At 40.4% G+C, this 71,129-nt stretch overlaps 4 protein-coding genes across 15 annotated transcripts in view; 1 reads left to right on the plus strand and 3 right to left on the minus strand.

Moving 5' to 3' along the window:
- IMPA1 (inositol monophosphatase 1) overlaps positions 1–281 on the minus strand; it is an 11,705-nt gene extending 11,424 nt beyond the window's left edge. For 2 of the 6 annotated variants that reach the window (XM_015855841.2, XM_015855840.2), the window contains exon 1: positions 116–281. In XM_015855841.2, coding sequence (XP_015711327.1) covers positions 116–258 — 143 coding nt within the window. In that variant the 5' untranslated portion in view covers positions 259–281. The other 4 variants (XM_015855843.2, XM_015855842.2, XM_015855845.2 and 1 more) reach the window with 3 other exon arrangements.
- A 32-nt stretch (positions 282–313) lies between these two features.
- On the minus strand, positions 314–5,026 carry ZFAND1 (zinc finger AN1-type containing 1). The gene is made up of 8 exons (XM_015855846.2): positions 4,895–5,026; positions 4,367–4,409; positions 4,027–4,066; positions 3,563–3,690; positions 3,382–3,473; positions 2,441–2,565; positions 841–996; positions 314–685 (listed from the first exon to the last, which is right to left on the minus strand). The coding sequence occupies exons 1-8, from the start codon at positions 4,947–4,949 to the stop codon at positions 515–517; spliced, it is 810 nt and encodes a 269-aa protein (XP_015711332.1). The 5' UTR covers positions 4,950–5,026; the 3' UTR covers positions 314–514.
- A 1,266-nt stretch (positions 5,027–6,292) lies between these two features.
- On the plus strand, positions 6,293–20,016 carry CHMP4C (charged multivesicular body protein 4C). 4 transcript variants are annotated; one of them, XM_032442783.1, is made up of 8 exons: positions 6,556–6,663; positions 11,230–11,334; positions 12,434–12,593; positions 13,276–13,432; positions 13,533–13,710; positions 14,639–14,753; positions 17,344–17,452; positions 18,628–20,016. In XM_032442783.1, the coding sequence occupies exons 4-8, from the start codon at positions 13,348–13,350 to the stop codon at positions 18,690–18,692; spliced, it is 552 nt and encodes a 183-aa protein (XP_032298674.1). In that variant the 5' UTR covers positions 6,556–6,663; positions 11,230–11,334; positions 12,434–12,593; positions 13,276–13,347; the 3' UTR covers positions 18,693–20,016. The 4 variants fall into 4 exon arrangements, with proteins under 4 accessions (XP_015711333.1, XP_032298674.1, XP_015711334.1 ...); XM_015855848.2 differs by having other exon boundaries at positions 11,230–12,593; XM_032442784.1 differs by lacking the exon at positions 12,434–12,593.
- A 4,169-nt stretch (positions 20,017–24,185) lies between these two features.
- On the minus strand, positions 24,186–44,547 carry SNX16 (sorting nexin 16). 4 transcript variants are annotated; one of them, XM_015855885.2, is made up of 9 exons: positions 44,430–44,538; positions 43,209–43,286; positions 39,582–40,047; positions 36,492–36,578; positions 32,896–33,044; positions 30,762–30,831; positions 28,400–28,536; positions 26,029–26,145; positions 25,631–25,748 (listed from the first exon to the last, which is right to left on the minus strand). In XM_015855885.2, the coding sequence occupies exons 3-9, from the start codon at positions 39,951–39,953 to the stop codon at positions 25,637–25,639; spliced, it is 1,044 nt and encodes a 347-aa protein (XP_015711371.1). In that variant the 5' UTR covers positions 39,954–40,047; positions 43,209–43,286; positions 44,430–44,538; the 3' UTR covers positions 25,631–25,636. The 4 variants fall into 4 exon arrangements, with proteins under 4 accessions (XP_015711369.1, XP_015711370.1, XP_015711371.1 ...); XM_015855883.2 differs by lacking the exon at positions 43,209–43,286 and having other exon boundaries at positions 24,186–25,748; positions 44,430–44,547; XM_015855884.2 differs by lacking the exons at positions 43,209–43,286; positions 44,430–44,538 and adding an exon at positions 43,947–44,229 and having other exon boundaries at positions 24,194–25,748.
- Between the last annotated feature and the right edge of the window lie 26,582 nt (positions 44,548–71,129).

The raw sequence follows: 71,129 nt of genomic DNA on the forward strand, positions 1-71,129 counted from the left end.
GGAACCCGGGGCTCCCAACGGTACCGGCAGATCGAAAGGCAGCCCGTATCGCGTGCAGTCCCCGCTTCACGTGGGGAAAGGGCCGAAATGGCGACCGAGGAGCGGGCCGCCTCACCTCACGGCACTCAGCTCCGTTAACCGCCGCCGCCGCTCTGAGGGAGCGTCCAACCCCGGCGGCACTACGCATGCCCCGGACACGCCCCTACACAGCCGGGATCCAACGCGCCTGCGAGGAGGGGAGGGCCGTCTTTTGCCCATTGAATGCGGTGGTGTTATATGTCAGTTCAAGGTTTTAGAAGCCACTACAAGCAACTAGAGATGTAATTTTATTATGTCGAAGCACCCTTTGAAACTCAGGGTCATTTAAGGGTAGCAAACCCTGCCAATGGAACCAGATCATTGTTGAGGTCCTTTCCAAGTCAAGCTGTTCTATGATTCCATGAAGAAGAAAGTGGCCTTGGTTTGAATACAACACTTGTAGAAGATCTTCTGTTGTCTCGTTCACAATAATTTACTAAGTTAAGTATGACTCTGTATCTTCTATAAATAAAACATCATTATCGAGATACTCCAGAATTATATTTCCACCATTGAATAATGGATACTCTTCATCAGACAGCCATTTTTCCAACGTGTGCTCAAACGGCAACGCTTCTCCAGAGGCACTGTGGCATAACCTCAGTTTCTACAAGGCAAATAACACAGAAATTAATAGCTAAATTTGCCTGAGATGCAAAAAGAGGAGGAGAAGGAGGGAAGAGTAAAAAAAAATTCATATATACATATATATATATGTATATATATATATACACACACACACACACACAATTACTTATTTACCTGGGCTGTTGATTTGTTGTTGTCATTTTTAAGGCTTGCTAATGAAGCTGCATAATCTACTACTTTGCCAATACTCCACTTACTGCAGAAGAACATAGGCTTGCTTTTCTCTTTGTTTCCCTTTGGTAAAAGGACTTGAAAGTAAATTCTTTCTGTCTAGAGAAACATAAAAATGAGTTGCATATATAAAAGATAAAAAATAAAAGCAGAAAAGCAAAGCATAATTCCACAGATATGCATTGATGTATTTCTCAGTTGTATCTGTCCTTTATGAATCCAAACCAGACACTCCTCCTCTCAGCCTGTTCATAAAACTGAGGAGAATTTTCAACCTGTGCACTTTCCTCACACAAAAATCTGTAACACCAGGGAATCCTACAAAGGGGAAAGGGAAGCAGGACTTAAATCTCAAACATAAATGACTACAAGTTGTGAAACAGCTACCACAGCCATCTTATTACAAGCACATGGTAAAATAACTTAGTTTCTAACAGTGTCCTAGCACCTTCCTCCAGTTCCTCCTCCAGTTCTAAGGATGACAAGGCAGTTTCCTACAGCTCACTGCAACACAGTTCACAAAACTGCTCATTCTACTGCTGCATCCCAGAATTTCTGTGCCATATCCAAGAGAATATCAGTCAATCAAGGACACAATAACTACCACTATACTGCCACATGGCCCTGTTTTGAGCTGGCTGACTGACTTACTTGCAATCAGTACCCAAAAGAAGCAATTACCTGCAAAAAACCAGTCCCTGGCCTATCAAGAGAGAAAAGACATTTCTAAAATAGTCTTTTTTTTTCTCCTGATCTTAGTTAGAAAGGACTGCTGGGATCACATGCTGCAGACCATGCTCAATGCAAGGCAAAACTGGAGCTGAGCCTAACTACAATGACTGATCAGGTGGCATCGAGTCAGATTCAGTCAAGTTTTGAACATCTACAACTTCACTATACAGTGCTATGAGAACTAATATGCCTAAGAAGCGTTTGAGAAACTTCGTATTAAAAAAATCTGTCAAACTGGAACTAGCAAGGCAGTAAAGAAGAGTAAACAGTGATTATCTAGAAAGAGCAAATTCAATAGAGAGAGATACAGGAATTTATTTATCAGTCAATGTTCTATAATATTTGAAATTAATCACTCTCTCTGCAGCAAATATTTCTTACAATGGCACTATGAGGAGTGTTACAAGCAGGTCTTTGTAATAATCCTGCTCATAGCAGAAGATCTATCTAATTTAAAGCATGACAAGTACAGAAAAAAAATAAGTTCATAAGAGGACTCAGTAATAGAGTAGCTACAGTTGTTTAAAAAACAATAATTAAACACCTAATTATCACACAGAATGTTGTCACTATTATAAATCCAATCTCAGAGGCCTAAACTTGGTGTGCTAACACAATTTGCTCTAAGCTGTACAAAAACACCTTACAAAAGGCACGGGATCAGTCAGACAGCTTTTGTAGGGCAAGCTGTATGTGTAAATGACAGTGGACTTGGAGAATTAAACCCATAAAGAAACTGAGAAAAAGAAGAAAGTTAGAAAGCGTATCCTTCCCTTAGAGAAGTCAATTACAGAAACCAAATATGACTGACCTGAGGCAAGGACTTGTCACCACATGCATGCATTTTCAGTTTCATTAATGCCACTTTTGCTGCTGTTTCACTGTTTCTTGCTCCTTTGCGCTTTTTGCTTTTTATTTCTTCACTTTTTTTAGAATCTGAGAAGAATATTAACTCTTGTTAGTGTGAGTCAAATTTGTCATGAACATACCTTGGAATAAGCTTATATTACATCTCTATACTATAAGCCTTGCTGTATCTCTTAAGTTGTCAACTCCCAACCTTGTCAAGGGCAAGTTATTATGTACCCCTATTCAAGAATATTTATGATGTAACAGAACTCATCTTCAGAGAAAGGTAGATCAGCAAAAGAACCAGGTAAACATCTTGCAAAGGCTGAAGAGATACAAATTCCAATGTTGCTGTAGCTGTGGTGATCACAGTATTCATATGGCAACAGGTTTAGCTTCTCCTTTCTACATATAATACCCATTGGCCAGTTAGGCAGTGCGTTCTATTCTCTTTCCTGCACCAGATCTTGTATAAAAGCTACAAAAACTGTATTGTGGGACTCACTTTTTTTTTTGCCACCTTGACTGCATAGCCATAATCCCAGCAGATGGGCACATGCACAGAATACAACCATTACCTGCATATAAACTAATATGCAAAGATAAGTGGCTAACTAAAATTAATTATGTGATAGTACTTGGATCAACACAATGCAATAATTCTGAAGGAAACTTGAGTCCCCTCTCTGTTTTCAAAGATTTTACTTCTAGTTATGATATATGCTACTCTTTTCTTTTTCCAGTTACAGTGAACACAATTACAAGCTGACAGGTGAGCTGAAGATTATTCAAACAAGGATCTCCCAACCATGTCAATGTTTTGGTCAAGGTTAGAGCATTAAAGAAGGTCACAATCCTTCTGAAGAAAACTGTAACATATATTTATTTTCCCATTGTACTTGCCTATAATATCTTTAACTAGCTGCTGGGTGGCAGCCATTCGAGGTTTCGGTGTGTCCATTTTTTCACACTCATGATCTGATTGATGCCGATGCCTGTAAATAACAGAGATAAAAACTTACATTAATTTCTGCCCCATCACAAACGAACAAGCATTTATCTTTAAAAACCCTATTCCACTCACCTCAGGCAAAAATGTTTTTCACAGTAGGGACATAAAACTGGCAAAAGTTCCTTTGCATGGCAGTCCTTGTATGAGCATAGGTAAGATGTGTGCTGATCTGGTTTCACAGGGTTGTTTCTTACATTCACCTAAGCATCATTACAAAATAGGTGTAAACAAGCATAACACAGACAAGTCACCAGCCAGGTTACTGAAAAAAGACTGTACCTGCTCTCCATTCTCTAGGTAAAACTAGTTCAGCATTAATATAGTTCTAAATAACATAAATGTTACAAAAAGAACCATCCTCCTAATCAAACTTAATTCTGAAACACAGAGAAAGAGTACATTCATTTTTTTAAGCTTGTCAAGCACCCTCAGTTTAATAATTCACAGTTATTTACTATGCATATATGCCTTAATCTAGAAAAATAGCCAGTTCAGTTACACAGCATTTTAAAGGTAGTCTTATACTATTAGATTACCTCAGAACACCCATGAGCATCCCGGCTCCTGTGCTGAAGACTTGGTGGCAAAAGAAGAAAATATCACAACATCATCATTTCAAGAGGAGAAAAGTGCACATAAAAAAGCGCAATACCAACATCAGTACAAATCAAGGTCTAGCCCTCATGCCTTCTATAATAGTTAACCACATTCTAGAGATACTCTTTCTGAATTCAAATCACTACAACAGCTGTTTGGGAGAACAGGCAATAAAAAAAATTACTTTTCAATTGAACATATCTAACTTGAGTTACTGCACATTCATAAAACATTTAGGTCTGCAACAATTGCCATACTGAGACATGCAGGAAAACTTACCAAAAAACACCCGAACAGCCATCACATACAAAGGGGAGAAAATCTGAAAGAAAACACAGAATGACTTGGTTTGGAAGGGACCTCAAGGATCATGAAGCTCCAACCCCGCTGCCACATGCATGGCCACCAACCTCCACATTTAATACTAGACCAGGCTGCCCAGGGCCCCATTCAACCTGGCCTTGAACACCTCCAGGTACGGGGCATCCACAACCTCTCTGTAGAGCCTGTACCAGCACCTCACCTCTCTCATAGTAAAGAACTTCCCCCTGACATCCAACCTAAATCTTCCCTCCTTCAACTCAGAAGCAAAAAGGGAGATTTGCTCTCAGTTAAACAACACGGTTTTTTTTGTTGTTGTTATTGTTGGTTTGTTTGTTTTTCTAATAGCTTTTAATTTAGCTTTTATCTCTCCATTAAGGCCTGAAATCAACTATAAGAGTGGAAAATGTAACAACAACAGTTCTGCACCGGCACAAAGGCGGTGCTGCCACGGAGCTTTCCCCCGCCGAGCCCTATAGAGCTCACCCAGCTGCCTGCAGTCCGGCACCCCACAGTGCTGCCCCACCGACAGCTCCGCCATTTCCCTCACGGAAGGGGTGGGGAGCTGAGCGAGGAGCGCAAGCGCTGGAGGACTCCAAGCAGGCAGGGGGCGGGCACGGAGGGACGGGGAGGAGAAGAGGTGGGAGTATGTATGCAGATATGCGGCTCTCCCCGCTTTAGGGCGGGGTTTGTGGCACCTGCTGGGTGGCACTGTTAGTTGTGGCGGTGCCTTACTGTAGCCCTCTGGATCCTTTACCACATTTGCAGCTTTCTTTTGTATGCTCTCTCATAGTTTCGTGTCCTTCTTGTATCATAGCACTCAAATTTGCACGCAGTGCTTGAGGTGAGGTCGTAGCAGAGCCTCAGGGCACTTGTGCATGACTGTCCTCTTACAGCATGGCTTACAGCTGCCACTCACCACTACACAGCTTGTGTCACCAGTGACTTCTGCACCCGGTATATAAGGAGTCTGTCACCTGCTTGTCACTGACATCATACATCAGGTGCTGGCACATTCATGGCTGGTTGGCGTTGTTAATGAGGTGACTGTCCCTCTGCAAACACTCCTTGCAATATGAGACTCACTGGAACAAAGACATTGAGGCCATCACAGAATCACAGAATGACCCGGGTTGGAAGGGACCTCAAGGATCATGTAGTTCCAACCCCCCTGCCTGGCAGGGCCACCAAACATACACAATTACTAGATCAGGCTGCCCAGGGCCCCGTCCAACCTGGTCTTGAACACCTCCAAGGACGGGGCATCCACAACCTCCCTGGGCAGCCTGTTCCAGGGCCTAACCACTCTCCTAGTGAAGAACTTCCCCCTAACATCTAACCTAAATCTTCCCTCTTTTAACTTAAAACCATTTCCCCTAGTCCTGCTATTGTCAGCCCTTTCCAAGAGTTTACTCCCCTCCTGGGAGTAAGTTCCCTTCAGGTATTGAAAGGCTGCAAAGAGGCCATGGAGTGTGTCCTATTAAGGGCAACGAAGCAGCACTGAGGGATCTGGTTTAGTGGTATGGTGGGGGTGGGTTGACAGTTGAACCAGCTGATCTTTGAGGTCTTTTCCAACCTCTGTTGGAATCTGGGGAGAACACAAGCTGTAAATCCATCCCTAAACTTTCCATGTCCGGTTATCTCGAAGCAGGACTGCGCTTCCTGCACTGCTACCAAAGCACGCCGTGAGCGCTCAGCCGAAGAAGGGGCAGGGCATAGAAAGGCGCCCGCAGCGTTCCTTCTGTGGACGGCCAGCAGGCAGGAGCCTCCCCGCTGCACCTCCCTGCTGCCGCTCCCCCCGCCGCCCCACGTCCGCCGGGCAGCGGCCCGCCCCTCCGCCGCCCTCGGTCCCACCCGGCGCCGCCCGCCCGCTGCCCGTGGACGCCGGTTCTGCCCGCAGAGCTCAGCGCCCTCTCGCCGCTCGAGGGGCACACGCGATCCGGGGGCGGGAGGTGAGGCCGGCCCGGCCCGCCCCGCCGCCAGGTGCCGTACCTCGGCCCGGGAAGTGCCCTCGCGGCTCTGGGGCGGCCCGGCGCGGGCAGAGCCTAACGACGCCGCGATGAGCAAGATCTCCAGGTTCTTCAAGGGGGGCGGCTCCGCGGCCTCCAAGGGCCGTGGGGGGCCCTCGCCGCAGGAGGCCCTGGCCCGGCTGCGGGAGACGGAGGAGATGCTCAGCAAGAAGCAGGAGTACCTGGAGACCAGGATTGAACGGGAGCTCGCACTGGCCCGGCAGCACGGCACCAAGAACAGGCGAGGTGAGCCCCGTGTCTGGCCGGGAGAACCCCGGGTGATCCGTTCAGTGGCAACCTGAGTGGGTTGTGTGTCTTTAAATGGCCGGGCTCCTACAGTAGGCTGCTGTGGTGGCTTTGGTATCCATTTGTGTGCGGTGTGCTGTGGAGTCATTATGGCGGACTGATAAGAGGATGCTTTATTCTTAACTAGTTTTGTGCCTGTAGTCCAGCGGGTGGTAATAAATAAAAGTCAGGATCCTGCTTACATCAGTGCTGTCGTCTCTGGGAAGCAAATGGTTGGAACCACATGGACACACAGGCCTTTGAGAAACAAGATAATTGCTTCTTTAAGTTGCCTGGAATCCTTATTGTCTACTCCAAGATGTACTTTTTCTTAAATGCTTCCAAACAGAGACAAAATATTCTGAATCAAAGATTCACACTGCAGCAAAAGAATAGTTCTTTCACATACTCCTCCTGTTGCTGGATAATTAAAAAAGTTAATGCTGTATAATTTAGAGCTCGTGAGGAGTGCTTTGGTTATCCCCTTAATGTATTTGTAATACTTTGGCACTTCATAGTTGTTAGCAGGAAGTATTTAATTAGGATTAGAAAACACTGGTAGGAGTTGGTCAGATTTTAAGGGACCAAAGCCATCCCAGCAGCTGAGTCTGTCTGTGGCACGTGAGCTCTCAGGGATGTCACATTGAGGGTTGTTGTGTTCCAGACATCTTAGAGAGTTCTTATGGACTTCCCTGCTTTGAACTGGAGCATCTCACTGGGCTTTTGAGCAGGCACTGGCTCTTCAGGAAGGGAATCACTGCAAACTCATGCTGTGGGACACAGTGACCAGATAGCTCCCAGAGCTGGGTCACTGTGCACGAGCAGTGGGGCTGACACAAGGAAACAGGCTTGTTCCTATGCCTGTAGCAATTCCTACCAAGACCTAGGCATGCTGCTATGGAACTTCATGCCAAGCCTGCACTTTAAGCTGGCGTTACTGCAGTTTCCTGCTTCAGTCTTGCCTCACACTACTACTACTCCCATCCTTTTGTTGTCAGAGCTTCCTGAAGGGTGTGTTCCAGAAAGCAGCTGTAAAATGGCTTAGTTTTTCAGCTAGATTGTTTGTGTCCAGGCTAGGCTAGTTTTTTTTTCCCAACTCCATGGCTGTAGAAGAGCTTGGGCACCTGTGAAGAACAGAATGGTGCAGAGGCAGCAATTACTCATTACTGGGAGAAGGTGGATCAGCTTCTGCAACCTGACTGGTTTATGTGGGTTCCGGCTGTTAGTCAACCCATTGTCTCATGCTTAAAACACGTGGCATTAGGCTTGTGAAGCTTCTCTCCCAGGTGTTTGCTTCCTCTGCTGCACCGAGTGTGCAATCCTGGTTTTATCTGCTCAGGTCTATGTGAAGTCTTGTTGTAAACTGTATTGTTGAACTGGTCATGGTCAAAAATAACTCCCTTTGATCTTGTCATTTGCTCAGTAAGCCACAGTTAAGGTCAGTAAAGAGAAAGTAGGGCAAGAAGTACAGAGAAAGATCTTCTTTTAATGTCAAAAATGGCTCTAAAGTCATAAGGAGGTGGTGAAACTCCAGTCATGATAAATGGGAGAAACTCATCTTGCTGTGCCAAAGTGATTGAATTTGGCAGCCTGAGTAAACTTCATTCCCTAAGAATATCCTTCATTTGCTGTGATGTTTGTGCTAGTTTTTATCACAGTTCATTAATGTATAACAGCTCTGACTGCTCCTTGTGCTATAGTACAGAGGAAATCTGTGCTAGACTGCAACTATTGTAGTGCTGTGTAAACACAACGTGAGTACAAGAGAATGAAAGTTTGAATCTACAATGCCTTGTTAAAGCAAATATTTCAGAAGGAGCTGGTGGGTCTCTTGATGTGTTCTTTTCATAATTGCTCCTGTGGAGGAGCCCGTGGAATTTATAACAGGAGCGTCTGGGATGAAGCAGGATTTATCTAAATACAGACAGTGCTCCAAGTTAGCGTGATCTCATTTGATTTTTAGGCTTATGAGTGTGAGTCAGTTTTACTGACACAAGTGAGATCATACTTGAGGGGCAGCAATTTTTCGTGAGTTCAGATGGGTCTGAGTCTTGGATGGGTTCATGTGACGTCAGGAGTTTTAACTTGCCTTCAAGCTGTAACATATTAGCTATATAAACAGATCTGAAGTGCCAGTTAATATATTTGGCTTCTCCTTCATGAAGTCTGCATCTCTGCAGTTCCTGTATTTCATTTGAAATTAGCTGGGCCTTGGGGATGATACAGTTGCCATGTTACCTGATGGTAACTTTTTACTGTAGCTAGACTATCACATGGTTTTCTGAAGGCCAGTGTGTGCTGGAATTCCTCTAAGAGAGGTTATGTCATGATGAGCAGTAGTTATTTGTACAGTTTACATTGCCTTTGGATGTCTCACCATATCAGATCATAACTCAGTCTTGCTTTATTTTCTTGAGTATCTGTTGATGTTTCAATCAGTGCACAGCTGCCAGCTCCAGCAGCACATTGGCCCTTCATCTTCAATATTCTGAAGGACAGAAAGTGATCCAAAGTGTCAGAATTGATGAGGCTCGAGTTGAGAAATTGGGGTAGTGCTGGAGAGATGCAAGATGTTGTGTTTTCTTTGTGTTTCTATGGCTCGTTATGTCCGGGTTAGCAATGACAGCACACAGTTCCTTTATGATTGTGGGTTAGGATCCAATACAGCTCACCACAGAGAAGCTTTTTCACCTGAAAATTCCCACCTTCGTTTTGGGTGTTCTTTTAGCATGTGGAGGGCTGCTGCTTCCACTGCTGAGTGATGAAATGATGACCAGGACTCTGTTTATTTGTTTAAAGTGAGTTTATCAGCAATACTGAATGTATGAATAAGCACAAAGTACAAGAAAATGTCCCTCCAGAGTAGTCCTGGGAAGTGTTCATGCTCTGTGCCTTATTGTTACTGCTTGTTTGCTCTTAACAATAATCCCAATGCCTCTGAATCTTCCTTCAGCTGCCCTATCTCATAGCTCCACAGACATGCAAGTCTTTTATTTCTGTTTTGCTGCCTGAAAAGTCCATTTAGAAGAAAGAGGGTTTTCTGAAATGTGTCTGTGCCTGTGAAAATAACTTTGTTTAAGCCTGAAGGCTGTCACAGATCCTAAAATATGGATGAATGAAAAGAAGTACTTTAAAAATAAGTTGAAAGAAGCCATACCTCTTCCCTTCCCTTCCCTTCCCTTCCCTTCCCTTCCCGTTGCCCCTGCCCGTTCCCGGGTTCCCTTTTCCCTTATCCTTCCCTTCCTTCCCGGTTTCCCTTGGCCCTTTCCCTTCCTTCGGCCCTGCATTTTCTTCTATATCCAGAATAGCAATAAAGCTTAACCTAGCAGCTATATAATACTACTGAGAACAAAGCTTGTGAAGAAGGTTGGCTTATATGAGTGGATTTTCTTGTGTAGTACATTTGGGTAGGGCTCATGTAGCCATGTAGCATTCCTTTTCAATGAGCTACTTGGAGCCAGAATGCTGCTGAAACTGGAGAGCAATGTGGCAGTTGCTGCTGTCAGGGACAGGGCCATCATCGCTGTAACAGGGTGTGTGACAGGTAGGGACTGACTGAAGGTTTGTGGCAGGGAGACAGGAGGAAACCTTTAAGCATGTCTTTGTTCTGTGACTTACAGCCATTGTTCTCTGCTCTTTTTGGTCACGTTCGAAGTGTCTTGCTGTCAGCTGGAGTGGTTGTCATGAGTCAAGTGCCTTATTGCTACTGAATTATTGTCTCAGTTGTAACTGTATATGGCTTCCCTCACAGGGTTTTAAGGATTAAGAGTATCGATAATGATCTTAAGGCGGTGTGATTTTTATGGCCTCAGTGGCATTTCATCTGGTTGTTCCTGGTTTGAATTCTGATTCTGTAATCCATCAGTCCCTAATGGGACACAAAGTGAAGTTTTTGTGAACTGTAGTCAAGAATGAGATCCGGTGTTTTCACAGTGCTGTTATGTCTTCTGAAGACATAACCAGTTTTCCCCTGGGAATTTTAAGGCTTTTTGATTATTTCTTGCTCCTTACTATAACATCAGCTTAGCAGCGATACTGGAGAAGTGTCTGTGTGTAAATAACAGAAGTTCATCAATATTCATGCCTAAACCAATGCAATAGCCTGTTGCTGTTCCAACCACTAAACTGGAAAATAGAATAAAAACTCAAATTCAAAGCAGTGGTTCCTAATCCTACTGAGCTGTGTCCTGCTTGCTGGACTTGGAGTCTCCTTCTCTGGAGATATTCAGGACCCGCCTGGACGCCCACCTGTGTGACGTGGTGTAGGGGACCTGCTTTGGCAGGGGGGTTGGACTCGATGATCTCTAGAGGTCCCTTCCAACCCCTACAATTCTGTGATTCTGTGTGATGTGAAGAAGAGCACAACACACTTGGTAAACTACAAGGAATTGCTCACCACTCCATTATAAAATGCGGGAGTGGAATCTGCTTCACTGGAGCAAAACAGAGTATATGAGACTGCTTTCTTTTTGTCCTGAAGACCTCCACCTCTACCTGCTTAAACTGGTCTTACTTTTGCTTCCTCAGACTCTGCCCTTACTTAGACTCATCCTACCAGGCTGTCTTTCCTTTTCTGAAATCTTGGAAATGGGCAACGCTCTCTTTCAGTGTCATTCTCAGAGCTTCAGTAAAGTAAGTTGATGTTCTCCTCAATTTTTCATTTAAAAAATTAGAGATTATATTTCAGTTTATTATGCAGTAGCATTTCTGTGAAGCATTTAAATATTGTGCTTGCAAGAAGTAGTACACAGACTTAAAAATGCTTGTGTGTATAGTGGAAAATTACTTAAAAGTATATTTAATTACAATCCATAAAACAGAAAAAACAGATTTCAAGTAACAGTGAAATTCTCTTATTTTATCTGTAGGGGCTGTAATTACAGAACTCTTCAATTAAGGGCATTCATTTAATATAAGTGGAAAGATGTTGTATTATTGTGTTGGAATATGTCACACCTGGGTTGATAAGGAAAGAGTATGAATTGATTTGCTAACACGAGCTTTGTTCTGTAAGTCACTGAAAAGCCACTCTAAGGTCTCCCCAGAGCCTTTTCTTCTCCAGCCTGGAAGCTCCCAACTCTCTCAGTCTGCCTTCAGAGGAGAGAGGTGCTCCAGCCCTCTGACCATCCTTGTGGCCTCCTCTAGACTTGCTCCAAAGGCTCCATCTCCTTTTTAGGATGGGTGCCCCTGACCTGAACATATTACTCCAGATGGGGCCTCACAGGAACAAAGGACAATACTTCCCTATTTCTGCTTGTTTCCCAACCTGTACTCATGCTTGGGACTGCAAAGCTTCAGACTGTGTCCCAGAAGCTGGCTAAATGCTGAATTTCAATACCGAGTTAATCTGTTTTGATTGTGGTTTGCTGTCCTCATACACTTTACCTTAGATTCCAAAGGCGCTGTACTTCAGAGTCTGTGGGAATGCTTGTCCTTGTGCAGCTAATGATGGCAATTTTGACTATGTCAAATTCAAGCACAAGCAGTAAGTAGATATTTTAGGGTATCCTTGCTTTATTTGGAGAACTGGATACCCCAATGTCTAGATTCATTGTTTTTTTACACAAGTAAACAGAACACCAACAGTAATTGCTTTTTTCCACTGACTGGGGACTGCAGTTGCTTGCTGGCTCTGAACATGATTGAAAAATTGAATATAACAGGAAAAAAGACACGGCTATTAACTGGCTTTGAAAAACTAATAGTCTCTCTCTCTTTTTTTTTCCCTAAGTCAGAACTTAGTCTCTTTTGTATGCTTTATCTTGCCTGGCACATGTCGGGTTTGGAAGGAATACTGGTCAGGAAATGCTTGTGGCAAGATTGTGTGTTCCACACCCAGAAACTGAGTGAAAGCCCTTTTCTCCTTCTGTTTGTCACATGCATTTATACAGGTAATGATTTACTCTGGGCAAAGTATGCTGCTTACAACTTAGCAAATACAAAACAGTAATCTGCCTGATTTAAAAAGGCAATTGAGAAGTGCTGGATTTAAGTGTGACCTTGTCCACAAAAGCTTTATATCTTCTATATATATTCAAGCTCAGAGTTTTTAATATGTATGTTCCTTGATGACTACAAGGAACATAAGGATAATAATAATTGATAATAGTCTCGTGCGGGTTGGAAGGGACCTTAGAGATCATCGAGTCCAACCCCCGGGATTCGAGCCTCTGTGTAGCAGAGCGGCACTTCTACCACTTGCGCCACAGGGGGGATTCGAACCCGGGCCCTGGTGTTGCAACGTGGCATTCCTATCACTGCGACACTGGGCGCAGATAAAACTGAAAGCCAAAGCAAGATAAAACTGAAAGCCAAAGAAGTGTGAATCTTGCCTCTGACCTGAGGTCAGGTCATTTGGACTTGCCTTTACACTGGTCACTTTCTGCTACCGAGACAAAACATTGTCAACAGCACTGTTGGAGAGGTGGCCGTTATGCCAGATCTTGCTCTGTCTTCCTTAGCTCTACCTTAGGCTTTGCAATCTTTTCTTTCTCATTTCCTGCTTTCTGATTTCTCTTTGATGTTTTTCTTTTTCATCCCTATCTTCCCCGTTTTCCCCACGTGGAATTCAAGATCTTCTGTAGAGGAGGAAGAAGCTGTTCTTGCCTGTTCTAAAAGGATTTAACCTAAAAGAGGCTTCCCAGCATGTTCATGCTTCTGCATGTTGGTGATAAACAGGCTGCTGATCCGATGTGGTCAAACTTTGCCTCTCTTCTAGTAAGGCAGGAAGGTGAGAACTGTGACTTCTCCTGGTCAGATCGTTACTGAACTGCTTGTCCTTGTGTTTTGCTGTGAAGATACACAATGTCCTGTGCCTCTTTGCATTCCAGCTGCCTTACAAGCACTGAAGAGAAAAAAGAGATATGAGAAGCAGCTGAGTCAAATTGATGGGACGCTCTCAACAATTGAATTCCAGAGAGAGGCACTGGAGAATTCACACACCAACACAGAAGTGCTCAAGAATATGAGTTATGCTGCACAAACTATGAAAAAAGTCCATGAAAATATGTAAGTCACTACTACTGGCTTTCAAAAGGAGCTTGGTAATTGTTTTTAAACTTTATCATCGCTATGGTCTGTTGTATCCAGTCATCCAGTTTTTGACTTCATTTTGGTTCAAGCATTTAATGTCAGGAATGCTGTTGGTGCTGTTGTGTTATATTTGGCAGGCAAATATTTTTTCTTAGCAGCAAGTTTAGATGGAAGTCCGGCTAAATAAAGAGATTCAGGTGGCACTTTTTTTTAGTAAATAGGCCTTGGCAGCAGAGACCTGATGCTGCCCTCAAGTCTTCCACAATAAAGCTGAGTTTCTTCAACTAAGTGGATGCTCTACCTCAAAGTCTGTAAACTGGACTGTGTGATTCAAAGTACTGGTTAGGATCAAATAGAAGGTATTTTTTTGTGTGTGTGTGTATAATACTTTTATATGGCCTATGTTGTTTCATGAGGCGTTTTCCTGCCTGAATAAAGAGTTATATCAGAAAGGTTGTTCTGGCAAAAGTAAACAGGAACTGAAACAATAATGAAATGAACAATAAGGGGAAACTTTTAAGTGTGGTCCTTATAAGTTTCCTCCAGTTCTGGTGAATGCTTAACATCAAGAAAGATCCATCTATAGTGGTGCTGACCTCAGGAAGGAGATGTGGTCTGCCCAGTGATGGTAGCTGTTGGCTGATGGATGAGTGAGAAGCACGTAGAGAGGAAGCACAGGCTGCGCAGAATGACTTGAGTTGTTATGCCACAGTGGAAGGAACTGGACTGAGTAAAACACAGTTAAACTTGCCAGGAAACGTTAAGGCTTAAGTAAGGGAAATTAATCCATGTGAGTTCTTCTGTTTAAAGAGAAGTAAACTAGGATTTCTTTAGGTGTTTCTGAGTCCCGTCTGCACAATTTGAATGATGTATCTCTAAAAACTGCTCTCTCTTATGTTGCCAGGGACTTGAACAAAATTGATGACTTGATGCAAGATATCACTGAACAGCAAGACGTGGCTCGGGAAATTTCAGAAGCAATCTCAAACAGAGCTGCGTTTGGTGATGAGTTTGATGAGGTCAGTATTTTAGTAAGAACTGAGTCTTAGCTGTAAAATCACTCCGTAGTTGTTTTGTGGTACAGTGGTTTGTTCCAGAGTTTTATTTCTCAAAAGGTGAGGATATGAAGTTTTGTGGCTCTTAATTTATCCTATCTATGACCTCTTTTGTTTATTTAAATCTTTATAGAAATAAGATAAAAATATAGACAAATAAAAAGGAAGTTTCAAACCTAGTGCCGTGGTTGGTATTTTCAGTTGTAGTGTTCTCGGTTGCACCATGGCAGGAGAAGGTCACTAAAGCATGTAATTTGCACTGCTCTAAATGGATACTGAAAGGTATAATTTGTTGTGCTCCAAACAGGAATCCATTTAACAAAGTGCGTATTGCTATCACTGCACCATGAACAGGCTACTGTTCCTAATTTTTGCATATATGGGCCAGATTTTAACACATTGTATTGTTTTGGTGGTCAGAGATGCTGATCTTGCCATTATTTTCTGGATATTCTACAGTACGAAAGAATGTAGGAGTAATTCCTGTAGCAGGCAATAAGGATTCTCTTCTAGAACTCTTTTCCTCGGTACCTTTCAGGAAACTGAAACCTCTGAAACTTTGTTGCAGTAGCTTTCATCCAATGGCTGGACTTGACTCTGTGTGCCTGAGGAAGTTGGTACTGCTCAAAGGCTGGGGGTACTTTGTGCAGTCTGTGGGAAGTACAGCTGGAGGTCAGACTGAGTGGAAATAGAAAATCAAACTAACTGTACTACTTTGTGTTAAGATGGCCGAGCACTAGGAATCGTTTCAATAATCTCTTAAAGAATCAAGCAGTTCCCACCTTTCTAGCTAATTAATTCCTACATACCCAAATGGACAGCAGAGAAAAACATGTGTGCTATATATCATATTTGCTTAATTAACTTCTTATTGCCTCTTCATTCAGAAATTATTTTTTGCATGAGTTTTTGAAAATGGTAGTGATTCTTTTTATTTTCTCTCCATTATCTTCTTTCCTATTTTTCCACTTTGAATCTAAATCATGAATTAATATTGGTGCAAGGAATGGGATTTGGCTGACATAAACTGGGCTCCAGTCAACTGGAAAACTTACTGCCCTTCCATACAGCTATACAGGATCACTCAGTTTTCATCTGTGTTCAACTTGTAGGGTTGCTGACTTGCTGACAATAGCAGGACATGGGGAAATGGTTTTAAGCTAAAAGAGGGAAGATTTAGGTTGGATGTTATGGGGAAGTTCTTCACTAGGAGAGTGGTTAGGCCCTGGAACAGGCTGCCCAGGGAGGTTGTGGATGCCCCGTCCTTGGAGGTGTTCAAGACCAGGTTGGACGGGGCCCTGGGCAACCTGATCTAGTAAATGTGTATGTTTGGTGGCCCTGCCAGGCAGGGGGGTTGGAACTACATGATCCTTGAGGTCCCTTCCAACCCAGGTCATTCTGTGATTCTGTAATTCTGTAGGGTTCTAGACTCATTAGGTGTAGTGTGGATTGACCCAAAACTTTCTAAGAGATACTGGTCTAAGTTAATGAGTGTTTCCTGTTTTGGGAAAATAAGCCACTGTCATTCATGTGGGGCATCATTGTAGCAGCACCTGCATTTGTATAGGAGCCTAATATTTACAGTATGTGTCCAGTCATTGGGAAATCTGGCTTCTACGCTACTTCAGCTTAAGAGTGCTGGAATCTGTGGACTAATCACAAGGTTCTCAGGGGATTTATGTTGGAGGAGGATATTTAAATTTTTCTTTTCATTTGAAGGACATTTTGCCCACACACTTGGATTTCCTCTTCACATGATACCACCGAAGCATGCAATTTGTGCTGCTCAAAATAGACACGTAAACATAACGGTTGTTTCTCCCTAGCGTGACACTGTATGTGTGAGGAAGAATGCAAAACAAGGTCCTACCATACCTGAGTAGAATCTAAGGAATTAGCCTTTGGCTTTTTAAAAAGCATGAAGCTTTTTTATGTTTTAGTATTATACTTGTAGATGAGACTATCTGCCCAAATTAACTGCTGCAGCTAAAAGCCCGAGGGTGTTGTGTGCTTCAAGAGTGAGTAACCAGACCCAGGAGAACAACTCTAGTGCTGCTTTGAAATCACATGTAATCCTGGGCTTAGCATAAAAGGGTGGAAACACAACAATTAATGTCAGTCTGCCTTATAACCAATGGAGTCTGTTTGGTTTTTAAAATGTGAAAAGATGCACATTAAAATTAGAATCGGTTTAAACTGTGCAGGCTGCAGGTTTAGAACAAATCTGCTGAAGGCATTTGGACTTTTTTCTCTCTGTTTGCCTTTTTCTTTGTCATGAGTAGTACACTGACGTAGTACACTGGCATTTTTGTTTCTAGTTTTATACTTTGACCTGTTTCTAACTTCCATCGTCCTCATTTCAACTTTCAGTGAAGGTTTATTGCTATTGGTCACAGTTGGTGAAAATGATCCTTGCAGTACACTACTTTATAACATTTCTTTATCAAGCATAAACTGCTATTTCAGTAATACTTTGCTTTATGGTGGTTACAAGTGCCCTTGACTGAGATCACTGTCAGGACAATGAATTTGTTAATGTTTTCCTTGAATTTAGGATGAGTTGTTGGCAGAATTAGAAGAACTGGAGCAAGAAGAACTGAACAAGAGAATGCGAGATGTCAGACTGCCAAATGTTCCATCCACATCGCTACCTTCTCGCCCTGGTAAACTGCTGGCTTGCCATTTTAAGTTTCTCATGATTAAACCACGCTGTGTGTCAAAGAGTGAGAGAAAATCACAGGCACTTATTTACCTCTGCTTTGTTTTCTAAAGCATTGTAAATTCCTTACTTTTATTTTGGCGTAGTTTATTAGAAAAAGGAATTCCAGTTTGATGTATGAGAGCATTTAGGACCAAAATCTCTATGGATTTGAAGAGGTAAATTCAGAAAACTTCACCTTTCAATATCCTGGTGCATCTCCTGCTGAAATATAATGAAATCACCAGAGAATGGGAAGATTTAGTTTTTGTATGGCAATTAGATTATCAATCTTTCTTTTTTAATTAGAGTCTGACCTAGATACAAAATGTTTGCCTCAGGAAAATTCAGCTTTTCAGGTTAGTGGTTTGGTGTTTGCCACTGACATTGTAATTAGCAATGCAAGAGGTAGCAAGGCGGGCAAACAGAAAGAAACATTGTCATTCCTTTGGTTTCTTTCCCTGGAACGTTAAGGTAGTCTTGTTTTCCTGCAGTTACGCTGTGTTTGTTTTGAATTAAGCCACAGACAGGCGGCTGTTAACTGTATCCTTCATGTGTCCCTGTTCTCTAGGAGCTGTAGGACTTGCTGTGTACTGGTGCTAGTAAAAAGAGAATAGATACTCAGTGGCAAGAATGGCACTGTGACCTTCCCCTGCTGAGCAGTAAGCCAGTGGCACCTGCAGTGTAGGAACTCAACCTGTTGGTCTTCTGTGTCCTCCTCCCAGCTTGAGTCTCTAGAAGTGGTACTCAGGGTCTGTTCTGCAGTGGTAGCTTTCAGCAGTATGGCAGGAGCTGACTGTGTGCACTAAAACAAACACGCAGGGCTGGTGCACACCCAGTAATGCAAATCCTGACGCACACGGCATGGAGCTGGGGAAAGCCTGGGCTGAACCAGGGCAGTAGGGCGTGCAATTTGCAGGTCACTGAATGTAGGCTATTTGTGTGAGGTTATAATTCGGGCTGTGTGAAGACACCAAAGCCATCAGCTTCATCACTGTTACCTACGTTTAGCTTGCTCCTCAGTGCAGTGACCCAAGATCTTAAAACTAAAAAGCACCGTGCAAGTCCTAATGTTCACAAATAAAATGGTTCTGATCACTATTATTAGTTAATGATTGTTGTTAATCTCTCTCTCTGCAGCTTCAAGCAGGAAGAGAGTGGAGGATGAAGATGACATGAAGCAGCTAGCAGCCTGGGCTTCCTAAGGGCACGGTCTTTTCCCAGCATTGAATGTTAGTGTACAGATGTCAAGAGCTATAATACTGTTGTAACCTTACCAATTTACTGTGGTTCTATTTCATACACTTCTAAAAAATGGCATATCTTTCTAAGAATAGTGTGATTTCCATATTATAACCAAGCAAACGGAAAACAGTGATTGCTGAAGCTTTCAAACTCAACATTTATTCCAACCTAGGCCAGAGACATATTGTTATTAGTACCATTTTTTAATAGGTTATGTCCTGTTGTTCTGTGAGACTTCAATGTCTCACCTGTGCACACACACAACTGGATGCATTACTGCAATGAAAAAGATAAGTAATGGAAGCCCCATCCTAGGGGGTTGTGTGGTTCGATCTGTTAGCCAAACAGCTTTATACACAGGACCAGTGAGTTCCTTTGAGCCTGGGAGCTAGTGCCATATCAGTGTGTGGTATCCAAAATGCCTTTTTAACCCTTTCTGCCCATCTAAACTACTTACAAAATTGACATCTTATTGTCCAGCTACCAGCTTTTTAGTGTAAGGAACAGATGCCACTCAGTACTAACCCACTATGTATATAGAGATGTCACTGTTAAAGTACAAAACAAATTCAGTGTGCTGGCTTGTACAAAGAAATTGTATTTAATAAGACTGAAGCTTTGTGGTAGGAGCTTGCTGTAATTCACAGGGAAATAGTAAAACGCTGTGGAGTTCCTAGGGAAGTGGGAGCAGAGTCACATTGATTTTTGTTTTCTTCTTTTCGAATTGATGTAATTCTGTGATGATTGAACTACTTGGGGATAGTGGGAATCTTGCTTTCTGTAGATTTGTAGCAACAGGAGACTGACCAGTTACCCTGGTGGGCTTTCACCTGTGATTTGCTTTAATAGCCTACAGTAGGCTCTGCACTGTGGTATTTTTGGTTAAGCACAAGCTAATGTGTTTCTGATGTGGCATTCTGACGTGCTCAGAACCTTTCAAATTATGTTCTTCAAATGAAACCCAAGATTTACTAACATGTTTAAAATTCCAGTTTTTCAGTACTTCGTTATCTGCAGAGGAATTGCTTTTGGTTTGCAGCCATCTGAAAGCAGAACTCATAGAATCAACGTGTTACTGCAAACACTCTCTATTACCTTGAACATATTTTACCAGAGGGCTGTGGAAGCATATAGTGTACCGTAACTGATTGGTTATTTATTTTAAGATTATTTTCTTAGCAGGCATGGGCATTTGAAAGCCGAATAGCTTTACAAAAACATTGATTAAGAAACAGAAGAGTTAATATATAAATGTCTTGTAAATAAATGTTTTGGTGCCATGTCTGTGCTGTGTTTTACTTTCCTGGTGGGGAAAACTTACTTTTGCTTCTTACACCGCCACCAGCACACAGTACTCTATTTAGCTGCTATGAGCATTTCTGACAACACTTTTAGATGCCCCGGTCTTTCAGCACCGGGTTAGAATTAAATAAATCCTCAGAGGTGTATAAAGAAAGTAGGGGAAAGTGCGGTGAAGGCAAATGAAACCGCGCGGCGTTGGGCTATGGTGAACCTGAGGAACCTGAGGAGAATCGCGCCTCAAGTAACCGTTAGGCGGAGCTCTGCGCACAGCGCCCGGCGGCGGCGGGCCGGGCTCAGCGCCGTCATTCCTTCCCTGCTCGGAAAGCGGAGCTCCGTGCCGCCTTGTGCTGTGCTCCGGAACAGCTTGTGTACCCTAATTCAGGTGTACGGTAGTTCCTGATGTAACTCAGAGCTCCCCAGCAGCATCTCATAACACCCAGCTCAGCCCACCGCCGCCCTTCCTCAGAGGCATCGCGCCCGCAATGAGAAACTGTGCTGCAAGAAACGCTGTCTTTGGCTCAGCCATTTCCTCCACAACAAACACACAGAAACAAACAAACACAAAGAAAAACACATACAGATGCGCTGCTTAAATAGATTGTTATTCGTAGCCTCCCTGTGGCCGGGATAGAAACTTTTCTAAAGGGAAGAGCTGAATGTGCAGGGCAGAAATCACCTCGTGTGTTAAGGGTTAAAACTTCAGCTCCTAGTGCTTTGGAAGCTCTGCCAGAAAAGAATATGCCCAACTAAATGAGCTTCCTGGGGAAGAGTATCCTCCTTGCTGCAGGCCAAGGCATTTGTGGAAAAGGTTTCTAATAGCATTAACCCCTCTGCTGATCTTATGCTGCACCAGATGCACAAAGAGCTTTCTGTTACTGAGAGAATCCATTTAACCAGAAAAAAATGGTGGGAGAAAATGATAAGTAGTGAATACATGAATTTATGTAGACGGAGGAGCTGTCTGGGGCACATATTTGTCTGGGTAAACTGAAATCTGAGCCAACATCTGCCTCACCAGAGCAGTACAGAGTCCTTTTGTTGAGAGATCCCGCACTGCTCTGACTTTTGGGATGTCACGAGCCTCCTCTATCTATATCTATCTTTCTATCTATCTATCTTTCTATCTATCTATCTATCTATCTATCTATCTATCTATCTATCTATCTATCTAATCTATCTTTCTATCATCACTTCTCATCTGGGCAGTGAAGGCTGTGGGCCTTCTCATGGAACGAGAGTTGCAGGACTGTAACATCCCCATATCACACAGGGGGTGCCAGTAGGGGACTGCAGCATGCCAAGAGCACAAGGTAAAAGCAGTCATTCGCTCACATCATCTGGTTAACTAACAGCACAGTTGAGCTTTAGTTTTTCACTGCTTGGTAATTCTTCACAATACATCAGTGTTATAGTCTGCATGAGAAGCTGCTCTGGGTAGCCTGGTCTGGTGGCTGGCGACCCCACACATAGCAGGGGGGTTGAAGCCAGGTGATCAACCCAGGCCATTCTATGATTCAGAACTGTACATACTGCAGAACGACAGGGAAAGAGGGAGCCCTTTGCACTGTGAGCTATGCCCACAATTTGCTGGTTTCTAAGAACTAGGAAAGTCACAGGAGATTTGAGGTGAGCCCCAGCAGGAGGTTTGGCACATGTCACAGCTGCTTCCTAAACTGCATTTTATTGTTTTTTTTTTTTTTTACTTATTTTCAAGCACGTGAAGCAGTGATTCAGTCTTGAAAGGTCAGTGCACAACAACCATCTCCCATTAGGCCGGATGAGCAATACTTGACAAACCTGCTTTAATTGCGATCAAGCAGCTAGCAGCACGTGATGGCCATCCTCAGTGCTCCCACTGAACAACTGCAGCAGCTGTGATTTCTTCTGGATGAGCAGCACTAATCTGTGTGGGTCAGAGAGCAGAAGCGTTTTGTCTCCACTGCATTAACGCAAATGTCTCTTCAGTTTCAGATGAAGCTGGTAGGAAATAATATCATAAAGTCTAGAACAAGCTAACTTGTCAGCAGGGATACTTAGATCCATTTGAAACCCAAGACACACTTCCTGTGTGCAGACAGGAGATTCACTGGATCAGAGAAGCATCCAATTTTAACCTGCTGACAAGTCTGTGGGATCAGCAGTAACATTAGGACAAAACCAAGTGGCTTCCCGTGCAATTAAGGTGAATCACATAATGGCTTTCTTCCTCATTTTCAGAGCAGAGGTAATGCAATACCTCTCCTCTAAGATACAAAGTGGGGACAAATTCCTTCTTTTGGAGAGCGCTTTGACGACTCTTGAGTCACAGGAGAGCTCAGCACAACACAGCGAGTACTTACGATCCCCACAGAGCTCTTAAAAAGGATAAAAGAGGTAAAGGTTTCCATGAGGACTGTGCTGAATGCCACAGAACACATGAAACTACTGCTGCCAAAGGCTTAACAAATGGCTGTCCAGAACATACCAACTTTACTTAATATAGATGAGACTCAACCAGTGATGGGAGCTGACCTGTGCAAAGCGGCAAACATTCAGCTGAAATGCAGAAAAGAATTGCTAGGAGGAAATATACCCCAACCTGGTATTCCATGCAGAGAGTGTCTCTTACAGCACTCTTCCTTTCCATGGTGGTTCATGGCTGTGGACTGTTTATTTCTATTGTGACGCTCATAAAACAACAAAAGCCGCCACCGAACCACAGAAATCAAAACCTACACACCACAAAACCCACAGCTAAAATGGCAGCAACTTCAGAGCTGAAGTCTTCAGAATTCTTCTGCGTTATTTTACTGAACACGGGAAAACAAAAACCTGTAAAACATCTATAGAAATTCCCTTTGTTATTGGTTCCACTACTAGAAATGTGGGTGTCTGGCAGAGCAATCACTATAGCTTCATAGCTATATCCCTCTCAACAAAGGATGTGGATAGACACATCAAACTGTGGTTTAATGAAGATGTGCATTTGGGGCAGGCATATCCACCAAACAGTAGCTGTCCACATCCCTTTCCTCTGCAACTATGAAACCCCAAAGCAACAAAGAGATGCTCAACACAGGAAGACGAGGACAGCAGTGTACTGAAAAACAGGCTGTGGGCTGCTCCCTCCCACTGCTGTCCGGTGCAGCTTTATGAGTTACTGATGTGCTTCCTTCCTTAAGCTGGTTCAATGGGACTATTATTACTGACAGGAACAGTGGGAAAGGTATGAAGTGGGTGTTTTACAGGGACTCATTCTTGATTCAACAGTCAGCATGTGAATTAATTTAGGAACACAGAAATCAGAAGCAGGAATAGCGTGAGAAGCCTGAGAGTGCCTCAGAGGAACAGAAATCCCACAAGATTATTACATTTAGGAAGCAATAGAAGAAAATGAAAGCCCAATGAGATTCACCTGGGTACAATGTAGTAAGTCTAAAACAAACTAAAAAGACAGCTGTACCTTACTGGCTGAGCTTTCAAAGCGATCGCTTTCAGAGTAACTTAGATGTGGAATCCCCACTAAAGGAGAGACACGGACCTGGCTGAGGAACATCCAGAGAAGGGCTACAAAAATGATCCATGGAATGGAACACCTCTCCTGTGAGGACAGGGTGAGAGAGTTGGGGCTGTTCAGCAAGGAGAAGCCTGACACGAGCCAGCAGCAGCATTTCAATATCCAAGGGGAGCTACAGGAAAGAACAGAACAGACTCCTCAGCAGACAGAGCAAAGGGAAATGGCTTAAGCTCAAAGAGGGCAGATGTAGGTTGGATATGAGGAAAAAACAAAATCTTCTACAGTGAGGGCGGTGAGGCACTGACACAGGTTGCCCAGAGATGCGGTGGATGCCCCATCCTGGAGACTTTTATAGCAAGGCTGGATAAGGTCCCAGGCAACTTGGTCTATGGGGTGTCCCTGTTCACTGCAGGGGAGCTGGACTAGATGACCTATAGAGGTCCCTTCCAACTCTACAGATTCTAAGATCCTATGATTCGGTAATTTTTCTGGTGTATTGTTACAACATTCTCATTTATCTTTATGCAAACAGAGGTCAAACCAAAAGCTGAAAAGCTGTAGGAAGTCATTCATCTCTTTCTAGCAGCATTTTCACCCTTTCGCCAGGCAAGGCACTGAACGCTTTTTCTACAGTGGAAAAAAGAAGAAAGACAGGTGTTTTGACCATAGTTTTATTCCACCAGGAAGGTTTATACAGTTCTGCATGAAGGTCATTGTATGCACAGCCTGAAGTACAAAGCTCCCTTTGAAAACTCCAGCACAAAGACACTGCATATTAACGACGTTAAACAACAACGTGGGTGGTATGGGGGAAAAAAAATATATTAAAACAAAACAGCATTCTTCCTATTGGAAAAGCAGAATAAAACAAGGCACTTTCAGTAAATAAGTGAAGAACAGAAACAAGCTGTATCAAATATTCCACAAAGCTGACCCAGAGCGCTGTAACAAAACTCTGCAGTAATGAACAAGTAAAATACAAAAAGGCACTACATAATCCTCTCCCTGCGACTCCTTTCTCAACCAATTAGCCAACGGAACTTGGCACAATGGAGTCTTAGTTATAAAGTGCATCTCCTGTCTCAATACGTCTTGAAAAATAGGCTATAGAACATACGTAGCAATATTCCAACATGTACAATACATCGAAACAAAAATACACCGCAACTAGATTCAATCTAGTCATGAATTGTGCAGAAAAAAATATGGCTTCTTTACAGTCTTTCAGTTATCTCCTTATAATCTGAAATAGTTTTAAGCAAACATGAACGCATTAGCAAGGTGATAAGAGGTAGTGTTCCAAGTAAAAGGCAAACTTGCTGATTTTACTGTTACATGGGTAACGTAGCAAAGGTATCCCAGGTTTTAAAAGCAGCATTATCCAACTAAAAGTGTTATATTATGCCATCTTGGGATGAAAATACACAGTGTTTTGGGGGTCTCATCTTAGTTCCTTCAGCAAAAATGACCATTTCTTCAACATACATAAAAAAAATGTGACATTATAATGTTGTTTCATAACTAGTTTTTCTCTTGGAACTGTACATTTTCCTATTGCATTGCATTAAAATTTCCTGACAAATATTCTCCAAGTTCAGACTTTAAAAACAACATATGCTACGCTCTTATTAAATGTAAGATGAGTCCATCCTAAGTCCAGCGTTCATCAGTTTATGGCTATAAGAACATGAAAACACAAATACCAAACTGAAGAACACATCAAATGCGTCACGTCAGTGGCACCATACCGCTGTGACACAGCAAACCGTGTCACGTTTAACAAGTTCTGTGTGTTTGGTGATGTAAAGTTGTTGTCACTCTGCTAGGAAAGTCAGCCAAGTTGTGGATGTGTACTATCTAAATTTTAGCTGATCTTAGCCCTTAGGAGACTTTAAATATATTAAATATAGAAAGGCTAAATAAAAACTGAAATGAAAGCAGCACTGGGTATATTTCTTATGTTAATGATTTATAAGGATTCATGTAAACATTCGATATGTGCATTCTTGCTCTTGGCTGTAAATTCCTTACAGCTTCTGGATGCCCCTGCCCAGAGAATACGTCCCAAACAGGAAACTTTCCTAGATAACAGCAGCTGCTACTGATCTATTCCTCTTCATCAGCCGTATATGCTACTTCAGCAACTTCAATTTCTGGTACAGAAGTTTCAGGCAAAGAGCCACTCCAGCACGCTGTGTGATGGTTCTCTTTATCTGAGCTGCAACAACAGATCAATAAGCTTTGTCACATGGAAACTAATATGATTCTCTGTAGTCACGTTATGCCCACAAACCACTCAACATTTACAAAAGCTTGTCTAACTTATCACTTACTCAACATCTAAAACGAGCTATCCTGAGGGCTTTCTGAAACACAGGAGAGCTACAGAGAGGTGCAAATAAAGCACCAAACTCCTCAGCTGTGCAGAATTTACGCGAGACCATTTGAAAACATGCTTCAAGAAATGTATATATTTTAAGTAAAGTAATAGTACTTACCAGCTGTCCTCACCCAGGGTACCCTGGTCTGCTTCTACCGCAGAAGATTCCACCTCACCACTGCACTCACTTTCTTCTCCTGACATCTGGCGAATCATTTTTCCTGAAGATAAATCCCTACAAGGAAGAACAAAGCATCATCAACCTGTTTGTAATAAATATTAATCAGGGAAAGACAGTTTGTTTTATTTTAAACCTACTGGCTCCTGGGAACATATCAACCTTACTCATAACATGCTCCATATTCTTTTATTACTACAAAGATGCGGGGCTTGCACTGGACAGTTATTCAGACAGGTTACACTAAGTTCAATCCTCTTGTATCACAATTTAGTAGCTTTATAAAATAATCCAAGTCCTGGAGAAGCAACAGTGACTTCAGATATGGAATTAGAAGCAGATGATCTAGGCCACATCATAGTATCATAGTCTCGTGTGGGCTGGAAGGGACCTTAGAGATCATCGAATCCAATCCCTGGGATTCGAGCCTCTGTGTAGCAGAGCGGCACTTCTACCACTTGTGCCACAGGGGAGATTCGAATCCAGGGCCTCTGGTGTTGCAAAGCGGCACTTCTACCACTGCGCCACCGGGACACACTTGCTTCAATGGCAGAAGGACATCTAAATTGCTAGATACAAGATAATCTGAGCAATATCTTCTCCATTAAAGAGACAGGTAGTAATTTCTTTTCCTCACAGCAAGGCAAGATGGTGGTCCAATCAGTCTGGCTAAAAATCAAACGATGGTCACGTGATATTACCTAAAGAAACTACATTTGTTTCCAAAGTATTTCTGCATGCAGAAAACATATAAATTTAGGGTTGAAATCAGTCACTTGAATCAGAAAGGCTCGTGAATGATTTTGGGTTGAGGATAATTCTCCTGTATTCATCTCGTTTTAAAGTTCCTTTAATTACTATTATTTTTGTAGTTTTAACCTTAGTTTTAAGTAGTACTTAAACTTCATTAGTACTCATCGAATCTATTGAATTATTGGCCTACCTGCAGCCAAATCCAGAATGGTAAGTAGAGGTCTACTAGTCTAATATTTTATCCAGCTGCTCACCTCCTACTTCACAAACATTTTAGGCACCTTAGCATTGAGATTGTAAGGATAGAAAATGTCTAACTGTCGTTGGTCTACTAGATAAAAATTCCACTTCAAAAGGCAAAAGTAACATCATACATCATTCCCATCAGCCAAACAGTATTTCTTGGATAAAGTCACCACATTACTTGGTAATTTCACAACCAAAAATCACAGGAGTTACTTCCAATTAAGATTTCAGCTACTACTTGGCTGACTTTCAAAAGCCTTACAGCGTCTTGAACACAGACATGGTGCATCTGTGTTAAAAAGGAAATAAAAATATCTATCTTTAGGGAAAGCACTGAAGAGTTGTTCCTCATACCTTCTGATTTTACGTTTAGTCATACAGAATTTCTTACCATGCTGTTTCAGCCAAATACAAGCTATTTAATTTTTGTTAGTTAATTCAGCATTTATGGCAGTAGTAAGTCATAATTTACTTGATAAACAGGAAAGACATCTTTCAAACACAGTTAATTGCCTTCAGGAACGGTATTACAAACTGAATGTAGTATTTGGGTCAGAATTCTCAACAAACCACAGCAATTCCACTTAAATTGTTTTCCAAATCCAGCCTACAAAAATATATATTCCAAAATGCAGTTGGTTAGTCAGCTTGGATACTCTACAATCAGCAAAGCAAGCAGGATTAATGTAACTTCCTAAGGGTCTGTGGGGACGTGCTCCTTTCCTAAGGAAGCTCCACAAAGACAGACTCAGTCAGCCTAGCAGGATGCTGAATATTAACACCTCTCTGCCTGTTGCCAAACATAGCGGATGAGTACCATAAAGTCTTACTGTGAAACTCAACCATATTTTTTTTCTTTAAAGGGACAATCTTCAGTGCCATCTAAAAGCTACACGCAGCAACATGCCAGGCAGCTCAGAACAAAGTTAGGAATTATTATAGACACCACTGCTTGATTGTGATGCTCTGTTATTGAGTACAGGAGGAGTTTTACAACTCATCTCCACTACGGCATTTCACGTATCTGCCATTTCAAAAGCACAAGAGAACCTTCACCTTATCTTTACAAGATTTCAAGGATTAAGGAACATAAACCCAGCGACTTTAAAAGGACAACATGGGTCAATGCTTTCTCACTTATCGGTATGAAATAACAGCTTTTAGCCAGAGAAAGATTACTGAAAATACTGCCTCGTGTGCGGCTGTGGGAAAATTGTTTTCAGGAAGACATTTAAAGCCAGTTCTTCTAAACCACCTAATAAGAATGCTTTCATGTGAGGAAACTACTAACAGGACCATAATTTCTACATACCTAATTCTTCTTTCGATAGCATCTATATGAAGTTGTTTTTCACTTAGTAATTTCTTCAGTGATTCCACCTCCCTTTGTTTTTCAAGCAGTTCTTTTTGGAGACGGTAATTTGTTTCCTCCAGAGTTTCACAGAAAGCCTAAGAGAGATTTAAGAACATCAATTTAACTTTAGCGGAATGCCTTTATTGATTCTTCTTTTAGAAATCTCCAACTGTAACAGAATTGTATCTGCTTCTCTTTGTATTGATTACCATAAAGAGCTACATATAAAAAAGAATTAGGTTTGGGTTTAATGTTAAACATGCCACTTGGCTTTGAAGAATGAATTTACTGTACCAAACTGTACACCCTGGCCAATGTGACAGTGAGCAATCCCAAGACTTAACATGAAGAGCTAACATCTAGTGCAATAATCATTGAACGCAGGAAGCAACCCAAGTGCTGGCACTGAGCCTGCTGGCCAATTACTGGTAAAAGCAAGCCTACCAACAGTCATGTGCAGTTCTCTTTTAATAATTTACACATTCTTGCTAAATAAGAAAACCCACTTAGGAGGCTATCTTGGATGACATTATATGAAACTAACCACTAATTTCTGGAATTCATTGAATATAAACATCTTAAATGAGCTCGGTTAAGAATGCTGCTAAGACACCGCATTGCTAACATTTCAAAACTGGCTACAAACATTGAAGAACAGAATCTTCTTAGTTATCCAACAGCACAATAATTACACAATCCAAACAAGTGCCCTGTTATTCAATTCCATAACACTAACATTACTAATGATTTTTTTTTTTTTTTACAATGAGTTTTAATTTGTTTTATTGACAAATTTCCTTGGATGACAGATGTTTAAGACCAATCATCAGCTGAGTCACAGCTCTGTTCACACCTGCTGGAGCTGAGAACACACTGCTCACCATTCAACCTTAATACAGGATTTTACCCCTGTGGCAACCATTTCAGCTGAGCAGTACTCCTGTTCCATCAGCCAAACTGGATAAATCCTAGTGTATTTTGTAAAAGCACTGAGGGCTGCTGTAGTCTAATTGAAAGCTGGCCATTATTTCCTTAAGAATTTTGTTTTATTATTTCTACCTTTATGTTCCAGCAAATTTCCTTATTCACAGAAAAACTCAATATATCCTACAGATTTGTGAATGTTTTCATTGTTCCATGAGAGTGAAAAAGCTCAACCTTAGAACCTCAAAACTCAACTCTTAGAACCTCAATTCTAGCTGCAATCTATGTATCAGCTCCCTGAAGGAAGTAAATCACCATTCACAACTGAATAAAGTGAACGTCAACATATTTCAAAGGATGCCGTAACAGCAGGAAGGTGAACTAAAACTGAGACAAACCTACTGGGGAACTGTGTGAGGTATCGTGTTCTGTCAAGAGCTGGACACCTGGAGTCTGGTGCAGATTTGATACCCAGGCGGGTATTCTCTGTAATCTCTCAAAAGACAACTCCAGCCATTCTGTAATAAGATGTGCCAACCCCATAGAGGCCAGGATTTCATGACAGATATATCTGATAAATTTACCTAAATGTTTCAGAAACAAAAACGCAGCAGCACATCTATTTGAGCAGCATGCTAAAATTTCTATGCTAGAAGAATATCTCTGACACTTAACCAATGTATCACAGAATCACAGGGCTTAGAAGGGACCTCAAGGGACTGAGTCCAACCCCCCTGCAACAGGAGGTACCCTACAAGATTGGTGTCCAGGAGGTCATTTCAAACCTTAATGGTTCTATGATTTTATATTTTTACATTATAAAGTAAGAAAACCAAAAATAAGTTCTTGACACACTTGATTTAGCTACCCATACCAGTGAAATAGACATGGAACCCAAACAGACTGCAGCTCACAGCACTACTGTGTTCACAAGCATATTGAAAAGCTGTGATCTTAACAAACGACTTGACGCTCTCAGCTATCTGCAAGCACACCACTTTTAGCATTCTTGATTACACTCCTTGTTACTTTTCATAGTAAGAATATTTTACAGCAAAGCTTGAAGTTTATTCTGTACGCATTGTGACAACGTGTAGAGCAAACCTTCAAAAAACCTCTCTCTGTATGCAGAAACAAACTACATTCAGTAGTGGCCTTTAAAAAAAGCACCTGCTGCTTATAAATGCAAAAAGGAAGAGACTGTATCTATGTGCAGGGATTAAGTGTAGTCGTCAAAGTTTATTAGCATGTACCAATTATCAACAGATTCCAGAGCTTTTCCATTGAGAAAGAATGGAAGTGAAAATGTTTCATTTGGAACACACCAGCAGACTTTCCAATATTGTATGAATTACTGCTTCCTGTATTGCTTAAAAAAATACAATATAGTACTTACCCTGCTCTCTTCTAGACTGTCAAAAGGACCTGGAGGGTCATCCAGACAAAGAAATTCTCTCACTGCAATGCTTAACCAAATAAAGTAGAATGCATTACTTAATGTACAAAAATACACTTCAAGACATGAGGGTAGTATTTCTTCAAGGTTGCATGTTTAGATCCTTACATTACTCTCAAGTAACTGTTCATTAACACTGCTTTGAATGTCTCATCTCTATGTGTTACTGAGGGAAATTATCTGAAACAAAACTGAAGAACACAAGTTCTCAAACAAAAGGTAGTATTCCATTTAAAACACCTTCTTTTTTCATTCAAACCTTCAGAATATATCCTTATGATATTATATCCCTATTAATAACCAAGCAATTTATTAGCAATTCTGTGCCTTCACTCACTACTGACAAATCCTTAAACAATCTCCTATTGCAATGAAGGAAAAAAAAACCCCACATAAGTAAAATCAGATCTGAACTAATTTCCTGTCTCTTCCCCTCCCACCTAAGAATTCCTGTCTCCACACTCACTTTCACCTCATCAGCCTTTATACCAACCTGGAAAATTCCTGCTATGATAATGATCCATTCCTTTCTCCACTTAATCTCTGTGATAGACGCTATAAAATTTTCCTGTTTTGAGCCCTCTCTGCTGTACTATATAAACTCATGATGTGTACAGCCTCTATCTGTACTACTACAACCGTTTCTTCCACATAAATAACACAAGTATTTGACAACTTAAACTAATATTATCACTTTGACTAGCTTAAGAAGTGATAGATGCTAACAAGTCATTAAATTTGTTAAACGTTTAGAAAAATAACTGCAAACCAAATGAAGCTATTCAGCCATGTAAAGCACTTTTACAAGGAAGAGACTTTTTTTTCTTTCTGTCCAAATAGTTTAATCTGCCCGGCTGAAGTGACTCTTTCTCAAACACGATGCTCAAATCCATTTCTTAATGGTTGAATTATTCTTTTCATAAAGATGAAAGTTGTGCTGAATGGACTCACATATGGCTAATGCAGAGGAATTCGTTATATGGAAGCACTTCTGCTCATTATTTCTCGAGTATTTTCATCCTTGATCACATAATTCAGTTCAGACCCTTAAAAACATTTCTGCTTTTCGCTAGCAATTTCATTTTGAAGTGCAATAGTAAAACAAAAGAACACACAGTAATGCTTGTGCACGAGAAAGGAAGTATTTAGAAGAGTAAACCTGCAAAAACATTTGATTTACAGCCTACTTAGAAAAAGGCCATATCCACTTTTTGTTCTCCCTGCTGCTGCTAGCAGAACATTATATTTTTAGATTGCTTCAAAAACATCTGGAATGCTGTAGATTCACCATTTAATATAAGGAAGTCAAGAAACTTAAAGCCAGAGGTGAACACACCTTAAGATCACTGGAAATGTTTTGCTTCTTTTAATAAAATACCAATCTGATGGAATAAATATTCTCTTACAGTTTAGCTACACTCCAAGAGCATGTTTTGATCCCATTTTCCCCTCTATGCGTTTCCTCCTTTCATTTATCAGAAACAAATGCCGCCCTTAGAGTGGCAATTCAAAGAAATCTTTTACACTGTGTAATGGAGGTAGTTGTTATTTATTTCTTCCTAGGACACTTAGCCAGCTGACGCCCTTCTCAATAGAGGCAGCAATGCACCAGCACAAAAAAGGACAGGAAAGGCAGCACTGCACAAGAGATCCACGACAAGACTGAGCTCTACAGTTGAGTTCCTCACTTTCAAGCTTCCTTACAGGGTTAAGGCAGAGAGGAGCTATATCATTTATAAAGCCTGATGATACTTTTGTTTAGCAGCTAAAGCTTCTTTCTCCCACTCTGTGGTTAATACAGTATTTTCTTCGACGCATTAAAATCTTTTGGTGGATTTCAATTTGATCTTATACTGAATCTTCAATTTTAAATATTACTACATCTAGTTTCTAGTTAATCATGTGCAATTCCCTTCTTCTGCTTATGATTAAAGTGTGACTAACAGGGCACCAAATGATTCACATAATGACCAAATACACACACAAATAAAATGTTGACAAAATTCTGTACTTTGTCAGAAGTGCTTTAGTACTTCTAAAGTACTAAAGTCAGGGGCAAATTCTAATCACATACCAGTTTGCAATATCTTTGTGAGCTACGAGGTTCTGGAGGAATGCTTGTAGTCCCAGCTGTCTGTCTTCCAAGAAATCAGGATTATAGTTATCCTTGAACCACCGCTTTGGTGGAAGGGCCAACCGAAATCCTGGAAACATATCCTTTAGCTGAAATAGAAGACAAAGACAAATGAAGAAAACCAAGAAAAAAGTCTTGAAGAAATATCGAATCTGATGATGGTATTGACTTTGCTCAGAATTACAATTCTTTCCGTCTTTTGAAAAGTTCAAGCACTAGGTACATCTTACAGCAATAAGTAAACTGAAATTATACATAATGTAAGTTAAGGATACATTTCTACCACATGTTGCATTGCCCTTGGCAATTAAATGACCACTTAAATTTACTGTGTAAGAGTAGGATTAAAAAACACTGCTTTGCTATTTGAAGTATTTGAAATGGTGAACGTACAAGAAGTAATAGATGAGTAAGTGTATCAGTGGTGCTAATAAACCGCACAGGGATAGCAAGTACTACATAAAGAAAATACAGAAAGCTCACTACAGACCTTTGACGGCAACTCATCCTTTTTGAAGGCTAAAAGAATAAATGATGATGCACACATGGGATACTCCTGATAAGAAATATTAAATATACATGGATGCCATTCAAATCTTATTACTGCCATGCAAAAATTTTGGCTTATTTAAATATTGATGACATATATTCAATGTCAGAAAGACAAAGAATATTTACATGAATTGAAAAAATGAAACATGCAAATGAATGGATGCTGAAAATTCTATAATGATTGGCCAGCCCAAGGACACTGGTTTATCTGATTTTCTAATACACATTAAGATCAGAAACATTAAAGCTTTAACCGAAAGCAATTTCAAGATGCCTCTTCTTAGAAGAGATGCTCGAGACACAAAAACACAAATAGGATTAATCATAAAGAGAAAAAAAAAACAAACAGGTTTTTACAGAAATAACTTCCCTTCAATTGAAGGAACAAATTTAATCTTTTTGTGAAGACAAGATCAAGCACATCTCCACCAGAGATACACAGGTATATACAACAAATACATTCATACAGATGTACTAGTGATAGGAATTCCAGAATCTGCCTTGAAAACAATTTAGCACTCCATGTTTCAGTAGCTGCAAGATAAATCTTCAGTGAGACTCTTGATTCCTCCATGGAAATAACTCTGAACTTCCTGGCATTAAGTTTAATAATTTTAGTTAACTTTCAGGAACTCTTGGAAAAAGCTCCAGGGTAGCTGATTTTAAAAGAGATACCGCATTCCAGCTTCAACCTCTCTCTACAGCTCAAAGGAATAATCACATTAATTTGTCACATCTGCACACTTAAGTACCATTTCATAGCACCGGAATGGTGTTTTCGGTTTGACTTGATCACAAATATTGCATTATGATAACTACTGGTTTTATCTAGTTTCTTATTTATCACATGATTTATCAAAGCCTTACTCCTTATTTGTGCATTTAAATCTTGAAGCCTTCCTCCTTGCTTACTGAATTTCACCTATCAGGTGTTATAGTTTTAATTTTATCTTTGGTCATCTAGAGTTCCTTTATCTCTTACCAAGTTATCATTAATACTGTACACGTATCTTTTACGCTCTGCAACCCCTCTTAACTAACAAAATACTGAACACGACTCAAAAACAATAACAAAAGGACTTCCTGCCTTATCCCAGTTGTAGATAAACTCTCACTTCTGGAAAAAATTTTCAACCTGATGGATTTCTGCTTAATGACTTCATTTGTCTACAAATCTACATTGATCTGTAGATCACATCATTTATTTCTAAGGAAAAAGTTACGTCTATCCACAGATTACTCCTTCTGTGAATGAATACAGTATGAGAAAGCCAGCAGCTGTCAGCAGACCAACTTTCAAAGGCATGGTCCTGTTCTTTCTTGAATGCTACTTGGATGCACCAGGAAAACCCATGCGTCAGACAAGTTTTGCTGACTGATTGCTTGCTTGTATTCAGTGTTTTTTAGATGTCTTTCCCCTGCATCATCATGTGATAGCTCATGTATCACATGAGGTAGTATCTCAGGGAAAATTACTTAACTTGGTCTATTCTTAGCTCAGCAGCTCTGCAGGCAGAGTAATAAATGGTGTAATTTTTTCCCCACTAACTTCTGGCATAGTAGAGTACTTTCCCCTTACTTTTCTAACCCACTAGGTGTTCTTAACGTACTCATCTAGTCAGATGTTACTATTTGCTCCTAATCTCTCCAGACCTTTCAGACTAAAGCAAGAGATTATTTCTGTCTTCGCCTTATCATCATTTACTATTTGCTTTCCATAGTTTACTCTCAAGTCATGGATTTGGATTCTTCTGCCTCCTTCCCTTACTTCTAGCTGACTCTAAGACTTGCAGAAGTTTATTCATGGGATTCTGCAACAGCTCATCCTGCACTTCAACAGTTTTAAAACTTATCTGTTTCATTCATAAAACAACACTTAATGGTTTTGACCTTTCACTCTATTTTATTAGCTGCTGTGTACTAAAAGTATTTCAGAAACTAGCAGAAGATATGGCAAAAACACTTTCTAGGATACTATTTTACTTTCCTATTTCTCTGAGAAATCAGGGCAAAGAATGCCTAAGTTCACTAGCTGCTTCTTACAGTCAGTTGAGTTGCATTCATTCAGTCTACAACTTCATCTACATAAATCCCTATTCTTACCTTTTCCCCATTTCTAGCCACTGCTGAAATTCATCCCTCAGTTTAGTTTGGAGTTGTGAATAAGCACATGACTGACACATACAAGATGAACTGCTCTCTTCTCTTTACCTTGTCTTCTTGAATAGTCATTTCCCCCAGTTAATAGTTCAGACCATGATTCATAGTGACTAATTACTCAATTCGTCTGACATTTAACGCCATACTTCTAATATAGTCTCAGGGGATTAATAATTTATAATTAATAATTCCCGCATAAATATTTAATTTATGACACAGAATTAATTAAAACACAGAAACTTCTTCAGAAAAGAAGTCTCTGAACTAATCTATATTCAGCAATATATGGTCGTTTTAGATTCCACTCATGTTCTAAAAGTAGCTTGAAAGATGTCCAAATAAGTAAAACCAAGAGCCTGGACTGTGTGAGTTCAAATCCACATTGAGAATTTCAAAACAAAGTTCTTAGGTGATTAGGCTCAGTATTTACAGTAGGCTTCCAGTATTTACAAAGCTCCAGTTTTATCAGTCTGCATAGAACTTGTTGCACAAAAGAAGAATAAATCATTTATTGGACTGTTCCTGCAAAGGTATTTAAGCATGTAGTTCCATTTCCACACAGAGGACACAACTACTGAGTTAAGTTCCTTCATCAGATTGATCAGGAGTACAACACAATGTACTCTAACAGTCTGAGATGAAAAAAAATCTTTATACTAGATGTAGTTAATTCATATGCATAATATTTGCATGCTACTGTTTTCCATTAAGACAGTACGTATTATGTGCACTGAAGCAGCAAAGAAAAAAGTGACAGAAAGAAAATGAAATGGGGAGTAGGACTGAGGCAAGTTAGCTAAGATCTCCCTCTGTATACTTCTTACCTTGTCATTGAGCCTGGAAAAGTCAGTGTACCGTCTGAAAACCACCCAACTTTCCTCTGGACTTCTTTTAACCAATATTTTGTATACCTGGGTGGAAGAATAGGGAGTATTAGATGAACATGCAGAACTTCACAACTTACTGGCTGGTAGTAGCTGGAATCATCCTCTATTCCTTAATGGAAAAGGTAGAACTATTGGATTAAAAAAAAGAGTTCAGTATAAACAGCGTAAGTAACTTTCAGAACTTAAGGAACAAGTTTCCATAATTGTACTTTTAACTACTTCTGTCTGTAACAATGGACTCAGTAGGTCACGTTGATGGTTGGACTTAGTGATCCTGAAGGTCTTTTCCAACCCACCTAATTCTGTTTCTAGTTCTGTAGGTTCTTGTCATAAAATGTTCTTTTTTATCATTCTATAAACATATTTTTCTTGTTGCAGTCCCAACACGTAATATAACCACAAAGCCTCCCAACTTCTGTGCAGCAGAAAGACTTCACTTTTTAAAAAAGAAAATATTACATTCAACTGCATGGAGTTATACAAGCTACAGACAATTATAGTAGAAAAAAAATAAATGAAAGCAATTTCTGAGCAAGTACTTCTCTTATCTACTTTTAAACACTGAACTCTACTTTCAAGAGGCAGCACCTGTGGACAGCTCTGCCTACAGTAGAAGCAGTATTTTGGTCATGACCAAAGTGCTGTTAGCTTGTAAATCCATTCTGCAAGACATGTCTGCAAAGCAAGTCTTAAAACATAATTCCTTCTTGCTTCTCCTGTGCTTACCCCAATGTCTCAGCTTTCTTTTCATAGCAAGAATATAAACAAACTTTTATTACGTAAGAGTTTGATGAAGAATAACCGCTATATAGAATTGTGAAGACTTCTGGTACACAGCAGAGCACCAGAACAAGCAGCTTTGCACAGCTTTTCTGATTTATAGAATGTTCAACTAAAAGTTCTGCAAGTATATTGCTTATAAACACAAACACACATATATACGTGTGTGGCTTCCAAGTAAATAACAGACAACTGAGATAAAAATTCAGCTTGTGATTACCAAAGTAAAGTAAAATATTACTTAAGCAATAACTCTTTAGTTGATTCAGCACCTCAAATTATTTCTAGCCGACTTAAAGATAAAAAAGAAGAGGGTAGCAAGACCCCAGGACTGCCATGCCAGCACGAGACCAACCGCTCACAGTGTGTCCTTCAGTCCCCCAGCAAACAACAATAAAAACCATAATAAACCCAACAACAAAAAAAAAGCCACGGTAACAACAACAAACAACTTTAACAAAGCAATCTCCTCTCACTTGTGGTTTTGATTTAATTTCCTCCACTGTCTTCCATCTCATTGATTTTTGCATTACAGAAGCAACCAAAATTTCTAGCACTAATTACTGACTGGTTTTAATACACAATAGCAAGCTCATTTTCAACATGCAACCGAAAACAAAGTTAATTACGTACTTTCAGAAATAACAACACAGCAACACAAGAGAACTATGGAAGGCCAAAAACACATTCAAGGAGTTTAACCACAGAGAACGTTTCATTTGTTCTGTAGCTCAGGAATTCTAAGAAGACAATGACAACTTTGACTACTTAATTTCAGTGCACCTGATCCTGTGTGAACACTGGACTCTGCCTCAGCGTATTTTTTAGGTCTTACAATCAGTTTAACAATACAACCTGCTGCTTCAGTTTTGAAGGCCCTGTTTAAAAGGAATTTTAATCTATATATGGCAAACATTTGGCTCTTCTCCTATGCTACCACGCATGTAGATGTTAGAAGCTGAACTTATGGCAAGTCAAGCTATCATCCTCAAGCAATTATAAAATCCATGCTACTTAAAATATTTGCTAAAATAAATTGATGATTTTACTAGTACTTGAGGAATCAGTTGATGTTCTGTCAGCAGACATTCCATGGTATATCTTGATCTGATATTTTTAGGACAGAAGAGATTTCCACTAATTAGAAACTAACAGCCTAGCAAAACAAGAAGCTGTAAACTGTATTTGTGCTTCAATGCAAATAAGATCATGAAATGAAATTATTCATTACAAATGCAAGACTAAATTTTGAGATATTTAACTACTCAGAACTTTCACAAGAAATTAAAACTTTCTAAGGGTTTCTGACTTCTCCAGCAGGTATTCTTGGTACCTGAAGTAGAATGAATCACTTCTACTCCATGTACAGAGTCTAAGAAAATCACATAATCACAGGAACTGGAAGAGACCTCAAAAGATCACTGACTCCACCCCACAAGCTACAGCAGGTACCTTACAGCAGGTTGCACACATAGGTCTCGAATATTTCCAAAGAAGGAGACTCCACAACCTCTTTGGGCAGCCTGTCCAGTGCTTTAGCACCCTTACTGTAAAGAAGTTCTTCCACATGTTCATATGGAACTTCCTATGTTCAAGTTTTAGGACATTGCTATCCACCACTGAGAAGAGTCTGGGCCTCACCCATTTGCTTCCCACCTTCCTATAGATATTTATAAACACTTATCAGATCCTCTGTCAGTCTTCTTTTCCCCAGGCTGAACAGACCCAGGTTACTCAGCCTTTCCTGAGGAGATGCTCCAGGCCCTTAATCATCTTTGTGGCCCATTGCAGGACTCCTCTAGAGGCCATCTTTTTTGAACTGGAGAGCCTAGTACAAGTAGTCCACAGAGCAGAGCAGACAGGGAAGATCACCCCCCTTGACTGGCTGCCCATGATGTTTTTTAATGCACCCCAGGACACCATTTGCCCTCCTGGCCACTGGGACACATTGCTGGCTTATGGTACCCACCAGGAGACCCCAGTTCTTCTCCTCAGAGCTCATCTCCAGCAGGTCAGCCCCTAACCTGTACTGATGTGTGTGGTTATTGAAAACTGTTTCTGACTCTCAGTTTTCCCACCTGTATAATGGGAGCGACATTTTCCTGTCAGGCTGAGGGGCTCTGAAGCATGACCAGTATTTGGTACAGTGCTCCAACATCCCTGCAAGATTAACTAGTGAAAGAGAACACAAACTACAGTCAATATATTATCGTTACAGAACACACTATATGATTCCAAAAAACTTACAGTGAATTTCGCCCTTTCCTCCATCACCTCATAACCCAGTATTGTAGGTGTGGATGGCCGATCTTCCCAGCTCCTGGAATCTGTATTCTGCTCTATTTCTTCTACAGGCTGAGTACAGTACTCTATTGATGTATCCAGACCTGTAAACTTAGTCCTAACAAGTGGACTGCTACAAGCAGATGACGTAGATCCAGTCTGGTCAGGCATGCTCATCTTTTTAAAGCTACCAACTGTAGAATCCTCTGGCTGTCCCTTCGAGGAACTGGAACTTGTTGAGATGCTTCCAAAAGAAGAACGTCTTTGGTTTCTGTTTGTAAAGCTGGATGATGAACTTCCAACAGGAATAGGAACAGGAACATATGGTGTTGCCATCCTTCATGGAAAAAAAACCACCTGTTTGCAGTCCAAGAGTTTAAGGTTCATTCAGTGTACAGCCCATGATGTCTCTTCTTTTCAAGAACAGTATCTGTAATGAAGGACAGAAAATAGCATTTTAGCTTATTTTTTTAAGTGAAAACAACAGCAAGATACTGCTTTAGAAAAACCTGTATCAGTGCCGGGATGGAGCAGTACTGATGGTTAAATGTTTTCACAACGAATTTGGCCACATATAAAATACTGCTTCATCTCTATTGTTTGAGGGACTGATATTCAGGAGTTTTCTGCCTTTCACAGCTATTAAAATAAAATAGTAGAAAGTGAAAAGTACAACTATGAAAGAGAAATCTTTACCATGTCAGTGGGATTTTGTTTTTTGAAAAGGCCATCGACTTTTAGTACAAACAGAATTGTTTCTGTACGATGCCCGTGAACCACACATCCATATCATATTCATGACACGAATCAGATTGAAACACACTAAACAACTTCAGTGAAGAAAACGATTTGCACATCACATGTATATTCACTGACTATGATGTGTTTGTTCTTAAACCAACTGCTGCATGTAATCTCAGACATTTTTAACAGTTAACAAGGTTCATTTTTCTGTAGCCTTAATTACAGCAGTTAAGTTTTACAAGCATGTACCTCAAAAATAGTGTTGTAATGTTAGTTTTCTATTTCAGGAGACTAAAGAAGAAACAGATTCAAGCAAAGAAAATGAATCAAAAGTTTTACGTTGGTCCACGAGAAAAGCATTGTAAAGTAGAATAATTATTTAGTGTACATTTATGTACATTTCTATATAAAGTTTTTGGCAGTCTCCAACTGCCAAAAGAAGCATATAATCTCATTCCAAAAGAAGCGTCCTTGCAAGATGCAAATGAGCTGCTATCTCTTGGGATTAACAGTTGTGTCACACCCATCTCGCCCAGGAACACACCAATCACAAAGCTGCAGGCTGCTGGGAAATGGGAAGCTGTCAGCCTGATTCACATCATAGAGACAATCAGTCATTTACTGAAGCAAAAACCAACTGAGTTTTTTAATTGCTGGAGCGATGTCACGTTTTCATTCTTGTTTTACATAAATATTAGAGAACATAAGAAATAAATGAATACAGACTGAATCAGTACCAACAAGACAGACTAAAAAAAAATGCTCAGTGAAAAGTTGACACGCTCTGTATGTCTGAAAGCTGAGAAAACAAGACCAAAAGGAGCAGTTTCAAACTGGGATCAACACACAAAAGTCTCCCTGCCCTTCCATGGAAGGAAATGTCAGTGTCACAAAACTCTGCCGAGTTACTTTGCTGGCCAAGAACTTCATTTGAACAACCCAGCAGATTCTATTGCAGCACAGCCTTGCGCTTCGTTGTGTGACTTCACTCCTCATATCAGATAGCTGATGAAGCAAGTCACACCTGTCTTGGAGACAAGATGTTCTCCTGTAGCTAAACTAAGATACAAATCTGTTCTGCCCACATGTATCCCAGTAAGCAAATCTGACTTCTGCCTCAATGTAACTCTGTAATGATTTCTAAGTGAGGCATAAATATTGTATAAATATTGTATAAATATCAAAACATGAAGTCTTCTCAGGAAGATGATATTCTCTGGAGTTAGCGTGCCTAAAATACCAAACAAAGCAATACCTGGCTGCAGTACATGTTACTAGCAGGAGGAACTGAAAGCATCCCCTAGTTTCTGGGATCTGTGGGATTAAATCCCTATGAACAGAAGAACCCAGGTGAGCTGAAGGTTTGCAACAAATCAAAGGATCTGTAAATAATGATACAAAAGTAATACAGCCTTCTGCCAGCCAAAAGCTTGTTATTTGGAACTCCCTTCAATGCACACTTGTTACTGAGAAGCTTAGCATGAATGGAGCTGTAGTACAAAGCACTTGGTGTAAAGAATCCAACATCTATTCCACATACGGTTCAGCAACTTTTATTTCAGGCTGGCTATAATTTGGTAGCACTGACTGAACATTTATTATCAGCTGGAGTCTGCACCCAAGCTGCACTTTTTGTTTTAGGTTTCTCATGTACACCTAAAGGCCCTTCCAAACTGTAAGTCAATGCACATTAAACGGTGTTGATCACAGTATCTGCTTCTAAAAGACATTCAAGCTAATGCGGTAAACACAGCAAACACACCCACAGATAAATAAGTGATACTAGCAGCGTCTCACTCATTCCTGATCTCTGAAGAGTAACAGAACAGTATTCTCCGAGCAATGGAAGCATCAAGTGAGCTAAGGGCGTGCTATACCATTCAAACCAATGTATTTTGTCAAGAAAACAGGAAAAGAAACATACTGAGATATTACACCAGAACTTACCATACTGATAAATACATAGTTATATGTAAGTTCATCTTAAACTGCAGAGTTACTGGTCTCCAGACATACACAATATTTGCTATGAGCTTCACCAGGATTTAAAATCGCATTAATTTGCTCTTCATAAAGGTTAAATCTTGGAGAGAAGAAGTACCCTGAAATGAGGGTCACAACCTTAGGCCTTCAGTCTTTCTGTGTGTCCAGAAGCTCATCATCACTTTGCGTAATAAAAGGAACAGAAAGGAATCTCAGAAAATATTTTACACAAACCAGAGAGCTCCTTCCTCACATTGCTGAGGCAAGGAGGGAAGATTTAGATGCAGGCTGCTACTTTCATGCTTCACAGCGGCCTGGTCTCATGTCACTGCATTAAACCAGTAGAACATTGCACCACACTAAGTTCCAGATCAGTGGTGACACCTGAAACCAACCAATTCTTTCTTGTATAAGTACTTACTTTATTTTTGAATAAGAAATTTGTTCCCTGCTTGCAACCCACACTTGGTTCCCACAGTTTGATTCTCAGCTGCAAGTTTAAGAAGGAAACAAAGATAACTTCTGCTGGACTGAATTGCTAAACCTGAGACAGGATAAGACAAGAGTCCTGGGAATCACACTGCCACATGCTGCAATACAGGATGACACCAACTTACCTGTTATTTGCAACAGGCACCTCTCTTTTTGCAGGCAAAGGAAACAGGCTGTAATAGAACCACTCTGCAAAAGGGTTTGCGTCCAATTTGAAGCAACTGCGATTCCAAACCCTTTTAAGCTAATGGTTTTTAGGCTCAGGGAGAAACAAGTAAGCCATTTGATTCAAGGATAACAGATTATAAACAGAACGATCCTTATTTAACACTTGTAATTGGATTTAGGATACTTTCAGCTATGCAATACTACCTGTGCGCTGGCTGCATTCAGAACACCTCTGCTTGGGCAATGGAGTCAGCGTGATCTTCGCTGCTTCAGATGTAAACACTATAATGGAACGCTTGCTTAAGAACCAGTGGAAACGCTAAAGAAACAATGCTGGTTTAGGTTTTCTTAATTGTTTCCACACCGACAGAAATTTCGTGCCCACTTTTACTCAGCTGCCTGCATATCACCTGTTGACAAGCTGAAAGCCCCATGTACAACACCTGCCACATACACGTGCTTATCACAACCCCACAGTTCCCCACCGAAGCTGAGGAGCCCCCATCACTACATGAGAGCTAACTGCAGGCAGCCCCTGTCCCCCAACAACCCAATCACAGAATCACAGAATGACCCGGGTTGGAAGGGACCTCAAGGATCATGTAGTTCCAACCCCCCTGCCTGGCAGGGCCACCAAACATACACCTTTACTAGATCAGGTTGCCCAGGGCCCCGTCCAACCTGGTCTTGAACACCTCCAAGGACGGGGCATCCACAACCTCCCTGGGCAGCCTGTTCCAGGGCCTAACCACTCTCCTAGTGAAGAACTTCCCCGTAACATCCAACCTAAATCTTCCCTCTTTTAACTTAAAACCATTTCCCCGTGTCCTGCTATTGTCAGCCCTTTCAAAGAGTTTACTCCCCTCCTGGGAGTAAGTTCCCTTCAGGTATTGAAAGGCTGCAATGAGGTCACCCAACACACGAATCGTTCGCGCTGCCCACCTTCCAAACGTGATGGATCCGGAACGGATCGCAGCACTCACCACACAGCGACAACACAGTCCGAGCGCAGCTCGGCTCACGTTCCTCACGCGGTGACTCCGCTCTCGCCCCGCGCCGAGGGCAGCGCTCGGCACAACGGCCGCGGCTCGCGAACGACCCGCCCCGTAGCTCCGCCGGGCGGCTTTACGTAACTTAAGGACTCGCTGAGGAGGGCAGCGGCCCCAGGCCACGCGTTAACCCTTCCGAAAGCGGGGCCCGGCCGGCGCCGCGCTCCGGCAAACCCTGAGCGCTGCGGGAGCGCCGCCGCCTACACCCACACGGCGCCCCCAGCCGGCGGGGTGTGCGCAGCCGCCCCAGCTCAGGTGCGCGGGGGCGGCCGTGCCCGGCGCTGCTCCGCGGGACGGCAGACGGGCTCTGCTGGGCTCTGCTGCCCACCACCACCGCCATCAACTCCCGCTACCGGCCGCTCCCAACCCCGCTCACCTGCTCCGCCGCCCCGCTCGCTTCCCTCCGCCGCCCCACAGCTGGGGCTGCCCCTCCCCTCTCTGCCGCTCCGCCCCGCCGCTCCGCGCTGCCACCAGGGCTGGGGCGGGGCCTGGGGCGCTACCTGCGGTTCGGCGGCGGGAGGGACTGACTACACGGACCGGCGTGCTCCGCAACGGGGCGCGGCCTGCGCTTCCGGCACGCACCGCGGGGCTGCTTCCGTCTCCCGGGGCAACCTGTGCCACCCCCTCACCGCTTCTTCTGAGGAGAAGAAAGTTCAACTAAAATCCAACTTGAATCTCCCCTGTGCAACTTCATGCTATTCCCTCTCGTCCTATTGCTGTTACGTGGGAGAAGAGGCCACAGAATCACAGAATGACCTGGGTTGGAAGGGACCTCAAGGATGCATGTAGTTCCAACCCCCCTGCCTGGCAGGGCCACCAAACATACACCTTTACTAGATCAGGTTCCCAGGGCCCCGTCCAACCTGGTCTTGAACACCTCCAAGGACGGGGCATCCACAACCTCCCTGGGCAGCCTGTTCCAGGGCCTAACCACTCTCCTAGTGAAGAACTTCCCCTAACATCTAACCTAAATCTTCCCTCTTTCAACTTAAAACTATTTCCCCAAGTTACCACAAGCTCCTTTCATGCCGCTCTAGAGAGTGATAAGGTCACCCCTGAACAGCCCTAGTTCCCTCAGCCACTCCTCATAAAACTTGTGCTTGAGACCCTTCACAACCTTGTTGCCCTTCTCTGAACACGCTCCAGGGCCTCAGTGTCTTTCTTGTAGTGATGGGCCCAAAATAGAGCATGGTACTTGAGATCAGCCTCACCAGTCTAAGCACAGGTCCTTGTTTCTGCTGCCTACGATACTTCTGATACAAGCCAGGATGCCACTGTTCTGCTTGCAACCTGGGCACACACTGCTGCCTCATGTTCAGCCAGCTGTCAACTAACACCTCCAGATCCTTTCCCTCTGTCCAGCCCCTCTGCCCCAATCTGTAGCATTGCATGGCTTTGTTGTGACCAAAGTGCAGGACCTGGCACTTGGTCTTGCTGAACCTCATACAACTGGCCTCAGCCCATCAATCCAGCCTATCCAGATCCCTCTCTAGAGTCTTCCTACCCTCAGGCAGATCAGCACTTCCTCCCAACTTGCGTGTCACCTGCAAATTTACTATGGGGCACACTCAGTTCTCTCATCCAGATCATCACTAAAAACATTAAACCTGACTGGCTCAGGACTGGTCCAAGGCTTCTAGGAAGCAGTGCACCTCTCCTGAGATTCTGCACACCTTATTTGTGCTGTTTTGGGGTACAAAAATAGTGCAGCAAAGCTCGTCTGGTGAGATGAGTTGATCTTTGACTGCAAAATGTTGCACAGTCCTGCTGTATTACTACCTCAGCATCTACTGGTTGGGGAACTACTGTTACCACTGGTATGCTGGATTTATATTCCACAGATTTATTTTTATGTTGTAATTTTTGTTTGTTTGTTTTCTCTCTTTCACATTGGACTGTTTGGAATTTATTTGGAACTTAGACTTTTAATGGATGTCATACTTTCAAGTAATTTCCTCAGATTTCAGGCTAGCTAGCATTCATCATTAGTGGAATTAACAGACTCGGAAAACATTTGTGAATGACTGGTGCAGAAACCATGCTGCAAGGAACATTTTTTGAACTAATTTCCCACTTATATTCCCAATTCTATCTTAAGTATGTAGTACTCAACAGGGATAATACACTGGAATTTTTGAAATGCATTACATAACATCCAGGGAGAGTTAATCAGTTGCATTTTGAAAATGGGCATTGCTGAACCTGATATACTCAGTATTTCACTATCATGTGCTAAACTTTGTCCCCCCAAGATGATATCCCCTAACTTAGAGCAGTGGAAGAGAAGAAGCTGCTAAAAAACAAGTAAATTCTAACTTCCACTTGCTTAGAACACTTTCTCTCCTATAGCAATCTTATGGAGCATTAGAACACTTGCTTATATTCCATTATTTAATTAACAATACTGAAGTCAGTTCTCCTTATGGCTCTGTTGATCATGCCGGAGTGCTATCCCAAATCCTTTGAAGAGGATGGGGGTATTTTTCATCACAGTGAGTAGGTGTAGGAAGGAGTGAGGCTGCATTTCTTTGGCTATTTGGAAATTCCACCGAAGTCAGTGGCATTTCTGGCTGCTGAGGAATGTGGCCTCGGCACCTTCACATCACAAGACTCTGCAAAGTCATCAGCGATGACTATTGTTTCACTGGGGTGAGAGAAACTATGCAAGATCAAGGTGAATTAAAATGAGATCTGCTTGTTTTCTGCTTTTCTCAGCAGTGTCTCTTCCCAGTGTGCCGTGGCTGGAGCAGTGCAGTGCATAAAGCTTTGCTTCAGCTGTTTAAGGAAGCAGAAAAGCAGTGGCTTTCATTGCAGCTCGACAGCCACCATGTGGCAACAGCGTGCATTTTGCATTATTGAGTCAAGAGAACAGCAGATGTTATTAACAGCCTAAGAGACTGGAAAGTATTTGTTGGGCTGCTCTGGAGCTGATATTTTCCTGCACATATTGGTAGCAGATTCCATCCATACTCTGCCTCCATACACTTGGTTAGCTGGTTCTCCAGAGGGCTTGTAGATTTATTATAGGCCCAATCAAAATCTTTTAGGTCATTCAAATGCATTGTGCTGAAGACATGAATTAGCTAATGCTAGAGGCTTAGATAGCTTAATTCAACCTTCTTTAGGGTATAAGAAACTTCAGTGAACTCCTAGCATTTTCTCACTTGTAGAATGCAGGAAATGCTTAATTGTGTAACACCAGCAATTGTAATTCTTCTTCTCAAAACATGTAAATAATGGTGAGAACTTTGAGATAATCTGTTATTGAACTACATGTAGTTTCTGTATAGTGTATTTTCAAAGTCCCACCTGTCCTCATGATCTCTTGAAATACCAAGAATGGACTGTCAATGATGTTATGAGATTTTGGCATATCTCATTACATTTTAATTGTGTGTAGGCACTCGAATTCCATTGCATTTTAGAAGAATTCCTGCCTTTGGTCCCATTATATTTCTATGGGATTTGGGCCTTTCTCTCTCAAGATAAAATCTATAATTAAAGTATATCTATTCTATGATAAAGAAGCATCCTTTTTATTTTTTTTTTCTTTATATATAACTGGTTGCTATAGACCTGGTGAGACCGATATGTTATCTTCTAATATCTGCTGCAGACCTAACTTACATTGAAGTTTTACATCTAAATCCTTAATTGTGATATAATTTTATATCAAAATTGTTTGCAGGGTGGTATCCCAATAATAGACTGTTTACATAATAAAAACAGTGACTTAATAGATTTTTAAAATTATTATTATTATTATTTTTTTTTTTTGTATACCAGATTTACAGATATAGTGCACCTGGCATGTTTTATTCTGGCAATTCACTGAGCTGCAAATAAGATTTACGCATTGCTTTCTACTCAGTTACGCTCATTGTGTTTCACTCTTAGATTGAAATACTCAGGTAAGGAAGTGGAAGCAGCAGCCTTTAGAGTTAAGGGTAGATCTGACTCTAGGGTAGGTCTATGTTGACTTGCAGGAAGTTTTTCTCTCTTAGGGACTGATTTTGGGCAGAGAAGCTTGCAGACTTTATGAATTAACTATGAATAGATTTTTAAATAATAAAAGTTATAACATCTCCTTCTGTTCTGTATCAGATATTGAGATATCAAATAAATGAATGTCTGTCCTATCTTCTCTTCCTTCCTTTTTATCTTCATAGACAGCTTTGTCAACCCCTATCATAAATGAGTATATCTTGCTTTGACTCTAACACACAAATAACAGTCATCACTGATTGCTAATTATGATGTATCATCAGTAAGAAGTAATCTGAAGAAATGATTATATTAATGCTTGGATTAATTATCCTATAAATTGACAGCTAAAAATTCATTGACATCTGCCTACCCTTCTAGAAAAAGAGCAAAATATGTGCTTTTAAGAATAATTTAATTGTAATATTCCAACAGAGTCCTACTTTCTCTCCCATCTTTTGTCTTTTCTGGTAAAATTGACTTTCATGGACTGTCAGTCCCTTGAGATCGATGGAAAAATCTGGAACAATGTCAAGTTACGCTTGGTGGAAGGCGATCAATTTAGGGAACATTTAAACAAACACGACATTCAGAAATCCAGCAACCTGTCAGGATGCACACACACATGCTGAGTGAGCAATGCAGTGTCTCAGAAAGAAACTCCTGATTGTCTTTGAAAGGACATAGAGTTTGTGGGTGTTTCCTGAGTAATGGTAGAAAGAAAATATCTTACCTATTGTCAATGAGGCCAAGAGAACAGATCTGAGGAGCTACAGACCTGTTGTTAATACCTAAGAAGACGATGAAAGCCATAATGCAGAAAAGCATTTCTGAGCATGAGGGACACAAGGATTATCAAGATTAATCAGCATGGATTTATGAAGGGAAAATCGTCTTATCAACCTGATAGCCTGCTATAATGCTTTGACTGGCTAGGTGGGTGAGGAAAAGCAGTGGAAGTTGTTTATCTTGTCTTAAATAAAGATTTTGACATTATACTGCTGATAAACTCATAAAGTATGGGCTAGGCAAGTGAACAAAATCTGAACTGAAAACTGGATGAAAAGCAGGGCCTGAAGGCTTGTGATCAGTGACATAACATCAAGTTCAAAGCCAGTTACTAATGGTGGATTCCAGGACGGATACTGGGTATGATCCTGTTTAATGTCTTTATTTATGGCCTTGTGATAGTACAGCACACAGCCTCAAGTTTCTAGGAAATAGAAATCTATGTAAAATGGTTGGTATACCAGGTAGTTATGCTGCCATTCAAAGGGACCTCAACAGGCTGAAGAAATGAGTATGCAGGAATCCTGTGAAGGGAAATACAAAGTCAAAAACATCTGGAAAGCAGATCTCCAATCAGACACTACGTTGAAAAGGAGCCATCAATGTGTCCCTGCTGCTAAGAAGTCCAAAAGTATCTTGGGCTGTATTAGCAATGTTGTCAGCAGGTTGGGGGAAGTGGTCCTTTCCCTCTGTTTAGCACCAGTGAGAGATCTGTGATTGTTTAGCCTAGAGAAGGCTCAGAAGTTATGGCAGGGAGTTAGAACTATATGGTTATTAACCATTCTATAATTCTATGATTCTTTCTTATCCATGTGAATAAATAACCGATTGGAAGGTAAAAAAAGATAGAGCCACGCTTTTCTCAGTGGTGTCCATTGGAATGATAAGAGTCATTGCAACAGTGTTCATAAACTGAAGCAAAGAAAACTCCATCAGAACATAAGTCAATGCATTTTACTATTAAGGCGATAAAACACTGGAACAGGTATCCCAGAGAAGTTGTTGGTTGGAGGTAATTAAAATCTATCTGGGCACAGCCCTGAGCACTCTACTCTTGTTGACTTTGTTATGAGCAGTGACTGGACTAGACAATCTTGAGAAGTGATGTTAAATGTCCTTTGTTTTACATCATTGAAGCATTCCCTCACTTTTCAGTTCGCTATGAAATGTGTATGGAGGAGGTTGCTCTTTTGCCTTAATAACCTTTGGATAGATATGGTTCAGGTATCCTGAACTGTAAAATGGTCTTGCAAAGCTTTGGTTCTTTGGTACTTCCTTTGTTGGAGCCCCTGGTTTTCCCTTATAACGCTCTGCAACTTCCATTTTGTAGGGTAGGATGTAATTTATCATCAATTTGTGGCAGGGTCTCAAATGTCTTTATCTGTGGGTTAAAGAAGAAACTTAAGTTGTTTTAAAACTTGAGTGAGGCTTGACTTAATTCCTAACTATTGTTTCACTGTTTTTTTCTGTGTGATCTTAGACAAATCTCTTTAACTTTGCTTTACTGTAAACTCCCAGTTTTTCTATGGGTTACTGAGCTAGCTAAAAAAGATGCAATAAATATAATTTTCTTCTTAATCTGGTAGAATGCATCACTATTACTTGCACAACCTTGTGTTCTGAGTTTGAAGCGATGCACAGCAAAGCTCTGTTACAATCTGCTCCTGCACAATCACTGACACAGCCCTGTAAAGGCTGATGTTCATTAACTGTATCCTGCGCTCAAAAGATGTGAGTTTCATTGTTTAAACAATAATACAGAAACCTTTCCATTTGTTTACAAAGTTCAAATAGCAGCAGTGGTGTGAAACAGCTTTGTCTTGGAGAAACATGTGGCATGTTGATAAGGAAATGAGCACAGCCATCCTTCAGTAAGTGCCAGGATAGCTGTGTGCTGTGCTGACATGCTAAAGTGAACTTCTGTGTTGTGCTAAGCCTTGTGTTCAGCCAGCCAAAATTCTAGCAGTGTTTTCTTTCCATATTAGAGGTAGAATCTGGCATCTTTACAGACTCATAATCCTATCCTTTTCTTATGAAGTACCAAGATGTAGCTGGTTGCTTTTAAGTGAATATTATGCAAAAATTTCATTTCATTTATGGTAAAACCCCCACAAAACAGCAACCAACAATAACAAAAGACAAACACTAGATAATTCTTACATTTGGCTTTGAAGAAGAAAACAAAATCTTTGTCCTTCAGAAGAACCTTGTATCTAATAATTTTGGCTTATTTAACCTTTTAGTCTTTTCCTATTTCAGCTCTACCTTGTGAATTGCAATTCAAGAGTATGTTGCATCCAGGAATGTTAATTTCATGTTAACATTTGCAGGCTTTCCAGGGCTGGAGGCTACTGTTTAGTAATTATTATTATTACTTCTATCTTGCAGAGCCCAGAAGTGTGCTAAATATTTGCAGATGTGGCTAGAAGAGCATCATTATTTTCAGGCTGAATTTGTAATTTTGTATTGAACAGGATGAGAGAATTTATGGTAACAAATAATTCAGGCAGATATTGATAAGAGAGAGCAGGGTTTTTCGTATGAAGATCAATCAGTTGTTTCAGACCTTTGCCCTGTTTGTTTTTATTATCAAACAGTATGTATCACAAGGGATGATTATGTGGAACAAAGACTCTTTTACAGGAGAGGAGCTCTAGTGGAAATGTCTCAAAAGATCTCAGCTGTGGCAGATTTCACTGGGATGTTATTGTAATTTTTCTTTTAAAATGTAGTTAAAACATTTAAAGCATGGATTCTTAAGTGAAGTTTTGAAATAGCATTTTAAAAATTAAACCTGGGACCACAAAATTACATAATAGAATGAAAAATAAGAAGTTTTTATATCACTCGCACTCTCTACTTGCTTTTTGTCTCTGTATATAAAAATTTTAAAAGAAACTCCTTCTTCCTGCTAGACTATGTTATATCCTTAAAAATTTTATTGAATGTCATTTTGGAAAAGCAGACAAACAACAACAACAAAACATTTTTCAAAACAAATCCACGTTTTATCTGAGGTGAGTTCAAGCCATTGTACTTCCTAGCTGTTATGCTCTGATGTTGTTTTGCCAGGAACAAAGCAAGACAAATAGACACAAAAGGGGAGAGAACAACAAAAGTTTTTATTCCTGATGCTGATTTTTAGCTTACAGCTCTGCTCACTGAAATGACAGGCATGCTATGCCATCTTAGCAGCTAACCCAAGACCCGGCAGACCTGCATTAGCCACCTTTCAGGTCATATGTTGACAATGAAAAGATATACTGTCTCGGTTGGGTAAATCAGACTCCTTTCATACAAAACAGGAAAGGAGATGTAGGAAAGAGCAAAAATAAGCAAGAAATAGAGACATAGAAGAACTGTTACACGTAGAATCTAAATAATATGTTTTCTGGATGATATTGCAGAATAATCTAAAGAACAGTGAACTGTTATGTTACAAAGGAGCCTGGACTTCTCTTACTCTGTACAATGTAGAATAGAATACAGACCTTTGCACTACAAAGCTCAATGTGTGCATTCTCCCTGCCTGATATTAAATGGAGTTTTGTTGCTGTGAAATGAATTATACACTCTACTCTTGGAGTGGCAGCAGTCTGACTTCTTTGTAAGAAATACGGCTCAGAGGAAGCATAAATAATACTTAACAATTTCTTTCTAATATGTAAGATCATGCTGTGCCTTAGATGGTGAAGATATCTGTGTCCTTTGATATTCTGTGTTCTCACAACAAAGAATACATCAAAGAAATGAACTCTGAATCAAAATGATAGTAAAAATGATGAGTTAAAAAGTAATGATAAGAGTTGGTACCTAAGAAATTACTACGTCTGAAGAAACAGGGCAAAAGAAATTGCTCACAAAGTTGTTCAAGTGACTTAAGCTGCTGTCTGGAATATAAATAATTTGGGGTACAACTATTAAAAATGAATTGTGGTTACAAGATGAAGTTTTTGAGGAATGGTATCCAATGCGAAATTAAATTACTGCATTACAAGCCATCTTTTCTTAACCTCTTTTCCTGATTACAGTGTTAGAAAGTTTGTTACTGGAAGAATCAATGGCAAAGGGATTACCAGTGTTATAAAGAATCTTTCTTACCTGCCATTAGTCCTTGTCTTTGCTAACAGACTATGTAGTGGTATACATGAAATGGACTGGCAGTACTTCTTACCAGTGTTTAGCCATCCAAACTTATGTTTGAAGTGGTCGTCCATGATCTCTCATACCCTATACATACATAGAGACAAATGCATTTTCAGATGCATTTCAGTTTCTCTGAGATATCCATTTAGGAGAGTTTTTGAATCAGTTGGCACAGATTGTCCATGAAGTACCTTTCAGAAATGTTGAACTCTTCACAGAATCACAGAATCACAGAATCACAGAATCACAGAATCACAGAATTGTAGGGGTTAGAAGGGACCTCCAGAGATCATTGAGTCCAACCCCCCTGCCAAAGCAGGCTCCCTACACCACGTCACACAGGTAGGCGTCCAGGCGGGTCTTGAATATCTCCAGAGAAGGAGACTCCACCACCTCCCTGGGCAGCCTGTTCCAGTGCTCCGTCACCATCACCATAAAGAAGTTCTTGCACACATTCATGCAGAACTTCCTATGATCCAGTTTCTGGTTGTTTCCACTTGTCCTGTCTCCACACACTTCTGAAAAGAGTCTGGCCTCCCCACTCTGCCCCCTACATCTCAGATATTTATAGACCTGGATCAGGTCCCCTCTTGTTTGTCCCCTGCTGGGTCTCTGTTTTATGAGACGAATAGCAGAGTAGAACAAAAGGAAAAAAATTATGTCTTCATATAAACTGTACTTATGGGGAAAGAAACCCCAACAAAGTAGGAGAATGTAACATTTTAGTGCATGTTAAATATTCACACTGGAAATATTAATGATGAAGCTTACTCTGATGGATGATAGGAAGCAGTGTTTTCTGTTATTTGGAGCACAAATTTTACACAGGTTCATCTTGTCTTTGATAGCTCTTCTTCTTGGTTCCCCAAATTCATTACTTAGTGCTATTTCAATTTCTCAGTCTATATAGTATGTGGATAGCAGTACTTTCTGCCTCCTTAAAAAAATGTTACAGAATAATTCAGTTTTAAATAGTAAGAGAATGTTAGGAATTTTGTGCTGTATGTTAATGTCCAATGACCTGGACTTGCACCAGGATCTCTTGCAGTGGGTCATAGAATCACAGAATAATTGGAAAAGACCACTAAGATCACCTAGTCCAACCATCAGTGATGATGCAGACAACAGTATCAGATTTCTATCAGCAAATACTTATAAAAGTTGGCCATATGCTTTTCAGCTGTAACTCTGGAGTCTTGCCTTGCACTCTCATATTACTTGTGTTGTTAATTTTTTAAAATTATTATTATTATTATTTTTCCTCGGAGGGAAAACACAGATTAGAAAGGTTACTATAAACTGTGTTCTTGGTGATATATTTTGATGTTATGGAAAATTGGAAAACAAATTATTGCCATGTATTATTAAAGATCCATGTGTCTGGACCAGCTGTTTGCTCTACAGCCAGTTCTGCTAATGAGGGAAAGGGTAACTAACCATAACATGATTGATTTCTGGGTAAAGGTCCATCTTTGCCTCTAACCCTAGCAGGTGTGTGTATAAAACTAAACAATTTCTTTATTCCAGAGAATATTATATAGCTCATCTACTATCAGTCATCTACAAAAGAACATAAGTAGGCAAGATCAACAGATCAGCAGTTTTTCTTTTTGGGGGAAAAAAAAAAAAAGCACAAACCAAACAACAAATAAATCCAGCATATTATTTATTAAAAGCATCTAGACAAATGGCGAACGAGTTTTCTTTGATTATACATATTCTACTGCATCTGTTGCCTTGAATTGCAATTGGTTGGATAAACGAGCTGAAAAACTAACTCTTGGCCTCCAGAAATACCTCTTCATGTGGTACTGTTTTGCAATTTGCAACATTAGTCTCATTGTGTGAATCTCTACAGATATCTTGGCAATCTTTTCAGGACTAATGCAGTGTGAGTATGATTTTTCTTTGCTTCCAGCAGTGAAAGAATAATACTCTCACAAAACTGCACTAAATTGGAAGGCTAGCTTTTTTTGTGCTAACTCTCTATTGCTGTGGTATGATTTTAGTCAGCATAGCTGAAGAAAATGATGAAGCTTCCCAGCTTTTTGGGTAGTCTAAAAGTACTGTCATTTCCACTCCATTTTTCGCAAATGTAGTTTTGCTTTCCTTTACATCTGATGTCTGAATTTGAGAATCACCATAAAGGAAAGAAAGGTTTAAGTAATTTCTGAGTGTAACTATTAAGAGTTGGAAATAGGACTACTGAAATGTCAGTTTGGGTCCCTGTCAGATAATTTAGTGGCAGGCACTGAATAGAGCATGCTGCATGATTTGCTGATGAATCCTGTGGGATTTACTTAGATGCAGGATCAACTACGTTGAGAGCAGAACAGTAATAATTCAAGCACTTCTTCATGACAAAATTGCTATCTTTCCATTAGCTGAGTTAGTGCTGAAAGATGTAATACGCTAGCTCATATATTTTCAATAGGACTTCTAAAATAAAAGTCAATAAACTTAAAGCACCCATCTGTTCTAGAAAGGCATCATAAAAAGGGGACGTTGTGTAATAAATTACCCTTCATTTATTTTTTTTTAAAAAAAGTTTCTAATGAAAACTTAGCACTAATTGGATCTAATCACATGGGGAATAACGGGCTTCTTTCCAAGACACTGATATTCAGTTTTTAGCTATTCCACTATAACACTTCCTAGATTTCTGTCTCATCTGCCATATGTCCAATGTTCTTCAAAATGATTTTTTCCCTAGAGACCAGAGACTGCATTTCCCATTACGAGCTACACAGACAAGCAGAATTTGAATCTTAACTAGTCATATTTACAGAGCTAATTTTTTGTTTTCACAACAAAAAACATGTGACCATATTAGCTGTTAACAGTGTGCATTTACTCTCAGGTAGTCCTTAATCTCATCCTCCATATTTTCATAGCTTAACAATTACTTTGTCTGCCCAACAAAAAATGTTTGTTTGGTTTTTTTTTCCCTTTTTTTTTCTTTCCCTGTCAGTCTTATTCTAAATTTATCCCCATTTAACTGCACACACTGTCTGCATGCTTGGGGATTTAGTGTAAATCTCTTCTGTACTTGATTGCATTCTTCATCATCATTTGCTATGCTTCCAATTAAGTGTCATCTGAAGATTTGGCCATTTCCCAAGATATTCAAACAATTCATATTTTATTCTTGCCTATCTTCTTTTCAATTTCTTTAAAAACCCATCAAATATAAAGCAAAGCAAAATTAACCTTCTCATTCGGTTTGTTAACATCCCAAAAAGGAAAGGGGACTTGTTAAATAAATGGAACCACATTTGCTCTATAAGAAGTCTCTTCTTTACTTATTCAACTGACTTCATTATGTTTAAGTCTGTTCAATGATTTCTGTTCCTACCAATACCTATAATTTTGCATTTAATACAATCGAATACTTTATTTTTAACTCTATGCAAAGAGAGGATGATTTCAAATAGAGTGAAAACATGGAATTTGACTGTTTTCATCTCTGATTGTTTTGAAAGATACTTGAGATGTCTCCGCTTGTAGCCCGTAGACTGAAAAGGTAGTTTCTACCTTGAGAAACTCTCTGTAATTAATTAAGATATCAGTGCTTCTTAGCACAGATAAAGCAATGTCATGACGAATAACTGATCACTCAGATAACAAGTCATGTTCTCAGTATCAGGGTGGAAGCAAAACTGTTGCATTCATCCATAGTTTCTCTCACCTCAGAAGGTGCTGTGGCCTCAGGGGCACTGATAGTCTGAAGGCTGTAGTTACAGCTGCTGCTGTGGTATGGTGTTTGTCTTTCTTGCTTTTCTAAGGAGCTGTGGTTGGACCTGTGATAAATAAACAGAGCACCGGTGGTTGTATTTGGCTTTATTTATTCACTCACATCCAGTCAGTCCCTCATGTCTATCTTTTGAATGCTGGCATGTTGCCCTCCTCTCCTTCATTCATGCTGTGAGTGATGCACACCTCCTGGCCTTTCAAACCACTCATCTCTTTGCAGCATGAATACACAGAAATGTGTGTGGGATGAGCCTGATTTTTATCTAACATTCATATTTGTACCCAGCTCAGGGTCCTTTTGTGCCATCAGTGCAGCATAAACAGGCAGTAGTGGTGTGTACCTGGAGAATTAAATCATGTTTAAACAGAAAGGGCTCAGTTCAGTCATCCTGACTCAATTTCACATTATGCCTTACAGTACAAGTACTATTACCAGATTCACTGGATCTGTGTTTGCTGCAAAATACCATTTATGTGAGAAAGGGCAGCAAAATTGGGCTGCTGGCACTTAAGCCCAATGGGAAATAGGATATTAACTGCTGTTACTGGAGAAGAGCTGTTGTAAAAGAAGTTTTTGACACCGAGAAAGAAAGAACAGGTCAGCAGGATAACCCACACTGAAGAACACAAACAGTGATTAAATGTCAGTAGCTGTCAGTGTTCCTCTTCCATAATACAGAGCTGTGTTGGCAAAGTTAGCTGCTAAGCTCAAGAGTAACTCTAATGGGATGTTGGCATACCTAAAGGGATCAAGTAACATGAACTGATTGTGTTATACCTTTATCAGCAGAAATAAAACAGGAAGTTGTTTAAAATTCCTTCTATTATGTTTTCAAGCATGTTCTCTGTAAATGAAAATATTTTTTTGAAGTATATATTTTTTGAAACACTTATCTCTGCATTGCTCATAATACCTCTGAGAGCTCATGAATAAGGTTTAGAGAAGCAATGGGACCTCTATGCTTAATAGACTCTACACTTATCAACTGCATTTTCCCGGACTGCATAAATAAAAATATTAAATGATGGCTACTACTAGAGGCATTTGAAGACTGGGGCATTGAGGAGTGCTTCAGTATTCTGTTAGTTATGAGCTCCTGAATTTAGAACAGGGATGTGAAAATCAGTCTGTCTCTTCAGAAGTACATCTTGGAATCAGGGAGAGTCATGTAGATCCATGCCAGTGTAGGCAACTGTAGGACCTGAGGGTCTTGGTGGACAGCAGGTTGGCCATGAGCCAGTAGTGTGCCCTTGTGGCCAAGAAGGACAATGGGAGGCAAGCAGGTCAAGGGAGATGATCCTCCCCCTCTACTCTGCCCTGGTCAGTTCACATTTGGACTACCGTTTCAAGCTCTGGGCTATCCAGTTCAAAAGAGACAAGGATCTCTAGGAGTCCAGCAGAGGGCTACAATGATGGTTAAGGGCCTGGAGCATCTCTAATATGAGGAAAGGCTGAGTAACCTGGGTCTATTCAGCCTGGGGAGGAGAAGACTGGGAGGGCATCTGATTAATGTTTGTAAATCTCTATAGGGTGAGAGGCAAATGGATGAGGCCAGGATTTTCTTGCTAGTATGTAGTGATAGGACAAGGATTAATAGCCTAAAACTTGAACACAGTAAGTTCCACACTAACATGCTGATGTACCTCTTTATGATAAGGGTGATGGAGCACTGGTACAGGGTGCCCAGAAATGTTGTGGAGTCTCCTTCTATGGAGATATTTGAGACCCATATGAACACCTACCTGTGCAGTCTGTTCAGGGAACTTGCTTTAGCAGGGGGTTGGACTCAATGATGTCTTTAACTCCCTTCCAATGCCTGCAATTCTGTGATTCAGTGAAATGTCTTAGAGGGAGAGAATTGCTACTTCATGCAAAAGTAGTCAGGGATCCCATATTTTTTCTATGCAAATCAATGTCAAAATTCAGGTTAAACTGATTAGGATTGCTTTTTTCCTTGCAGAGAACTGTCTGTTGCTTTATCACAGAGAAGAGTTATAATTACATTTCAGGCGGAGAAAAGTTATGAATTCTATCATTTACATAATATGTTGAATGTAGTGGTCCCAGGGAAGTTCTTAATATCACTTATTGTCTGTACAGAACAGTTTTTATTAAAAGAAACAAATTAGGAAGGTGCTTTTTTTCATGAATTTTGGAAGGCATTTTGAATTAATATGCATGGTATGCATTCATGCTGATCCTGCAATGTTCCTTTCTCACAGACGTATTCCTAAATCACCCTTACATTTGGTGAACATTCCAACAGACTGCTCACCCATCTTTGGTAGTTTGCCTAAAACAGTGTGATCTCCATAGCTAATGGCGCTTAAGCTTTTTTGTTGCATCTCATCCTTCATCTACATGGGGTCACCTTTGCCATTTTTGACGAAAACTCTTACAAAAGAATCCTGATAAGGTTGTTCAGGGGACATTGGCAGAGACCTGCAATATGTCTCAGGCAGGAAGCAAGATTCTTTCTAATCTGTACTGTAAGTAATAAAATGTGGCCAGGCAAATCATTCTTCTTCTTTGGAAAAGTTCAAATAAACCACAGGGGAGATATGAACTCATTCAGCATGTGAAAAAAGTCATGTTCCCATTCATTCATGAGGTGACAATGCAGAATTTATTTTGTGTCTTGCATATTAATAATTTTGTAGATGTCAGAAGTACTGCTTTCTGTTACCTCTTAAAAAGATTTTCTTGTGAAATCTATGCTGCTTTCAAGGAAGATGTATGTAATACCAGGAAAAATGCTCTTTTCAATTTTATTCACAAAGAAATTGTCTAACTTCTGAGTATCTTTATTATGAGTGCTGCTGTTATAAACAGAAATTTGCAAATATGGGAAGATATTATAAATGTGAGATTTCTTTGGATGATGTAGTGGCTTACTAAATGTAACTGGACCTCAGTTTCAAGATTTTCATAAATCGTGTTAACAAGAACTATGTGTTGAAGTGAGATTGGTTTAGTAGGACAATAGCAACATTCAGTATTCTTCGTGAATAAATAATTTCAGAGCTTGTTCCCACAATTTACTTGTGTTACAACATTCTTCCACCCCAAAAGTTGACTCTGCTATCTCTAAAATATTAGCTAGTATCTAACATCACCATTGTTAATCCTTAGTTACAAATCCAAGCATAAATGCAAATTTTTGGTCATTGAAAATGTGTTTTTCTGTATGTGCCCTTTCAAAGTAATTGCTTTGCTCCTTTGTTCCAACACTCCTTTTTGTTTGTTATAAACTGATTTTCTTTAAGGTATCTGACAGAAAAATAAATGTGCTGCTGTTTGGTTTATTGGTTGCGTTATTTTGGGATTAAAACAGAATTGTTGTGCTGTGGTGTGTTATTGAGTATTTACAGTGATATGCATCCTGCATTGTTAGGGTGAGAAGCACATTTTTTTTTGGCAGGCTACAAAAGGAAGGAGAAACATAAAAATGCCCCAATTTTGAACATATCGATTCCTATTATTATGTCTTGAATATAACCACATTCATTAAATAGTAAGGCTCATGCTAATTGTAAGTAGAGAATAGCTGTATTTTAGAGCTGGTCTAAAATTAATGAGCTTAAAGTCAGATTTGGTTTTGTGTCTCTTGGCAGTTCTGGCTGCTGTTTCTTCTTAGCCTGTGACTTAGATTTCAAGCAAAGCATAATATGTGTACCTAGAACTCAGAAATAAAAATGAATTGCAATATGTAATCTAACTCCATTATGGGACAGGAGATGTTGCTTACAAAAAAACCCTATTGTGTTATCCTTGGACTGCTTTTTGTATAACTCCTTTATTAAGTCCCATAGATTTTCTAAGTAGTTTTGTAGAACAGATTTAAGAGTGGAAATAATAGGAAGAATGTTTTCTTTATAAAGCAAAAACTCCAACTTCACTCCTGGGAAGTACTAGTGTCTCTGTCTTCTTTTTTGATAGCTTATGAAGAAAGGTGAAATTGCTTGAATATTCTGTAAATTATACTTTTAGTTTGGCTTGTTCTCTGACAGAGAGGCTGAAATCTAAAATTATTATTATTGTTTTGCTGATTTTTTCTTTCCTAAATGAATATAATGAAAGTGCAGTGAAGCTTCCTTTCTCAGAATAGGGTTGTGACTTTTGTCTAGCATTCCAAAAACCTAAAAACAATAGGAAACTCTTGGATTTGGTGCAGTTGAGAGTACATGGGAAAAGTCTAATTTTAAATAGGACAGCACTGTATCATTTTAAAGCACTGAAGAGTAAGTAATATGAAATCATCCAAGAGGATAATCTCTGACATTTACAAACATTTATAATGGCATTAGTTCCAAGTAAGTTAGCTGAGGCAATTTGAACCTGTAGACCTGAACAAATAAATAAGCATGGCTTGCCATCAGCTATTTCAGAAATGTACCAGTGTATCTGTGGAGCTCTGTGCATCCAAATAAGCAGAGAGATCGACTCGATTTCTCTGGGGCTTCCTCCAGTGAGGATGTTGTCTGTCTTACTGGGAAGTATTTTCATAAACAAGTGAAAAATGCTAGATTGCAGACATTTCCAGGATCTCTTGAATTTCTGCTGCTGTATTTTAGAGCTGGCCTAAAATTAATGAGTTTACAAAAGGCTCAGTGGGATTAAAGGTGAAATTAGTTTTGATGAAATGACTAAAATGGGCAATTGTGGCAATAGTTTCCTTTTTTCCCCCTCAAATCTTACGTCATTATGTACATGACTTTGTTATGTAGCTGTATGCAGTGCTCAATCTGCGTTTCCAGTACAGGTCTGAGCTTGGATTTGATCCCAAAGTGACTTGTTCACATTCTTTGAACCCAAGACAATGCTGAAGCTTTCTGAGCACCCTGAAGAATGAAGGAGAATAATTTAGCAGAGCATCTGTAGCATTGGCAGAGCATGGGCGGTATCAGACAGGAGAGCTGTCCCCACTGGCTCAATTCCTCTCTTCAGAGGAAATCTCTTTTATTAAATAAACAAATAAAATCCAAACTATTCATTGGAGAATAATAATGAGGAGAAGGAGGTGTATGAGTCAGCAGTTTGAGGGTCAGACCTGTTTAGAGACTTAAGAAGTACCCCAGCAAGTTCTGGTTAGATACTCATGCAAAAGTGTACAGAGTGGGGCTGACCAATGTCAGAGGCCAATGGTTAGGAAAATATTAATCATCCTGAGTCCTTGCATTGGTGGTGCTCAGATACACCTATGTGTCACCAGTCTCAGTCCCAATAACTTTAAGTATTTGCACCGAGAACCCTTTAAAACAGTTACCCTTGATACAGCATTCAAAACTAAAAGCTTGATTTGAAAGCAATGAATTTGCAGAAGTACAACTGAGTGTTAAACTTGGCTTCCAAAGTCTTTATTTCTGATACTAAAGTTTAAGATGGAAACAACTCAGCTTGACTTTCCAGTTCACCAGAGTGAATTTGTAGCTCACAGATTTAGAAGAAAAAGCCCTTTCACTGGAATATTGAGTTATTTAATCGCCAAATCTATGAGAAGGCAAAACCACAGTTCTCACAGTGCTTTTAATGCAATCTAACTGGAAACAATGCTAAATCCATTTGTGAGATGCACCCTTTAATGATGAATTCTGGCTATCATCTGCTCTCTAACATAAACTCAGTCTCTTAGTTTCTGGGTCAGAAACAAGGCAGTAACTTTGTACTTCTTGGAGGATGTCATGTGCTTTAAGCCAATTTGCTCCTGTGGTGTTGCGCAGTGGGAGGTCATCTGAAAGGTTTAAGATAACCCAGGACAATTTAAACCACAATTTTAGTAAGAGTCTGTTAGTTTCATCTACTAGCGCAGTTTGGCCAAGGACTATGTAGATCCTTCAAAGATGAGTGCACATCTAAGTAAGACCTGCAGGCTTGCTGCAAATGGTTTTATGTTTATGCTTTTTAAGAGTTCCTTTGTAAAGTTACTAGCCTGGTAACACTTTGTAGTTTATAGCAAACTGTTATAGTGGTGAGGACAAGGTGATCATCTTGCCTGTAACTGCAATTGCAGCTTCACAGAATATAGGCCTGTTCTCTACATTTACTTCTTGATTTTATTTACTTTAGGCAAAGATTTGACAGAAATCACCCGTACTGACTGTGATCAGTCTTTACTTATATCAGTTTGGATATTAATCAGTACATTAATAATCACTATTAAAAGGTGTCATAACCTATTTAGTGGCTATTTAATGTCTTAATAATATGCTGCACTCTCTCTATAACAAATTGTGAGGGTGCTGATTTCTGGACTCAGGGCCAGCTCAGGGATGGTGCAGCAGAGAGCTGGCCCTTCCTTTGATGGAGACAGACAGTGGCTCACAGGCAGCCTGGTGGCTTGTCCTGTCCTCACCTTGTCTACATCCCTGGGGGTGCCTGATGTCAGGCCTGGGGCTTCCTCTGGCTGCCCTGTCCCTGTCTGAGAACTGGGGGAGGCAAGGGAGGCAAGGCCCTGTAGAGCGCTTGCTGCTCCTTGCCCCTGTCACCAGTAACAGTGACTGCTTTTCATCCTTACCTTTTCTTTTAAAATACCAACAATAACATTCAGTGGGTTGTCCAGCCACGGTAAGAAAGATCTGGGCCCTGCATGTACATCTGGGGCATCTGAGGAAGGGGAAGATGAACAATGTAGCGCTTTCAGAGCATGCTGGAGTTCAGTTCAACTGAGACCATGGGACTATTGAGATGAGACAATGGGAATGTAGGAAACTAGTAGGACCCCTGGCCCTTCCTTGTCTGGGAAGAATGGGTGCTGAGGAAATCTCAATGTTTGGAACCAGGGCTTGGTCTGCCTGGGGCAGCCCCAAGGGGCAGAAGGGCTTCTTCCCACCCATGCTAATGGAGTTAAAGGGAATTTTTCATAGACTGGTGTCCTTACACTTGCCTGCCTTGTTTTGCCTTGCCTTGGATCTTCAAGCACCTTCAGGCTTGGTGACACTTCTCCAATGAATTTAGCAGCCTATAATGTTGATAGATCACTTAATTATTGTGTTAGAAAGTATTTGCTTGGATTGATGTCGTGGATATTCAGAATGTTTTCTAGCACTTTCCAAACATCTTCTTGTCCTCTTTCTTGCTCTGTTAACCTAGGAATGCTAATAAATGAAATCTCCATATTTAGAGAAATGGGGACAGTGGCTCAGCATATCACATACTTATCACAGACACTTGTGGATTTAACTCTTCTGTAACGTGAGTTGAGAACAGTATTCCAATGGGGAGATTAGAGTTAACCCTTGGAAATAAGATGAAGCTCACAAATTGTTTATTTGACAACTTAGTTTATTCATCTAGCTGGTCTGCTTTTGTCAATACAGTCTACCTCACTCTTGATAAGGAGTTCATTTATCGTTCAGAATCATGGCTCAGTTTTTGCTGTGCTGATGCACACAACTAATGCATGTCATTAATGCAGTCCAGAGGGAACAGTTCAGAAGATGAGAGGATAATTTACTCACCATGGGCATTCAATATTCAGCCTCCTTGCTGAGATTCCCCTGCTGTTTTGGATTCTGATTTCTGCCATAAACCTGTCCTACCCTTAATAACCATAAATGTAGCAAGCCTACCATTTTAACCCAACGATAGAAAGGTACAAATTCTCTTTGCAATCCTGTGAATTCAGAAAGTACAATTCTGTTTTAATCTACAGAACCATTTCCAGTTCTGGCATAGATATCTCTGTATGAATTGAAAGCTATGTTAGGAAAGTTTATGAGATAATTATAATTAGTAAAATATGAATAAATTATTCATATTCATTACAGGGGAAGTAGGTCTGGTTTGTCTCCTCAGGAGAAAGAAAATTTGGGTCAGAGGGGGAATAACTGATGCTTTCAAAATGTGGTGTGCTGCAGGGGCATTGCATGGTGCTGGAAGGACTGAAGTGCCTTGGCCTTAGTGATGCAGCTCTGTAGTCTCTCCCTGAAACCATAGAGGAGGTGGAGTGTTTCCTGGAGCATCTGTGGCAGTGTTTTTCCATTCTTATTTTCATGCTGTTATTCTTGTACTGTTCTCATGGACTCACTGCTGACTCTGTTTTTTCAGCTGCCTTTCATAGAAGCATCTAGCACTGGAATGAGAATCACCCCTCTCTACTCTATTTTTTTTCAGCCTGTTTTGTAGGTTTAGATTTATATTAAAGTAGCTAAATGATCTGCACAGCAAAATAAAAAAAGTGATAAATATTCAAATGCTCCATGAACATAATCCAATAATATATGTGCACAAACCTAAGTTGATCAGTGTACAGCACAGTCCCCCGAAGTATAGAGCTGTGAGAGAAGGCACATGAAGACAGGTAAAAGTTGAAGAAGAAAGGAATAGAGCAACAGGACCCTAGATGGAGAGCTTGTATGGATATGCTGGCATGGCTGCGGTGATCAAAGTCTTCATGCTGAAGGTACTTTTGGAACAGGAAAATTATGGGATGTTTTCAGCTCTCTCCAGAAGTAGAGCTTTTCTGGAATAAATACTTGTGTGCAAGGACATCATTATCACTGATATGGCAGTCACAAGGACTCTTATTATGCCAGTGTGTGTAATAGGAGGACACCAAAGTGTTTGTGTGTTTCTACATGTGAAGGCATGTGCATCCCTGTCTCTGCCTCCTGCCTCCAGCAGAGCTTCAAGCACTTATCAAAACCCGTCTGCATATATCTGGGGCTGGTCTACATCTCTAAGTAGACACTGAAGTGACCTGTTTTCACATTTGCTATTCCTTATGCTCACAAAAGCAGATTTATCTCAGTCCTTATTTTGTTTTGATTCTAACATGGATATACTAATTGCATATTCCATGGAAACTAGCTGTGTTATTCAAAAAGAGAGACGGTATCAAATATAGTGTTATTTTTTTCTATTCATAAGTAACTGATAGAAAACAGCAGGTGTTATGGTTTTTTTTTCTCAGAGTAGATAACATTCAAGAAAGAACAAAAGGAAACCTCTCATTTTCCCACAGGTAGGGGACCAATAAATTATTCCATGGTAGATAAAGATAGGACTCACACAGGTAACAGAGCTTTTGAAAAAAACATGCACATAATAGAAATAGTGATAGTAATAACAATAATAAAAGAAGAACGTATGCTTACACTGCGAAGTTCCAAAGGTTTCCATATTATTGAGTCTGGAAGAAAAGCTTTTTGTTGCTTTTACATTAAAAAAAGAAAAAGAAAAGAAAAGAAAAAAAAAAAGGACTAAAACCACTGGATTTGAGGGTTTGCCTGACAACAGATAACCCTGAACTGTTTAAAAAAAAAAACAAACTTGTTTTTTAACATTTGTGTGTTGCACAAAACTGAAATTCCACTGTAAGTGAAATCTGTAACTCTAGCAAAGTTTTCAGCTGCCTTTGCACCTGTTAGATAGGGAGAATAAACACATAAAACGTTTTTAAAACTCAAAGAAATTCTCCTAGGAGGAAGTTACAATAAGGAGAAAGGAGCTAAACACGACTTAGTGATTTCTTTTCCTGGCCATCCCATTGACTTATTTTTTGTTTCCATTGGCTTGTTCTTCTTTAGGGATATGATTTAGCTGGGAAGTATTGGTAATGGTTGGACTGGATGATCTTCTACGTCTTTTCCAACCTTGATAATTCTGTGATTCTGTGATTTACCAGGAGTATTTCTTCAGCACTTGTTTCTCCCATTGCTCTCGAGCTGCTGTTAATGTTTAAATAATATTATTATACTTATTATATAATGTTATTTATTACATATAATAAGCGGTTGGGATTCAATCAAGTTGCATTGCCTCCTATGTGAAATCTCTAAGAGTCCTCTCAGAACACAGATGTTGTGAACACAATCAGTTTCAACTCTGTTTGTTCACTGATATCTCCTCACTTTGGTGTTCTTCATTATGCTCTCAGTGACCTGCTCAGTGGTTTTGTATTGCTCTGCAAAACATCCAAAACAAAATTTCCAATAGTTTGGGTGTTGTCTGGTGTCTGTCCTTTGAATAGTTTTGCCAAGAACAGGGCAAAAATATTTACTCACTCTTAAGGACTCAGATCATGGGTTCTGTGTACAGAGTAATCCTACTGAAAAAGTAGGATTACCTATTCACCCTATTCAATTCATTAATATGGAAAAAAAAAAATAAATAAATAAAAGAAGAAATGATCTAGAAAGACATTGAGGCCCTGGAATGTGTTCAAAGAAGGGCAACAAAGCTGGTGAGGGGTCTGGAGCACAGGCCGTATGAGGAGAGGCTGAAGGAGCTGGGAATGTTCAACCTGGAGAAGAGGAGGCTCAGGGGAGACCTTATTATCTATCTATTATCTCTATGACTTCCTGAAGGGAGGTTGTAGTGAGTTGGGGGTCAGCCTCTTCTCTCGTGTCATTAGTGATAGGGATAGGAATGGTTTCAAGCTGTGGCAGGGGAGATTCAGGCTGGACATTAGGAAATACTACTTCTCAAGGTGTAGTGGTCAGGCACTGGAATGGATTGCCCAGGGAGGTGGTGGAGTCACTAACCCTTGGAGTGTTCAAGGAACGATTGAATGTTGTGTTGAGGGACATGGTTTAGTGGGAGCTATTGGTAAGAGGTGAATGGTTGGACTGGGTGATGTTTTAGGTCTTTTCCAACCTTGGTGATTCTATGATTCTATGATAGTTACTTTTAATCAAATACAAGAGATTTTAACTCCCCAAATGTGTCTGCTTTCTTAAATTGCACACAGTTCCCTACTCATTATGTTTTTTGTTGATGTCTGGTTAGGTTATGAATCTCTTCTCTATATTCTTTACTCCTGTGGTGTAATTGAGAGGCGTAGATAACTGGCTGACTGTGGTGCAGTGTAATTGGCTCTAAATTGATTCAGAATAGAGGAGCAATTGTTTGTGGTACAAAATATTTTGGAGATGAGGACTAAATCAGTACTTGTGAAATTGGGTACAAAACTGCAAGTCAGTGAAGTCGTAAACTCTTGCCAATGTTGAGTGTGGCATACTGAGACACTGAGTGGGTTTCTTAAGCTACCTAACAAAAAATGACACCTGAAATAAATGTTACTGGTAGGTTTGGTCTGATGCAGTGAAAATTTTTAATGCTTTCAAGTTTACCAGACAATAATGAGAGCAAAACGGAGACCTGCTATCTTGGAACTCAAACCTTCAGTTCTGTGGGATAACAGTTTAAAACTGTTGAATGCATCTGATGAAATGGAACATCATTCCTGTCCATTTTGATTATTTCTGAAACTTTTGTCGGCTGATTTTCCACAAGAAGTTGTGAATGTTTCTCTGCTTCTCTGGACATGTCTTAGAAGATGTCTAATGTTCCCAGCTGCCTTTCAACCAACTGAGCTGCAGCTCATGTAACAGTCAGTTATGTGAGTTTTAGTTTGAACATGTCCAGCAGGTGGGAAGTGAAAGAAAAATAACAGTCAGAACTTCATGTTTTGAGGGAAAAATATGAAAAAAGAGAATGTCCTTTTGCTGGTTCTAGATGAAGAGGAAGTTATATATTACACCTGGAAAGCACTTTTTGCTGAAACCATTCTTTTCTATTTTTATTGCAGTGAAAAGGTGGGTGAAGTTCTGAAGAAATTTTTTTTAAAATCAGAAATTTACTCTCAGGTTGCAAGAAATAATAATGCACGCCTGTGGATTAACTTTTGACTTGGAAAGTGTTGTCAGTTATTTCCTGTGATGTGGATTTCTGTTTATTTGAGATACTGCGTAGAAGTGTGTTTCGGAGTTTTGAAATAACATTGGTAGGGGCTGTAAAAATCATACTTCATAATACTTTAAAAGTATTTTAGTAGTATTTTACAGAGTCTAATGATGATGGCTTACTATGTAGTGAGTTTTTTCCATGTGATGATGGGAAGCAACATTTATACTCCTTTCATATTTTTTCAGTGATGGGTCATACTTTCTTATTTTTAGAAAATGAGATAGATGTGATTTGGCTGACATCTTTTCTATCCAACTATATAATAAGTAATCTATATATATTTTTATTAGTCTTCTAATAGAATAATGAGTCGGGTTTAAAGTTCTGAACTGCTTAATAGCAGGTTTAATGTTAGCACCTAGACCTTCCTTGACAGGTTGTTTTCTCTTTCTGAGCTGACCTTTCCTGTCTGCTAAAAGATAGGGAAGTGTTGATAGTTCATCCTTTCTCTCATTCCTGTAGAAGAAAGTGAAGAGTGTTTGAACATTTACTTAAATGCTGCTGTATCACTGGAGCTTATGTACATTCTTAAATCTAAGTGTTGTCTAATGCCTGAAATCCTCTGTTGCATCAGGATTATAGACTGAAGACTGTTCAAGGTAAGAAACACCCTCAAAAGCATGCCTGTGTGCATTATGTACAGACAAGACCACCTGCATAATCACTGTTAGACAGAGTATTTTATTCTGGCCTTGGCTCTATTCAGAGACATATGGGTGTCTATATGCATGCTGTTCCCTTGCACCCTGGGAGCGTCAGCTCTGCTCCCAGAAGAGGATGGGTTGAGGTTGATACGTCTCATACAAGAGCATTCGCTTATGGCCTGTTTGTTTGATTTCAGCACTATTGTACCAGGGGTGCATTGTGAAACCACTCTGCAATGCCTATTAAAATGGGAATGACTTTGTCTCCTTGTCCAGCAACAAAGGAATTGACAGCTACTGTCAGGCTGAGATTTAAGGACAGCAAGTTCTTTGCTGTTTCAGCCTTGCTAAGCTAATGCAAAATAGAACAGCCTGGTTAAAAGTCAGGTCTGGTCTGGTCTCTTCGCCAGTTGGTGCTGATCAACATTGTTGTCAGAGTACTACTGCTTAGCTAAAATTCTCACTGTGTTTGAAAAAGCAGTGCTGAAAAGAGATTTTCACTGTATTCACCAATGAAATGGAAAATATTTTGAATCACTATTGACTATGATCACTTCCTTATTGCAACACGTTGTATAAATATCACCTCTAGAATCAGCCCTGGCATGCATTGTTGGAATTATTGGTAATCAATATGAAAGGAGTATATTTGGTCTTTTGCAGAATTGGGCTGCTTTTGAGGGATGTTGGTGGAAGAGATGCTAGACTGTAATATTATTGAATTAATCCCATGCTTGGACATTAATTTTAAACTTTTCTTTTTCCTAGGAGGAAGATTATCTATTTGTTTAGCTTAACATTCAGTGACATTTACACTAGATCTGAATGGCTCACATCATTTCATTTTTAAGCCTGGAACTCATTTGGCATTTTCAATCCCCTTTCTCCCTCCAGTACACATAAGGGAGCTGGAGATTGTTTTAGTTGTCTCGTCACCTATAAGCAGTTGCAGTATGTCTGGTTTTAATCACATTGTGTATAAACAAAATGCTTTCTCCCAGGCATTCCTCCTGAATGTTGAGGAGCTAGCATACATATAATTTTATTATAAATAAATTGGTAAGCTTTAAATAAGTTGATGGCAATATATTTTTCCTTAATGTATGACTGGTAGGAGCCATATGAGAACAGCAAGTATTAAAATTATCTGAATAGAGCGGAATTAAAAAAAAAATCTGCAAATGTATTAGTTATACAGGGAAGAGACTGTAGAAAACCACGTATCCTTTCGGAAAAAATTTATTAGTATTTGCATTTTAAAAAAACTGAGTTGTAGCTGGTGCAGCTGAGTGGTTACTTCTGGGGCTGTGTGTGTTGAACAGGAATTGGTTCTACTCTGGCATCATTCTGCAAGACAATGCACAAGGAACCCTCAGTACAAGGACACAGAGCTGTTGGAGAGGGTCCAGAGGAGGGCCACGAGGATGGCCAGGGGGCTGGAGCACCTGCCCTATGTAGACAGGCTGAGGGAGCTGGTCTTGTACAGCCCGGAGAAAAGAAGGCTCCATGGGGTGACCTCATTGCAGCCTTTCAGTACCTGAAGAGTACCTATAATCAGGAGGGGAGTAAACTCTTTGAAAGGACTGACAATAGCAGGACAAGGGGAAATGGTTTTAAGTTGAAAGAGGGAAGATTTAGGTTGGATTTTAGGGGGAAGTTCTTTAATAGGAGAGTGGTGAGGTCCTGGAACAGGCTGCCCAGGGAGGTTGTGGATGCCCAGTCCCTGGAAGTGTTCAAGGCCAGGCTGGATGGGGCCCTGGGCAACCCGATCTAGTAAACGTGGAAGTTTGGTGGCCTTGCCAGGCAGGGGGTTTGGAGCTTCATGATCCTTGAGGTCCCTTTCAACACGGGTCATTCTGTGAGTCTGTGATTTATATCCATCTTACTGAGAGCCATCTCCTTCCAGTCTCACCCCAATTGGTTAGAAAGGTGCTGAAGCTTCCTATCATTTCTTTCTAGTTGCACCATGTTGCACGTGTGATAGTTGGTGTTTCTTTTCCTGTTAAGCCATGTATGATTGATTCTTCCATGCTACTAAAAATTAAAGCTCGATGTAAGTAACTCTAACTGC

The sequence above is a fragment of the Coturnix japonica genome, chromosome 2 (assembly GCF_001577835.2).
Source record: "Coturnix japonica isolate 7356 chromosome 2, Coturnix japonica 2.1, whole genome shotgun sequence".
In the NCBI taxonomy this organism is placed as follows: Eukaryota; Metazoa; Chordata; class Aves; order Galliformes; family Phasianidae; genus Coturnix; species Coturnix japonica.

Bases quoted from the DNA above. Each gene is read 5' to 3' on its own strand.
- ZFAND1 (XM_015855846.2), bottom strand. From the start codon at position 4,949: ATGGCGGAGCTGTCGGTGGGGCAGCACTGTGGGGTGCCGGACTGCAGG. The intron at 997-2,440 runs GTCAGTCATATT...ATGTTTCTCTAG, and splicing joins GTGACAAGTCCTTGCCTCAG to ACAGAAAGAATTTACTTTCA. The intron at 686-840 runs GTAAATAAGTAA...TTTGCCTTGTAG, and splicing joins ACAACAAATCAACAGCCCAG to AAACTGAGGTTATGCCACAG.
- CHMP4C (XM_015855847.2), top strand. From the start codon at position 6,468: ATGAGCAAGATCTCCAGGTTCTTCAAGGGGGGCGGCTCCGCGGCCTCC. The intron at 6,664-13,532 runs GTGAGCCCCGTG...TTTGCATTCCAG, and splicing joins CGGCACCAAGAACAGGCGAG to CTGCCTTACAAGCACTGAAG. The intron at 17,453-18,627 runs GTAAACTGCTGG...CTCTCTCTGCAG, and splicing joins ATCGCTACCTTCTCGCCCTG to CTTCAAGCAGGAAGAGAGTG.
- SNX16 (XM_015855883.2), bottom strand. From the start codon at position 39,953: ATGGCAACACCATATGTTCCTGTTCCTATTCCTGTTGGAAGTTCATCA. The intron at 28,537-30,761 runs GTAAGTACTATA...AATCTCTCTTAG, and splicing joins ACAGTCTAGAAGAGAGCAGG to GCTTTCTGTGAAACTCTGGA. The intron at 26,146-28,399 runs GTATGTAGAAAT...TCTTCCTTGTAG, and splicing joins GCTATCGAAAGAAGAATTAG to GGATTTATCTTCAGGAAAAA.